This window comes from Diadema setosum, chromosome 8, assembly GCF_964275005.1.
Source record: "Diadema setosum chromosome 8, eeDiaSeto1, whole genome shotgun sequence".
Classification (NCBI taxonomy): Eukaryota; Metazoa; Echinodermata; class Echinoidea; order Diadematoida; family Diadematidae; genus Diadema; species Diadema setosum.
In genome coordinates this window covers 19,593,023-19,665,111 of record NC_092692.1, presented here as the reverse complement: position 1 = coordinate 19,665,111, position 72,089 = coordinate 19,593,023, and the positions used below count along the sequence as shown (strand labels likewise).

General features: G+C 38.1%; 2 protein-coding genes across 2 annotated transcripts; both read left to right on the top strand.

Annotated features, from left to right (window-relative positions):
* Positions 1–11,687: 11,687 nt before the first annotated feature.
* LOC140232125 (uncharacterized) lies at positions 11,688–14,330 on the top strand. Its single transcript, XM_072312273.1, has 2 exons — positions 11,688–12,366; positions 14,305–14,330. The coding sequence occupies exons 1-2, from the start codon at positions 11,688–11,690 to the stop codon at positions 14,328–14,330; spliced, it is 705 nt and encodes a 234-aa protein (XP_072168374.1).
* Positions 14,331–33,658: 19,328 nt separating this feature from the next.
* On the top strand, positions 33,659–60,412 carry LOC140231754 (meteorin-like protein). The gene is made up of 4 exons (XM_072311904.1): positions 33,659–34,062; positions 44,077–44,543; positions 54,487–54,543; positions 58,336–60,412. The coding sequence occupies exons 1-4, from the start codon at positions 33,803–33,805 to the stop codon at positions 58,671–58,673; spliced, it is 1,122 nt and encodes a 373-aa protein (XP_072168005.1). The 5' UTR covers positions 33,659–33,802; the 3' UTR covers positions 58,674–60,412.
* The last annotated feature ends 11,677 nt before the right edge of the window (positions 60,413–72,089 follow it).

The following is a 72,089-nucleotide window of genomic DNA, read 5'->3' as shown; positions in this document are numbered from 1 at the left end:
CAACTACGAAATATGAAATAATAGACATTGTTACTGCAATGAATAATAAACGAAGTGCCGGTTATGATGATATAAGTAATTTTATTATAAAGGGAATTATATTTTCTATTGCTGATCCACTTTCTCATATTTTTAATAAATCCATATTACATGGTGTTTTTCCTGATTGTATGAAAATTGCTAAGGTGTGTCCTTTATTAAAAAAAGGAGACAGTTTTGATATAAGTAATTATAGACCTATTTCTTTACTTTCATCCCTATCTAAAGTTTTGGAAAAATTGATATTTACAAGAACGATTAAATTTCTTAATTATTATAATGTTTCTATGAATTCTCAATTTGGGTTTCGTCAGAAACACAGCACCATTCATGCTCTTTTGAAGTTTATTGATAACGCCGCACATACTGTAGATGACCATTCTCATCTTGTTGGTATCTTCCTGGACTTCTCCAAGGCCTTCGATACAATTAATCACGAAATTTTATTTCATAAATTGTCTCATTATGGTATACGAGGGAAGGCCTTGGAGTGGTTCAGGAGTTACCTGCAAAACCGAAAACAATATGTATCTTTGAACGAGCACAGCTCTAGTCTTGAAGTCATTAAATGTGGCGTCCCTCAGGGTAGTATATTAGGACCTTTACTTTTCATCATTTACATAAATGATTTTTGTAGATCATCCGACTTTTTGCCGATGATTCAAATATTTTCTTCTCCCATCAAAATCCAATCACTCTTGACCATACTGTTAATTCTGAATTAAAAAAAGTTACTCAATGGATAAGAGCCAATAAATTATCACTGAATCTTCAGAAAACTAAGTATATGTTATTCAGTAAGTCTATAGACGTTTTACGCACAGATATCATTTTTGATGACGTTCACTTAGAGCGTGTATCTCATACAAAGTTTCTCGGTATTACAGTGGACGATAAACTTTCGTGGAAGCCTCATATTATTAATATTAGTAAAATAATTTCGCGTAATATTGGTATTATTAATAGACTTAAATCTCATATCCCGTTGTCTTCTTTGCTGACGTTGTAATTTTCATTAATATTACCTTATTCAAATTATGGAATCTTAGCATGGGGTAGTGCACATCAAACTTTATTAGATAAATTATTGTTATTACAAAAAAAGGCACTTCGTATTATTTGTGGCGTTTCTCCACGTTCCCATGCAGATCCATTATTTGTTAGATATAAGATTTTAAAAATCAAAGATTTGTTTTTCTTTCAGCTGATCCATTATTTGTTAGATATAAGATTTTAAAAATCAAAGATTTGTTTTTCTTTCAGCTGGGTCAGTTTATGTTTAATTATAACACAAATGCACTTCCCAGCATTTTTGATTCAATGTTTCCACGAAATCAATCTTTTCATAATTATCCCACCAGGCGATCAAATGAGTTTCATTTACCCCTTCTGAAAACGTTATTGGCTCAAAATACATTTATATACACTGGCCCTAGATTTTGGAATTCTTTAAGTTGTGATATAAAAAATTCTTTATCTTTGAATTCGTTTAAGCGTAAGTTAATTTTTTTTTTTGTTGAACTCATATTAAGATATATACGATTCATTACTTAGCTGGTCTTTACAGCCTAATGGTTCATCGTCAATCATTGATTTCGTCATTGTGTATTTTTTACATTATCTTATTTGTACAAACTTTGCTCGGCTGATCGAGCTGAAACACCTCAATTTTCCTCTTCTGATCCCGATGTTCAGCACCTCAATTCCCTCTTCTGATCCCGATGTTCAGCGTGTTGGCTTTTCCTTTCATTTCCTTTTCTTTCTCTCCTTTCTTTCCATTATTCTTTTGTGTTTTATTACTGTCATGGTATACCCTACTGTTAAGTCATGTAATGTCGTTGTGTTTCTACTGTCTTGTTCTTTCCTGTCTTGTTCTGTCCTGTCTTTGTAAAAAAAAAAATTTAATGTATTCACAAGAATCCTTTGAGTGGTGCACAATTTCAGTTCTTTACTTTTTTTTTCTCCAAACATAACCTTGTATTTTGCCGGTATGCATGTATAATTTCGTATTTGTTAACCATTATCTACCATGTAAAGTCGAATACATGCCTATGTTATCTTCTGATTCATTTCGTGTTATGTTTGCCGAAAAAGAAAGAAGGAATGAAATAAATGAAATGAAATGAAATGAAGACTGATTTTAACAAAAACCGACACTTCGTACATTCGGCCCGTGATGTAAGGACGGTCTCATGGGCATTTTTGCCTAATGTCTGACTCATGGGCCCTATTTGCTTTAATAGTGTCGAGCTCGCAGGCTGTATGAGTCGTGGGTGTCGGACTGGTGACGCTCATCCCTCGTTACTCCTGGTCATGCAACGAGCCCGACACCCAAGAGTCATATACGGTCCACGAGTTCGACATTGAAAGAAAGGTCCATGAGTCACCCAACCCACGAGTTATACAGCGCATGAGTCCGACAGCATACAGGCAAACAAGACCCACAAGTCCGACACAAGATAATAAAGGCCCATGAGTCCGACACTAGGCAAACAAGGCCCGCGAGACCGACAATACCTAAAAAACTGCGTACATTAAGCCCCGTGATGCAATGTCTGCCTCGTGCAGGGGCTTTTATTACCTAGTGTCGGACTTGTGGACCTTTTTTGCGTAGTGTCGGACTCATGAACCTTTTTTTTGGGGGGGGGGGAGGGGGTGTAGTGTCGGACTCACGAGGGTGGTGATTTGGCTCATAGCGCGTATGCGTGCATCCAGCACGTGTCCAGATCCAAAGGACCCTGGTTCTATTTCCGAGTCTAGCTGAACACTGTTGTTCTGATCATCCCGTCGCCCCCCCCCCCCCCCCCGCCCAAGAGGCAAAACACTCAGTCCCTCGGATAGGACATCAAAATGGAGTTCCCGTGTGTGAGGGACAACTTATAACGTGAAGGATCCCACTTTGTTCATTCATCGCGAAGAGCATGGTGCATAACCCGGTGAAGTGGTCCCGCCTCATCCAACTGCACCCCATGGAAGACCCCAGCTAGTGCAGCTGAATATGGGCTACCCAGCCATCTCATCAGATGGAAAATGAAGCAAGCAAGCAAGTCACTAGTATTTGCCCAGCGTCGATCATGGACTGTATGCCTCATGTGTGTCGGACTCGTGATATGCACCCGTTTTACTCTTGATGACGACTCCTATGGCGACATTCCCTTATTTCGGGTTTCGTTATTCCGATATTCCGATGGTATATCATGTCTTATTTTAGTTCAGTGCTCCCAGAGGTGTCGATCGGGGGAAAGATGGGTGGGGGAGGAGAGAAAATGCTTAGGGGCAAACATATTATAACTCCCCCCCCCCCTTCCCGAGATGTGGTCAATTTACCTGGCTTTTTTATTTGAATTTTTTTTTTACATTACACCAAAAGCTAAATTTTCAGTTTAATTTAAAGCGGTGGGAAGGGGATTCCCCCTCCAGCACTTTCTTCGGCTCGGTTCCTTTCCATAGATTTAGTACACTTTCAGGGAATATTTGTGCTAAGTTAGACACTTGTATTGCAAGACATTGGTCTCCTTTTATTTCTGAACTTCTTTATTTTACGTATTCTTAATTTCACGTATTTCGTAGCAAAATCTAGTCTTTTACTCTCATAAGGCTATCTGCACTATTAAAATAAAAACGAAGAAAACGTTGGTATATGGAAATACCGTAACAAAACAAAACAAAAAACGCTCACTTCAAACCCAGTCGTATTTAGAGAGGTTTCAGTTGGGTTTCACATGCTATATTATAGAAAGCAACAAATGTTTTTACTTCACAGACACTCTCGCCTTACACATTAGAGAGAAATTCACAATCTTGCCATCTCTGCACCTCCATCTGCACGTGACATGATTTGCATCCCGGTTATAGCTTCCATTCAAGGAGCTGTGAGTGGAATTACTACAACAAGTATAGCAAGAGTAACAAGTCAGTATGCGATGTGGAATATCTTGTCACTTATCCGAGAAGTGAGAAATTTTCTTGCCATAACTGCAGACGAAATTCATGAATGAACAGGCTCTTAAATTCCTCCGCTAATAACATCATATTTTGATATATATTAGCTATAATTGTCTGTCTTTCTCAAAACGGAAAGATTCAATTCAATCAATTCAATTTTTATTTTCCACTCATGGGGTGGAACACCCTCGTCAGCCAAAGGCTGGTTTTCAGAGGGGTCCACACATACAGGTTAAAAATACAAACATTATGCATACAGTATGACAAACATAATATATCACATATTATATGCAAAGAGCAATAAACAAGGTATAAGCCCCATGATAAGCTTGTTTCAGACACAAAAGAAGAGAAAGGAAAGGAAAAAATAACAACAAGTCCTTAGATTACGACATGAAGAAAAAAAAAATACCAAGGGCATGTGAGAATGAATTTCAAATACGGAAGAGAATCGGTATATTGCTGATATATTTTGACTGTGAAACAGATGAGTGAGAAAAAAAAGAATGGTTAAAATGCTCCATCCGGTTACGCATCCCATATTCAAAATCATTTTAAATATTCATGTAGTTGTTTTTTTTTAATGCATCAAGGGAAATATCAAAAGAAACATGTCGAACTACATTGTTCCATAAAGAAGCACATTTACAAAGATGGAAAGTATATCCTTCGTACATGATTTGATAAAGGTATCATACTATACAGTGAGGGTTTATCAATGCTTATTGAGTTCGCAAGATGACATGAAATCACTCCTTGCGTGAGCACACTGCTTTAATATTGTTACTCTTCACAAAGTTTTACGCAACTCTTAATACTCACTGACATTCCCCGAACCAGAAGAAAGAGTGACCAAACCAACCAATATGATTACTCGGCTTGACAGAGTAGCGAGACGATGTCCTCTCTTCTGATTCACCATAGTTAACATTTTTGATAGCATCTATAGTGAAAACTGTGTACAATTTGCTTTATAAGCCACTCTCACCGCTTACTTGTCTTTGTGTGACCGTTTCTTTATTTCAACTTCCTAATTATGTGGTGTGCACAATTTGTCAATAGAGAGCAAAATGAGTTGGTCACGCGCTTTTTCTTCTTATTGCCTCATTTCCTGAAATATATTGCTCGTGTATATGGAAAGTGAAAGAGCACAACTTGTAAGGAACTTATTTTATTTTGTTAGGGAAAGGAAGTTCTTGTGGAATATGGCCGGAAATATACACTACCAGTAATGGTTGCCTTTGGTGAGAACGGTATACACTAGCTACAATATCAATGAGTAGACGAAATGTTTTAAGTGTATGTCCAGAAATATATAGCCTTTTTAATTACCAAAATGTGTGGTATTTCTGCCACACTTCGTCAAACTCCATAGGCACACGACCAGCCCAAGTTATTTCTATATTTGAGCCTTAACATTGTAAACCTGTTGGGAAGGCTTGAGGGAAAAGAGAAAGAGAAACTGCAAATAGAAAAGGAATACAAATACCAAAGAAATACAAAACACCCATAATATATTGATGATAACGATAAATGATATTCAAGAAAATGCTATCGTCATTGTTGGTATAGTTACGGTGCAAGAGAATGTTGGAAAGTAATTATACAGGAAATGTATTCGTCACATAATATTACCGTTGTTGGAAAACTTGGTTATTATTGTCGCTGCGATGATCCTCTCTCCTTCCCACGAAAGTAATTTTGATTTGTCATGATTAATCTAATGCCGAAAGACCTACTTATCATTGAGCTTTTACGATGGAAATGAGGTCATTGGGTTTTTTTTTTCTCTTTATATTTGATGACGCATATTGTAACAAAATGTTCGGGGCCGTGGAAACAAAGGTCATTTTCACCATCATCAGCAACCATGGCATTGAATAACCTTTACTGTTACCTCGCCCCGTTTTAGGCATATATGCAGACCCAAACGACGTGTTTCTCGCAATCACAGATTTCGTCCCTCGATGTGTAGGCCTATATATATTAAGTACATCAATTTGTGTGTGTGTGTGTGGGGGGGGGGGGGTGGGGGTGAGGAGGAGGGGAGCTGAATGGTTGCTGCAGGTACTGGTCCTACCCGTATAGATCTATCTCTCTGGTCCTATCCCTAAAACACATACGCCTACATTAACCCGGTCGCCGTAGGCAGGTTGTCCGTCAGTCCCCGGGCCCGTTTCATAAAACTTGTTATCAGTGACAAATGCCACATTTCTATGACAAATTTTCTCTCAGCCAATCAGAAGCAAGGATTTCAGTAGCTTGTCACATCTACGACAACTTGTCACTGATGACAAGTTTTATGAAACGGGCCCCAGGTCTCTTTAATCACGATAGATTGAACAAACGTTCAAAAGATTTTAGGTGTCTGGCCAACGTGCACAGGCGTAGCCAGGATTTGATCTTGGGGGGGGGGGGGCGGGCGGTTAGTCTACGAGGGAGCGAAGCGACCGAGCCCGAGCGAGCGGAGCGAGCGAGGGGGGGGGGGAGGGTGTGGGAGGGGGGTTTCCCCCTCCCACGGTAAGAACTTCTTGCATTTTGATGTTGTAAATGGTGCAATTTGACGCATGTTTTTGCGCGTTTTATCGACGTGAAATAGTCCCACTTGTTTAAGATAGCAGTATATTTTGATGTAGATTATTATTGAACAATTTGCCTATAAAATGGTATAATTTAAATACACTTCTTGTATCTATTCTTTTCACTGAATATCATGAACGAGACTGAACCCGAGCGAGCGGAGCGAGCGACGGGAGAGGGGAGGGTGTTGGAGGGGGGTGTCCCCCCTCCCACGTGAGAATTTTTTGCATTTTGATGTTGTAAATGGTGCAATTTGATGCATGTTTTTGCGTGTTTTAACGAGTTGAAACAGTCCCACTTGTTTAAGGTTGCAGTATTATTTTAGTGTATATTATTATTGAACAATTTGCCTATAAAATGGTGTCATTTAAATGATCTTCTTGTATTTATTCTTACACTGAATATCATGAACGCTGTCTGTTCAGCGATCAAACAGAAAAAGCATGAAGACGAGGGTGTAGATAGGGGCATATCCCCTCCCACACGAAGGTGATTTTGCATTTTCAGACCTGAAATTCAGTGATCTGGTGCAAATTTTTGGTGGTGCAATACTTTTTCACCGAAGTGTTAAAATCACAGAATTTAGCTCTTATTCCGAATGTGCATCATCTGTGTGTATGTACAAAGTCTAGTGAGGTAGATCTTAGGGGAAGGGGGATTCCCCCTCCCGCTCGTAGAGCTTTTGCGTTTTTAGAATTGAAATAAAGCGATCTGGAGCACACTTTTTTGTGGAAAATTCGGAAATTGTCATTCCCAAAAATGTACTAAGTCTATAGTGGGTAACAAGCAATGGAAGGGTGGCAAGATACCTCTCCCATACTCAAGGGAGCCTTTTTTTTTCAGTTTTAAGCTTTTAGAACTGAAATTCAACAATCTGGCGCTCACTTTTGTTGGAATATCTGGAAATTTGTCAATCAGAAGAGAAGTGTATCAAGGTCTGTGGAAGGAGATTCTGTATAATTTTCTGATTGCAGTTAAACGTTTTGGTAAACACATTTTGTGTCATATTTGGAAAACTGTTTATGTTCAAAGTGTAGCCACAGTCTTCTTCTATGCATGGGGGGGGGGGGGGAGGGGCGGGCGAGCAGGGAGAAGGCGTGGGCGAGTGTTATCTCCACCCTTCGCGTACGATGGAGCTTTTGCCTTTTTAAGGTTGAAATTGAGATATCTCGTATACGCATATTTGATGAAATATCTGGGAAATCATTAAAAAAATGATGGGGGGACTGAGAGAGGAAAGGGTCGATTAAAAGGGGAAATTCCCCTTGTACATGGGGGAACTTTGAGTTTTCGGAATATAAGTGATAAGTCTTGTGCACTCAGAATTATTCATAATTCTTTGTAAATCTAAAAAGTGTACTAAGCTAGGGAAAGAGGCAGAGAGGGGGAGGGTTTGGGAGGGGGGATACCCCCTCCCAGCCAGTGGCGTATCTAGGGGCGGGGGGGCAAGGGGGGCACGTGCCCCGGGCGCCACTCCTTGGGGGCGCAAAAAAAAACGAAGAAGGAGAAGAAAAAAAAACGAAGAAGAAGAAAAAAAAAGAAAAGAAGAAGAAAAAGAAGAAGAAAAAGAAGAAGAAGAAGAAGAAGAAAAAAAAAAAAACAAAAACAACTCGCCCGGAAGGGGGAGGGAGAATGGTGCCGGGGGGGGGGGGGCAGAAAACCAAATCAAACAAGATAAAAACAAAACATGATGATGACGAGGACAAAATGACAATGTTTATTGTGTTCACACAAAATTTCCATGTTCTGTGAGCTGAGATACAAAAATTTTCGGCTCGCTCGCTGCGCTCGTTCGCCAAAATTTATACAAAAATGAAGGTAAGAACAAAACGTGATGATGACAAAATGACAGTGTCTATTGTGTTCACACATGTCATTTTATATTTAGCAGGCAAAATATTTCACGGAGCAGCGGCTGCAATTTCATTCGTTCTGAAGCGATCGCCAATTGGATCAAAAGAGGGCGTCAACGGTTTCGAACATGGGGGGGGGGGAAGGGGGCGCAAAAAACAACAACAACAAATCAAACAAGATAAGAACAAAACGTAATGATTTATTTCAACTTCCTAATTATGTGGTGTGCACAATTTGTCAATAGAGAGCAAAATGAGTTGGTCACGCGCTTTTTCTTCATTGCCTCATTTCCTGAAATATATTGCTCGTGTATATGGAAAGTGAAAGAGCACAACTTGTAAGGAACTTATTTTATTTTGTTAGGGAAAGGAAGTTCTTGTGGAATATGGCCGGAAATATACACTACCAGTAATGGTTGCCTTTGGTGAGAACGGTATACACTAGCTACAATATCAATGAGTAGACGAAATGTTTTAAGTGTATGTCCAGAAATATATAGCCTTTTTAATTACCAAAATGTGTGGTATTTCTGCCACACTTCGTCAAACTCCATAGGCACACGACCAGCCCAAGTTATTTCTATATTTGAGCCTTAACATTGTAAACCTGTTGGGAAGGCTTGAGGGAAAAGAGAAAGAGAAACTGCAAGTAAAAAAGGAATACAAATACCAAAGAAATACAAAACACCCATAATATATTGATGATAACGATAAATGATATTCAAGAAAATGCTATCGTCATTGTTGGTATAGTTACGGTGCAAGAGAATGTTGGAAAGTAATTATACAGGAAATGTATTCGTCACATAATATTACCGTTGTTGGAAAACTTGGTTATTATTGTCGCTGCGATGATCCTCTCTCCTTCCCACGAAAGTAATTTTGATTTGTCATGATTAATCTAATGCCGAAAGACCTACTTGTCATTGAGCTTTTACGATGGAAATGAGGTCATTGGTTTTTTTTCTCTTTGTATTTGATGACGCATCGATGTAACAAAATGTTCGGGGCCGTGGAAACAAAGGTCATTTTCACCATCATCAGCAACCATGGCATTGAATAACCTTTACTGTTACCTCGCCCCGTTTTAGGCATATGATTATGCAGACCCAAACGACGTGTTTCTCGCAATCACAGATTTCGTCCCTCGATGTGTAGGCCTATATATAAGTACATCAATTTGTGTGTGTGTGGGGGGGGGGGGGGGGGTGAGGAGGAGGGGAGCTGAATGGTTGCTGCAGGTACTGGTCCTACCCGTATAGATCTATCTCCCTGGTCCTATCCCTAAAACACATACGCCTACATTAACCCGGTCGCCGTAGGCAGGTTGTCCGTCAGTCCCCGGGCCCGTTTCATAAAACTTGTTATCAGTGACAAATGCCACATTTCTATGACAAATTTTCTCTCAGCCAATCAGAAGCAAGGATTTCAGTAGCTTGTCACATCTACGACAACTTATCACTGATGACAAGTTTTATGAAACGGGCCCCAGGTCTCTTTAATCACGATAGATTGAACAAACGTTCAAAAGATTTTAGGTGTCTGGCCAACGTGCACAGGCGTAGCCAGGATTTGATCTTGGGGGGGAGGGACGGTTAGTCTACGAGGGAGCGAAGCGACCGAGCCCGAGCGAGCGGAGCGAGCGAGGGGGGGGGGAGGGTGTGGGAGGGGGGTTTCCCCCTCCCATGGTAAGAACTTTTTGCATTTTGATGTTGTAAATGGTGCAATTTGACGCATGTTTTTGCGCGTTTTATCGACGTGAAATAGTCCCACTTGTTTAAGATAGTAGTATATTTTGATGTAGATTATTATTGAACAATTTGCCTATAAAATGGTATAATTTAAATACACTTCTTGTATCTATTCTTTTCACTGAATATCATGAACGAGACTGAACCCGAGCGAGCGGAGCGAGCGACGGGGGAGGGGAGGGTGTGGGAGGGGGGTGTCCCCCCTCCCACGTGAGACTTTTTTGCATTTTGATGTTGTAAATGGTGCAATTTGATGCATGTTTTTGCGTGTTTTAACGAGTTGAAACAGTCCCACTTGTTTAAGGTTGCAGTATATTTTAGTGTAGATTATTATTGAACAATTTGCCTATAAAATGGTATAATCTAAATACACTTCTTGTATTTATTCTTTTCACTGAATATCATGAACGAGACTGAACCCGAGCGAGGGGGTGTTCCCCTCCCACGGTGAGGACTTTTTGCACTTCGATGTTGCAAATGGTGCAATTTGATGCATGTTTTTGCATGTTTTAACGAGTTGAAACAGTCCCACTTGTTTAAGGTTGCAGTATTATTTTAGTGTATATTATTATTGAACAATTTGCCTATAAAATGGTGTCATTTAAATAATCTTCTTGTATTAATTCTTACACTGAATATCATGAACGCTGTCTGTTCAGCAATCAAACAGAAAAAGCATGAAGACGAGGGTGTAGATAGGGGCATATCCCCTCCCACACGAAGGTGATTTTGCATTTTCAGACCTGAAATTCAGTGATCTGGTGCAAATTTTTGGTGCAATACTTTTTCACCGAAGTGTTAAAATCACAGAATTTAGCTCTTATTCCGAATGTGCATCATCTGTGTGTATGTACAAAGTCTAGTGAGGTAAATCTTAGGGGAAGGGGAATTCCCCCTCCCTCTCGTAGAGCTTTTGCGTTTTTAGAATTGAAATAAAGCGATCTGGAGCACACTTTTTTGTGGAAAATTCGGAAATTGTCATTCCCAAAAATGTACTAAGTCTATAGTGGGTAACAAGCAATGGAAGGGTGGCAAGTTACCTCTCCCATACTCAAGGGAGCCTTTTTTTTTCAGTTTTAAGCTTTTAGAACTGAAATTCAACAATCTGGCGCTCACTTTTTTTGGAATATCTGGAAATTTGTCAATCAGAAGAGAAGTGGTGGTCAACATAGGAAGACGTGTTTTGAGGAGCTCTCAAGTGACACTCGGTATATGCGGATTCAGTTTTGCCTGTTGTGAGTTTTTTACATCAATTGACGGCGTTTTTGACTAAGAATCTAATCTAGTTATCTGATTGACATCTGCATTAAGTGCTTCTACTTCGCGTATCGTGCGGTTATTTCACTCATTTTCGCTGTTTTGGGAAGATATTTTGCTTGAGACTATTCAAACAAAACTTACCTGGTGCGTATGCCACGCATCCTTCCTGCGTACTCTTCCATCACTACCACATCGCGCATAGCAACCATCCCTTTATTTCGCGCTTTAGTGTTAAGAGCTTTTGTGACATCATCAAAAGATGCCTCCGAAGAAGAAATCTGCTGAGGAAGTGGATCTCAGCGCGTTGACGGATGAAGTAGCAAATCTCTCACGTATTCTTAACGGCAAATTTTCTCAACTGGAGAAAGCGGTCTCGGAGGTCAAGGAGGGCCAGCAAGGCATATTGAACTCTATTACTTTTCTAAATGCCAAATTCGAGGAGATGAAAAAGACCACCGAGCGACTGGAGGGAGAAAATCACGAGCTCAAACAAAAAAATCAGCAGCTGGAGGGAAGAGTGGACGATCTGACACACCAAATTAATGACCTTGATCAGTACCACCGTCGGGTCAACCTTGAAATCGCCGGCGTGCCGGAAGAAAAGGGTGAAAACCTTGAAAAGATCGTCTTAAAGATTGCCCAAAAGATCACCGAAGATGTGAGCGCTGGCGACATCGACATTGCTCATCGAATAGGAAAAGAGGATGATCAGCGGGGGCCACGGCCGATAATCGTGAGATTCACCAACCGACGCTCACGAAACATGATCTACGACGGCCGAAGAAAGCTACAGCACTTCACCACGAAAGATTTCGGGCTCCGCAGCAGCTCTTATAAGGGCAACGGACGGATCTACGTCAACGAAAACCTTGTCGCGTCCACCAGGGAGCTGCTGAAGGAAACTAACAGAGCAAGGAGGCTGGCCGGATACAAGTATAGTAAGGGTACTAGGTCTCGCGCAGGGACGTAATGATCGCGCATAGCGTAACTGCGTATAGCAAGCGATATTACGCGTAGGACTAAGCGCAAAATTTGCCGATACGCCCATGGAATAAACATACCTGACTTACCGCTCAACATGAGAAGGAAGCAGGTAAGAAATTTTGATTTCCAACAAATTTTCCACTAAATTTCCAATTTTTTACCTTGTACAAACCTACCTTCCCTTAAAATCTGTTCTAAGGATGTTGTAGCCTAGACGTGTCGTCTCGCTTGTCTCGTTCGTAGTCGATAGAATTCGTAATTTGTTCGATCGATCGTTTACCACGTGACGTCATCATACACAAGAACAATGTATGCTGCCAGCTACGTTGAAATACTGTTAATTAATGTTGTTTTAAGTCAAATTTTAACACAACGATTATAATATTACAAAGGAATAAATATTTCAGTCTATCGAAGTTGAAGTGTGATTTCAATTTGAATTTGCTTGTAATTTCTTGCGCTAACTTGTGATATATTTGTGACAGGGGTCATAATGATACTGAAGAAAACAAATTAGATGAGAGTGTGACAAATGGGTGACGAAAATGAGAGGGTGACGAATGGGTAAGCACACACGCAAACACACACACACAAAATATATGTTCATATTTTACTTTTTTCCATTTCATATTACATGTATATTATTGGTTAAAGTGATTAGAAATACTGTAAGAAAACTTTATAAATGAAAATCATTAACGATTATGAAAATATCAATGATAAAAATAATGATAATAAGAATGATATAATGATGATGGTTGTGGAAGTGATAATAATAATGAAAATGATAATGATGATGATGATGATTATGATGATCGATGATGGTGGTGGTGATAATAGTAATAATGATAATAATAATAATAACACATATAATAATAATAATATTAACACATATAATGATAATAATAATAATAATAACACAAATAATAATAATAACAATAATATACACAAGTTAGGTAAAACTGCTGTTGCTTAACAGGGACAAATTTAATATCAAGTGAAAAAATATTCTACGAAAGCCGGAGCACGTTACAGCCGCAGAGGGGCAGACACTTTCACGCATGAAACTACAGAGGGCAGCTGCGCGATCTTTACATACCCCGAGAAATTGAACGCATAAAAAAAAGTCCGACATACAAACGGCGACAGCGCACTACTCCGTCATCGTATTATCAGAAGATTCTGGGAGGTGATTTTTCTGCATTTTCGTGATATTCATTGAGAAATTCAGGTACGATTATGGAATAACTTCTATTATAAGAGCATTTCAAATTTTCGTGCGCGATATCTAGACCCCTCAACCATACCTGTGGACCCACAACGGGCGAATCTACGTGAAGAAAAACGACGGAGGCGCAATCAGTGTCATCAACAGGAAAGAGGACCTGTCAAAGCTACAGTAAATATACGAATTATACCTTTGTTTGTTGTCTACCACTATGATCCTTCCGCTAAATGCTGGATAACAATATTTTTCCTTTTAATCTCTTAACAGATGATGACTTTGTTACTTTATTTCAAAAAGACCGAAATGTACCTGCTAGAAACACCAAGTTTGATAGGACTGCAACTAGAATCTTAGCCGACAATCTAGACGAACTTAACATTGAGTTTAACAGCCACGATGAAGCGTGTCAACTTGCTCAATCGCCATACTTTACAGAAGCTACCCTTAGAGAATATCTACGAATGCTAGAACGAGACGAATTATTTTGTTTCCATTTGAATATAAGAAGTGCTAATCGAAACTTTGAAAAGCTTCGCTTATTTCTTGATAATATTGATTTGCCCATGTTACCTATCATAGGCCTCTCTGAAACGTGGTCTGCTGAAACTCCAGCGTCAGGTCCAATTAATGTTCTTGCTGATTATGATATTGTGATTAACAACAGATCAAATAGACCAGGTGGTGGAGTAGCTATATATGTTCCCCGAATATATGATTACGCTATAAAGGAAGAACTGAAATATATGAATGATGTAATAGAATCATTATTTATTGAAATTTCAGTTTGTAAGGGCAAAAGCATTCTGCTTGGAGTTATATACAGACCTCCTCAATCTAATTATGATGATTTCATGAATATTATGAACGATATTTGTCGAAACGGTGCATTCCACAACAAGGATTGCATCATCATGGGTGATTTCAATATAAATCTTTTGTCAAGCAGTAATGCTGCCTGTGATAACTTCCTTGATAACATTTTACAAGCCTCATTTCTGCCTCTTATTTCTAAACCAACAAGAATTACTGGTCATTCTGCTACTCTTATTGATAACATTTTTGCTAACCTTAAACCTTTTCCAAAATCTGGCATAGTGGTGAGCGATATATCAGACCATTTTATGATATTTTGTCACTTTGATATTGGACCAAGGAGTCAAAGTACAATTCAAAGGCATGTATTTCGTCGTAAATTCACCCCTGAAAATATCGCTCTAGTTCAAGAAAAACTTCAATCTGTGGACTGGTCAATTGTGTATGACGCAAATGAAAATATTGACCAAGCATATGATAATTTTCTTTATCTTTTGAATAATTGCCTAGATGCATGCATTCCATTAAGGAAATGTCGTACACAGGATTACAAACGAATCCCCAAGCAACCATGGGTTTCCAAAACACTCTTACGCTCAATAAATCACAAGAGTACTTTATATGTTAATTTTATCAAAAACCGTGACGAAACCTCTCGAATGAAATATATTTCATACAAAAATATTCTTACCAATACAGTCAGATTAGCTAAAAAGAAATATTTCGCGGACCAATTGAGTCAATTCAAATGTGATATCAAGAACACTTGGAAAGTAATAAATACCGTTTTGAATAGAGGGAAGGCTGTAAATCTCATTTCTAAAGTTCAAGTTGATAATACTATCATTGAAGACAAGTCTGAAATTGCCGAGATTTTTAACTCATACTTTTCAAAAATAGGTTCAAAATTAGCACAAACTATTACTCCAAGTGATAAATCATTTTACGAATTTCTTTCCTCACCAAACGACTACTCAATTTTTTTCAAGCCAATTGACAGGCAAGAATTAATCAAAATTGTACTTCAGCTCAAAGCAAACAAAGCCCCTGGCTATGATGACATTGGCAATGTCCTTATCAAAGACATTATACATTGTATAGCAGATCCTTTATTGTTTTTATATAACCTTTCACTACAATCTGGTCAAGTACCATCTAAAATGAAACTCGCAAAGGTGACTCCAATATTCAAGAAAGGAGACAAATTATGTATCAGCAACTATCGCCCAATATCTTTGTTAACTTCGTTATCAAAAATCTTAGAGAAAATTGTTCATTCAAGGACTACTACCTTCCTTGAATCTCACAACATCATATCTGACTCCCAATTTGGCTTTAGAGAAAAACATAACACAACTCATGCCATTCTAAGTTTAATAAATACCATTTCAGCTTCAATCGAAAAATCCTGTCATACTATCGGTTTGTTCTTAGATTTTTCTAAAGCATTCGATACTATAAATCACGACATTCTGTTATACAAACTTGAGCACTATGGTATTAGAGGTAAGGCTCTGGAATGGTTCGAAAGTTATCTTTCTGGAAGAAAGCAATTTGTTACCATTGATGGATATAATTCGTCTACGGTACCAATCACGTGTGGAGTTCCCCAAGGAAGCCTTCTTGGTCCACTGTTATTCTCTATTTATGTAAATGACATTCGATGTTCTTCGAGTGTTCTCTCTTTTATCCTTTTTGCTGATGATTCAAACATATTCTATACTCACAGTGATCCTAATAAGTTAGTAGAAGTTTTAAATGTAGAACTTACACATGTAACAAATTGGATAAAAGCAAATAAATTATCTTTAAATAAACAAAAAACCAATTACATGTTATTTAGTAACTCTGTTAAACAACTTCCTGACCAAGTGATATTTGATAATTCTGTCATTAAAGAAGTCAAGACTACAAAATTTCTCGGTATTACAATTGACAATAAGCTAACTTGGAATTGTCATATTGATAATATTTGTAAGATAGTGTCAAGAAATATTGGCATTATTAATCACGTTAAACGGATTCTCCCCAAGTCAGTGCTTCTTATGTTACATTCAACTCTTATTCTTCCTTACCTTAATTATGGCGTAATGGCATGGGGAAATGCAATACAAACAAAAATGGACAGGGTACTTCTCTTGCTGAAAAGAGCGATGCATTTGATATGCAATACCGCTTATAGATCACACACTGATGTCTTGTTTAAAGAAAACCGTATTCTTAAGATTACTGATTTATATCGTCTTCAGCTGGGTTGTTTTATGTACAATGTAGAAATTAACGCTACCCCTGCTGTATTTAAGGAAATATTTCGAAAAAATAATGTTATACATAATTACTCAACAAGGAATGCGAATGATTATCATCTTCCTAAAAATAGAACTAGTTTTGGTAACAGAAATTTCATGTTTACTGGTCCTAAGCTTTGGAATTCCTTTGATCGTTCACTAAAACAAGCTCAGAGCTTGAATATCTTTAAGTATAAGCTCAAAACTTTGTTTCTTGATAAATATTGATAAACAGTTTTATGGTAATAAAACGTATGTATACTTCAATCAATGTTTTCTGGAAGTACTTTCATTAAGTATACTCGGAAGGTTATCTTCTGTTTCATTCATTATTCTAATGGTATATAATGTACACTGTAAACACTTTATACATAAACCTGTGCTTGTAACCTATACATGACTTATTGTATATCCATAGTACGGTTCATAATTGTGCCCTTGTAAATAGTGTATATATGGTGTTTTTGTTATTCCACTCAGCCTTATCTTTGATACTATTTTGTCTATAATCTGTAGGGGGACTACATTTAACAAGCAGTGCTTCTAAGTAGTCCCCTCCACATTTGTACATGGTGTGATTTTATCTCAGAATATCACGATATTTTGTATATACATGTAATGTACTCTGTATAGTATTGATATTATATCCACTATGTGTTATACCCTGTATATTTTATCATATAATGTCCACTATGTGGAATATGAATAAATTTCATTGAATTTCATTGAAGTGTAGCAAGGTCTGTGGAAGGAGATTCTGTATAATTTTCTGATTGCAGTTAAACGTTTTGGTGAACACATTTTGTGTCATATTTGGAAAACTGTTTACGTTCAAAGTGTAGCCACAGTCTTCTTCTATGCATGGGAGGGGGGGGGGGGAGGGGCTGGCGAGCAGGGAGAAGGCGTGGGCGAGTGTTATCTCCACCCTTCCCGTACGATATCTCGTATACGCATATTTGATGAAATATCTGGGAAATCATTAAAAAAAAATGATGGGGGGACTGAGAGAGGAAAGGGGAAGTTCCCCTTGTACATGGGGGAACTTTGAGTTTTCGGAATATAAGTGATAAGTCTTGTGCACTCAGAATTATTCATAATTTTTTGTAAATCTAAAAAGTGTACTAAGCTAGGGAAAGAGGCAGAGAGGGGGAGGGTTTGGGAGGGGGGATACCCCCTCCCAGTCAGTGGCGTATCTAGGGGGGGGGGGGGCAAGGGGGGCACGTGCCCCGGGCGCCACTTCTTGGGGGCGCAAAAAAAAAACGAAAAAAAACGAAGAAGGAGAAGAAAAAAAGAAGGAGAAGAAAAAAAGAAGAAGAAGAAAAAAAGAAAAGAAGAAGAAAAAGAAGAAGAAAAAGAAGAAGAAGAAGAAGAAGAAGAAGAAAAAGAAAAAAAAAAAACTCACCCGGAAGGGGGAGGGAGAATGGTGCGGGGGAGGGGGGGGGGGGCAGAAAACCAAATCAAACAAGATAAAAACAAAACATGATGATGACGCGGACAAAATGACAATGTTTATTGTGTTCACACAAAATGTCCATGTTCTGTGAGCTGAGATACAAAAATTTTCGGCTCGCTCGCTGCGCTCTCTCGCCAAAATTTATACAAAAAAGAAGGTAAGAACAAAACGTGATGATGACAAAATGACAGTGTCTATTGTGTTCACACAATGTCATTTTGCAGGCAAAATGTTTCACGGAGCAGCGGCTGCAATTTCATTCGTTCTGAAGCGATCGCCAATTGGATCAAAAGAGGGCGTCAACGGTTTCGAACATGGGGGGGGGAGGGGGCGCAAAAAACAACAACAACAAATCAAACAAGATAAGAACAAAACGTAATGATGACGCGGAAATATACAAATTTCGGCTCACTCGCTCGTACTAATTTAGAGTATTTTTTCAAGTCCTCAGTTTGTTGGTATAAATCGTTATCTATAAGGCCGTCACTATATCTTGATTAGAATTGTAAGATTTAATAAGCAAAAAATGACAAGAGTTTCATGATTTGTAAGCTGAAATACAAATATTTTCGGCTCGCTCGCTACGCTCGCTTGCCAAAATTTGTAAAAAAAGAGAAAAAGATAACAACAAAACGTGACGATGACGCGGACAAAATGATAATGTCTATTGTGTTCACTCATGTCATTTTATATTTAGCAGGAAAAATGTTACACGGAGCAGCGACTGCAATTTCATTCGTTCTGAAGCGATCGGCGATTGGATCAAAAGAGGACGCCAATGGTTTCGAACATACGGGGGAGGGGGGCGCAAACAAAGATAAAAAAAGATAAGAAAAAACCGTAATGATGACGCAGAAATATACAAATTTCGGCTCACTCGCTCGTACTAATTTAGAGTATTTTTTCAAGTCCTCAGTTTGTTGGTATAAATCGTTTTCTATAAGGTCGTCACTATAATTGTGAGATTTAATAAGCAAAAAAATGACAAGAATTCCATGTTTTGTAAGCTGAAATACAAAAATTTTCGGCTCGCTCGCTGCGCTCGCTCGCCAAAATTTATATATATAAAAAAAGATAAGAACAATACGTGATGATGACGAGGACATTTACAAATTTCGCCTCACTCGCGCGCACTAATTTAGAGTATTTTTTAAAGTCCTCAGTTTTTTGGTATAAATCGATATCTATAATAAGGCTCTCACTATATCTTGATTAGAATTGTAAGATTTGGTAAGCAAAAAATGACAAGAATTCCATGTTTTGTAAGCTGAAATACAACAATTTTCGGCTCGCTCGCTGCGCTCGCTCGCCAAAATCTATCAAAATTCATTACATTTAGATCGCCCTCAAAAGATCCCTTTTAAGTGCTTGAAAAAGCATCATGTGGACTTTGTTTAAAGTCCCTACCGGGATGGGGTTGGGGTTGAACACTGGTCTTTTTCAGAAATTAGGGGCGCAATTTTCGTGCTTGCCCCGGGCGCCGTTTTCCCTAGATACGCCACTGCCCCCTCCCAAGCACGAGAGATTTTGCATATTTTGAATTGAAATTCAACGATCTGCTGCACACTTTGAGTGAAATATTCAAAAAATATGATCTCATTTGATGAAAGGTTGCAAAGGAGACCCTCTTCATGTGCATGCATACAGTATACACGCATTTTTTTTTTCCGCCTCCCAAATCCCCGGTCCAAATCTTAGGGGGCGACCGCCCCCATCGCCCCCCCCCCCCCCCGGCTATGCCAGTGGATACAGATGGATATGGATTTTGGTTATGAAACTTTAGGCATAATCCAGCAAAGTCAAAGGTCGTAGGTTACTGAACATTAGCTCTAAAATTAAATTTTCAGCTGTAATTTGGAATACAACATCTGGTGGCAATGTGAATTCGTAGGAAGAGTAAAAGTGAATGTAGGCAATAATTGTTTACACTGTATTGATAGTGGTGAAAGGTCAAGTTTGAATTTGAATTGCATTGAATGGAAGGTCAAAGTCAAAAGTCACTTCAAAAAAGAAATCTTCTGTCTGATCATTGCAAACTTCAGAAAGAAATTAATCAATTATCATTGCATGTAGGCCTCCAATGATTGCAGGAACAGCGACAACAGTGATGGGTCAAAGGTCAAGTTCATACCTCACCACTGTTAAGCACGGTAGGCTCTTATACTAAAGATAACTTCAACTACAACGCGTCCGCTTGTTATAAAACTGGTTAAAGAAAAAAAAAGTTTCCAGAGAATCTCTATTAGGTTATACATGCATACACCAAGTGTAAAATAATAATAATAATAATCCTACTGGCATTGCATAAATGAGGGACATAGTAACATTTTGAAGTGTTGCCCTTGACCATTGACCCCTGACCTTTGACCGCATGAACACTAAATTCTCTAGATAATCACTGCCAGTCAGTACATTTTATACTATGTTCCAAAAAGATACTTTGAACAATTTCCAAGGTACGGAGAAAAAAGTGAAGTTTTTTTTTTTTTTTTTTTACTTGACCTTTTGACCTTTGACCTCATGACCCCAAACTTTCACCAGAGAATCTTAATTGGGTAATACATGTATACACTAAGTTTCAAGAAAATATCTTCAGGCATTGCATAGATATAGTGGAAATAGTGAAATTTTACGTATTTGACCTTGAGCATGTGCACCCAAAAGTTGATAGGCACAACTTCACCCCTTAATACACATACAGTGTACATCACATGCCAAGTTTCATTAGGATACCTCAAAAAGGTTTCTTAGTTACGCTGTCCCAGTCAGTCCGCAGCACGTATACTAATGAGCCGATCCGGCAAGATTTATTCAGCACTCTCGTTGACGATCTTTGCGTTCGAAAGGTGTCTCGTCGTGCGAGATTTTGCGAGACTTTGATAGGGCTATGGTTTTCACAGTGTAGCGACTTGTCCATACATTTGTCATGGCTACAAGTCACGGTAAATTGTTCTCCAGACTTTGATCTTTATTTTGATACTAAATTTGCAAATAACATCGGATCTTATCAGGACTATATAATCAGTTGAATTTGCGTAAATTTTACCTGCTTTTCACGGAAGATTTTGTCGTCTAAAGTTCTTTTTTGGTTCCTGACCGGATTAAGAAACTGTTGTTTCTGATTTTGGCTTTTTCGTAGAAAGGAAACTTAGATGCTCATCATATATTGGAGTCAAGGAGACGCAAGCATGATTTATACTAGTTTTCCGTTTTGAAATGTCTGTAAAATTCACTCCTAAGCCGGAAGTTTGCTCCACACAAAGTGTACAGTGGCGCGAAAGCGCTCTCTCATTGGACAGTGCTTGCATTCAGCGCTTGGACCATGGTAGCTCCATGCTTGGACTACACGCGTGCCAAGAAACCGCAAGTGGCATGAAACCGTTACAGCGTAATGACGTAAAATGCAAGCGCTGAATGCAAGCGCTGTCCAATGAGAGAGCTTACTCTTGAGATTACACGGTTTCAAGCTGATCAGCACTGACATCGATGTATATTTTACTGGTTCCTGACCGGATTAAGCAACAAATTGTCAAGATATTTACATGGATACAAAGATTAGGAGATGGACTACCAAATAAAGCATTTTCATTGAGACGCAAGGTGAATTTGATATTTTTTTGACGTCTTGAACGTGTACTGCACGAATTACTTTTTTCATCATTTTTCAAGCTCAAATTAAACGATGATATTTTTCATTTACAATAATTTGAGTAACATGTGACGATAGTTTACATATTTTCCTTGAATTTGATACCAAATTTGTGAACATAAGGTGTATTTTTGTTGCCGAAAGCCCAAGGACAAAATCCCCTTACGCAGCTCATTACGTATGCAAGCCTAGAGTGGGCTTGCATACGAGTTGAATAAATACGAGCGAATTATCGGGTGCTGCGGACTGACTGGTCCACAAAATTCATTACGCATGGACGGAAGGACGGACGGACGGACAGACGGACAGAAGGACGGACGGACGGACAACCCGAAAGCATAATGCCTTCGGCACCACTTCGTGGCGGAGGCATAAAAATGTCACTCTCTAGCTACACCACAAAATACACTGTATAGGCCTATCAAAGTGAAACTTAATCATTATCAATAACAACGAAAGTATTTCCTTATTTCCCTAGTGCAGGGAGTATTACTTAAGTTCGATCAATTGTTAGTGGACAAATTCAGTGTACTTTAATCAAAATGTCAATGAAGGATCACACAGAACGTCGGGTGAGAATGACTCCACTAAACTCATGAGCTGTGCTATGGAACGGATGCATCATAAAAATGTGGACTGAGCACCCACCCTGTACTCAAAGTGATTGCACGGGGGCGCTGTCTAACTTCATTCCGCCGAGCTCATGAAGTGGCAGAAACAACGTAATTTCCGGTGAGTTGCGTTTTGGTTACTGTTCTTGTCAACCTTGTTGGGAATCATTTGACTCCTGAAATATTGGTGATTAATTCAGTTTGATATAAAAATCCAAATCAATTTTAGATTTTGATATCGTATATTTGTAGCAATATGCAGACCCCCTTCTGTTCACACACTTTTGCCCCCCCCCCCCCAAAAAAAAAAAAAAAAAAATATATATATATATATAATGGGGTAGTGGAGACACGATAGCCCATGCATTTCGAGAGATCCTTCCTCTCGTTGAAGGGGGTTGAAAGGAGCCCCCACCCCCTTTGCTCCTCCCACACAAATATATACGCATTAAAATACCTCCCACAATCCATGTATGCTCTTTTTGCATTTCATCTCCGAGTACATGAATTATGATCATGAATATGAAGAATGTCAAAAAAAAATACGTCTGTATTATTCAATCCTTGGAAAACCCTTGAAAATGAGTAATGAGAATGAAATAACTATAATAAATTTATTCAATGGAGAGACGGGGTGCTAATGAGCATTATGGGTTGGGTTGCGGAATAATACGTTATTATATATTATGATCACGTAAGACAGCATCATTCTAATATAATTATCTTGAGTTTTGTATCCACTACCATAAATTCTTTCTACAGTTATTCTGGTAATATTCGTTACTCCAGTTTATATCATTCAATTCATCAAATCCATCTTTTACACGTTCACATGCAATCCGATGGGAGCTTTACAATTCATTTCTCTTTAGCTTGTATGATATGATTGTTGTTAGTGTTCGTTGTTGTTGTCTGACAAATTTTTCAGTTGCCAAGCATATCTCCTTTCTTATATAAAAGAAATAAAATGCACGTGACTTGAATTCATGATGAAAATGGTCTATTGTGCCCACGCGCGTGTTTCTATGCACAGCTGCGAGAGTCTCAAAATTACAACACTCTGCGGTTGTCGTTGAGCCGATGCGTCACGTGGTATTGTGGCGCCCTGTATTATACAGAGGGTGGTGAGGGGGCAGCAGAGGGATGGGTGACCGCCATTATTCATCAACAACTTCGGTGATCGAGATCGTTTTTGTTGTTGCTGCTGTTGTTCCTGTAGCTGCTAGATAAACAATGGCAATATTAACGTTGTTGTATAGGTTCCGATATTCACAGTATATAATATTCATTAAGATTTGATCTTATGCAAAACACAAAAGTCATGAATGGGGACTATACAATCATGAGAAGACCCCATAACTTTATGAATAAGTTATTATCAAAACAATATCAGTTTATTTTGATAAAATGTATGTAAATCTTCCGTCTCCTCTTTATCACATATCACAAGATGAGCTAATATCGGCATTCAGTGAAGGAAAATGAGTGGATAGAATGCTAGATGAGGCTCTGGACTGCTGAACGAACAAAACCGCGTGCTTCAAAGCTTGCCGGATACGTATGGTATACTTTCTTTTGACAAAAATGTTCCAAAAACGATACCTCTTATGATTATTATTGACCAATGCTTATATAAGAAAGGGTATACTTGGCAATGCTGGGGTAGGGCAGGGCCTTTACGCCGATCAATATCAAGGCTAAAGAGGATACCTTTGGTCAATAAGATCATGTCGTTTTATGCTCCATAACACAGCTTGATATTCATGAAGGGTGCACGGGCGACAAAATACCATTGCGATGGAAATCAATTTAAGCCGAAATTTGGAATGTGTTCAGTGGGGGCTGCTGCATTTGAATGATATTACTCCACTTCATTCCAGAACTTAGCACCTTCTGTTTATACACCAGTGTAGTTGATTTCCCACTTAATCCCTATCATGATGAAAAGAAATGACCTTGGGGCGAGGCAGGTGGCTCCCCAAAGCTGTTGGCCCCTGTGTGCTTGGCTCACTCTACTCAACTCGCCTCAAATAATCGGCAACAATGAACTGTTATTATTTTCCCCATGCCTTTGATGTCCACACATGCAAAGCGACCGACGCACCGTCCGTACCCGGCTGGACTATTCTTCCGTCACGCTTCGCGCTCTTCTCAAAAGAGATAACTTCCTAAAAAATGGTTCTTCTCAACCAACCCCTAACCCCACCCTCCGCTCCTCGCAACAAAGAAAACGATAATGTAATGTCTCGCATATTATGATCAACTTCAGTAAGCGTGTATGGAAATAGACGGCCACATACTACATTATCTTGCCAGTGTAAGCGTTGCAAACTTTGGATTTATGCCCTTTGCCATACGACGTATGTACTGTGTTTGTTCATGTAGCTGCCAAAATATAGCTATAAACCATTATCCACGTCTGCGTTTGGACTGCTTTTCACTCTTACGTGATCATTAATGGAACTAACCCCTCCCCCCCCCCTTGATCACAATATAGCTTTACAAAGACAAATATGAAAGCTTACGTATGTTTCATTTTCAAAGATGTTTCTATGACAACAATGCGTTGTTAACCTTCATGACATTGCAAGGATCTCGTTTTCAGTTTATCTGATTTTATTCAAAAACTTGTGACTGCATCCAAATATGAAAGCTTACGTATGTTTCATTTTCAAAGATCAAACGTTTCTATGACAACAATGCGTTGTTAACCTTCATGACATTGCAAGGATCTCGTTTTCAGTTTATCTGATTTTATTCAAAAACTTGTGACTGCATCCAAATATGAAAGCTTACGTATGTTTCATTTTCAAAGATCAAACGTTTCTATGACAACAATGCGTTGTTAACCTTCATGACATTGCAAGGATCTCGTTTTCCAGTTTATCTGATTTTATTCAAAAACTTGTGACTGCATCCAAATATGAAAGCTTACGTATGTTTCATTTTCAAAGATCAAACGTTTCTATGACAACAATGCGTTGTTAACCTTCATGACATTGCAAGGATCTCCTTTTCAGTTTATCTGATTTTATTCAAAAACTTGTGACTGCATCTCCACTGGACGAGGAAAAATGCCAGATTACCTCAAAAGTTTCCGGTGTACAGTACATATAAATGGATTGCTAGGCCTTCTTTGCACTCTTTCTATTGTCATGAAATAATTACCAGAGGAAGACTTGGTACCAAACCTGGATGGGTTACCGTGTACACCAATGAGATGACACTCTGAGAAATAAAACGTTGTGTGTGTGTGTGTGTGTGCGTGTGTGTGTGTGTGTGTGTGTGTGCGTGTGTGCGTGTGTGTGTGTGTGTGTGTGTGTGTGCGTGTGTGTGTGTGTGTGTGGTATTTTTAGATTTTTAAGTAGTGATTCCTCTCAGTCCTTGCCATTTTATAAAATAAATTGCTTGCTTGCTCGTGAAACTTGAATTGCCACTTTCAGACCATAATAACAGGCTTTTATTTCAAACTTAGGAAGGTGAGTAGGCCTGTATGATAGCAAAGTATATTCAGACGGAATCTGCAGACTGCAGTTTGCCGTGAAAATATTCCGCAATACAATGGAATGATATTTAAGCAAGACGTATCACTATACTAACAGGCATCCCCGTCGCAATTCTACCATCACCCCTCCACTCCACTTCACTAGCACCATGCACCACGACCACCAACGCAACAGCAACAACAGCAGCAGCGACAACAAAAACAACAAGAACATCAACACCAACAAAAAGAGCAAGAACAAAAATTAGTCCCGAAACTTACACCATGTGTGTATTGTAATGAGCCAACTTACAAGGGTCATGTAAGACATATATATATATATATATATATATATATATATATAGAGAGAGAGAGAGAGAGAGAGAGAGAGAGAGAGAGATTAAGTTACATATACATATATATATATATATATATATATATCAGATCTGAAACTATATAGTAAACACTCCATGTCATATGTGGGCAGCATAATTTGGAGAGGATTTCCACAGGATGTGAAAAAGATGAACACACCTAACGCTTTTCGGAAATCATTACGAAAGTATCTCTTATAAAATAATGTATAAAATGATCCCCAATGAAAACCTGTATATTATGTACATATAACATTGCTTCTGTGAACATTGTAAATACGTTGTATATAATCTATATCATTGAAAGGACTGGCCTCGACTAGCCTGCACGTTATTGCCGGGTTTTTTTTTTTTTGTTTGTTTTTGTTTTTTTTTGTTTTTTGCCAAAACTGTACTTTAACTATTGACTGCTTTGACTATGATGTCGCTGTTTGTTTGGTAAATAGATTTTATTTCATTTCACTTCATTTCATATAATATAATATGTATGATGGAATATGATTGAGTTGAAAACGCTGAGGAGACACAAATTCTCTTCTTAAGGTCCAGCGTCTCCTTGATAATTCAGATAGTAATTTTGATTACTATGAGCATAATGATGTCTCAGTCAAGCTGGATCCCATAGTTATATAATTTCTAATTTTCATGACTTGATACTAAAATGCGTCATAGAGATGATTGTGTGCACGTATTCCATTCTGTGTGCTACTACAGTCGTTGCTCATGACCACGTTGTCATAAAAACTGTGAAAGATCCCCTTTAACATAACTCTTGACTCAAACTTTGGACTTTGTGGTGAACGGCGATACCGGGGTCTATTAACGTATACAGAATCTATATGATATTTGCTCAAAACCCTGTTTACCTCCCCCATTGATTTCTGTTCGCGCATTCCACATGCTTAAGAAGCGTGCCTACTTAATGATCATCGGGTAAGGTGAAAAAGAAAGAAAGAATAGGAATATGCAGCCTTGACACGAGACATGCAGGAGAAAGACGAATTACTAGTTCAACGGAGAGGCCATGCAGCGACAAAAGGGGTTAGGAAGCGGTCACGCACACGCGAGGCTTACAGGAGGAAATTATAAAGTGGGGTATCATACCGCACGTTGTGCTTTGCAGAGCTACCACACGACTTCATAAAAGCAATATATAGTTTTGTGTGTTTCATATTATAACTTAATCAAGACGTAACCGACTATTATTATTCTCTTTTAAAGTATTGGGAAACAAATACAAGAGGGATAGCATGCTTATTGTCGAAGATACAATATTGCTCATTCTACTGTTTGCTTTCTTGATAAGTATTGTTATACGACAAAGGATTGACGCAAGCTCTTCTACATTGGCCACGCGAGTAGGGAGGGCCCTGCACAGCTATCAATGTCGAACCTGTATTATATCTGAACGAATCCTGCCTATTTATTATGCTGTTTGCTTTCACAATCTCCTCAGGAATAGTGATCAGGCAGCAATGGCTCGCCTATCTCTTCTATTTGTATTTCTTCAAGGGGTGGCGGCTTCCGTGCATGGCCGGCATGACAGCAAATGCAGCTGCAGAGAAAATGGTGATGTGGCTATAGTTGAAAAAGACGGCAACAGTATTCGAAGAAGGCCAATAATAGGGGGGGGGGGGGGGGACACGCGGGGCGACAGCAAAAGCCGTGCCCACATTTTCATCAAAAATCTATTTGAACTCGATCCATTGTGACTGAGTGATCCGTAGGTGACATAAATTGATAGCTCGCACACGCGACCACTGTCGTTGTCAGGGGGATCACGCGAAGACAGGGAAAACACGCGAGAGGGATGTGGCGCGGTTGGGATCAATAGGCAGACTATAAGATAGATAGATAGATAGATAGATAGATAGATAGATAGATAGATAGATAGATAGATAGATAGATAGATAGATAGATAGATACAGATAGAAAAATATAAAGGAAGATAGATAGATAAATGCATACAAAATAAGATAGACAGACAGTATATAGATAGGTAGATATTATGTGATAGATGTATTGATAGACATAATAGATAGATAGATACCAGATAGATAGATAGATAGATAGATAAGGTGATGTTATAAAGGGAGAGAGAGAGAGAGAGAAATAGATGAATAGACAGAAAGTCAGCTAACGACTTTGAGAGAATAAAAGAGAGAAATCCAAGCGGAAAGGCCTGTAGGACAACGACAAAAAGAAAGAAAGATAAGTGCAGTGCATATTATTGCTATTAGAGAAAAAACAACAACTGAGCATCAAAGTTGAAAGAAAAAGTAACATTCTGCATAGGAATATATATAAGCGCTTCGTTCATCTCTGCAGGACTTCGTCATGTAACCATTATATTAGAGGATTTGCTTTTTCCCTTGGTATATAGCGCATTATTGTTCCCCTTAAAAAACAAAAACAAAAGTGAGAGAAAGAGAAAAAAAACTGACAGAAGTGATTGTGAATGTTGAAATATTGCCCTTGTTCGTGCATGGCATGAATGTACATTATCAAAGAAACAAAACTGAGAAAAAGAAATAACCAGACAAGTCGTTTACTGAACCAACAGAGTGTGTCTTGTACTATTATTTTTGATAACCCCAAAGGAGAACCATATCCACTGTGTGAGAGGAAAGGAGACAACATGGTAAGTAATTAAAGATAATGATGACATTTTTGACAAAGATGAAGAATGATATACTCGGTAATACACATTTGTAAAGACATCAATTTGTGCGGGTTTGTAACTGCACAAGCATTCTAAAGCTCAAATTATACTCAAGAGCTTGATCGCAAAACAGTTAGTTCGCCATTTCCCCAAAATTATAAAGGATGCGTTTATTAGTCCATCATCACAAAAAGAAAGACAAAACCTTTTCCAATTATACCTCACTTGTTGCAAAACAACGACTATTCTTGAATATAGTCATTGATATAGTTATGATTAGAACTATTCCGCAATATCTTATTGTTTCCTATGTTTTGTTTTGTTTTTTTGAAGCAGCTTTAATCGCAAATATCTCAAATTGACGAGAATGAGTTATTATTCAATTTAGGATCAAATTCTACTAATTTCCTCAGTATTATTTTGTTCCCCTTTCTTCTCTGATTTTGTTTTGTTTTCATTTGTTTTTGTTCGGAGTTGTAGGTGGACTGCATGAATGTTTTATCATATCTTGAGTATCTTTTCTGGGTCTATACTGCATGCGCACTGAGAAAACAATTGCGGTATAGGAAAAGACAATGGACATCGGTGCAAGATAATCACTGCCTAAACAATGGAAACGAGGGACCAGAGATGATTAACGTCACAGATATCACAATTATCATGTAAACCATCAATAACAGATTTCTCAAAAGATGTATATGGTACACTGTACCTGGGTGGTGCAGTGTGTGGCTAAACAAGCTAGAGAAGTGCAGGTAGACGCTGCAGGAGACTGACAAATCTTCTTTGCAATAGTTTTTTTTTCTTTTTAAGTCTCTTATGTCTATTTTTGTGCGGGGGTTGACAAGCGAGGTTGTAGGCATTGCTTGGCTCGTAAGTAATGAAATAACGAAAGATGATAATAGCACATGCGCATGCTCAACCGAAATCATTTTTGGACGCGAGAATAGATTTTGAATAACAGCGGAAACCACAGAGCACCTATTATCAAAGGTTTAGACAACAATCGCCGGAGGAAAGACATTAAAAACACCCGTTCTACGGTTGCTAACGCTTGAAGAAATATAAAACGAAAGAAAGACGCGGGTGTTGAAAATAATTACAGCTCCGCACGCGTGGCGTATGTGCGCCAGCTGCAGAGCGAACGTGCCTCATTGTTCTATTCAAATCGTGGGGGTCGAGGCGCGTGGCGGTTCCATGGTCACCGCACCCAATGAACACAAACGTTCCGGTCCTGGAGCCTTGCGGTGCCCTGTCATTAGAGACCACGAGCATCAACGTACACGATGTTCTTAAGAATTCTTTTTTTGGGGAAGATGTTTCTTTCATCTGTTCTCGGTTCGTCATGTGATTCACGGTCTGGTAGAAATTGATAAATAGGCTCTCGCGGGTTGGTTCGCGCCGCGACTACAGCGTATTATGAACCTGCTTGAGGAGTTTAAAAAATGCGAATTCCTCAAATAGAGCATGATAAAACTACGTATATGCAAGAGTGATGCGTGTCTTATTTACTTCACGAAACCAGTTTCTAGGCGACAGACAGATATACTTAACGAGCGACAAACACAAGTGCAGATATCATTAACGGGGATAACAGACTTCGAATGCAAACATTTTCATTGAGTGGCTGTTAGATATTAACTCATTGCCACAAATCACGCGCGCGTGACATCTCACAGATGAAGATAACTTGATGATAAAAGATCGAATTCCAACCAATATAAGATGTTTCTTCGTTTCGCATAAATTATCAGCTCTAATGTCGATGTCGCATTCCAGCACTTTCGTTATGAATATCCCTGCTCCCCCCCCCCCCCGCAGCGCGCGCGGGTACACACACACACACACACACACACACGCACACACACACACACACACGCACACACACTCTGACACACACTAATGATTGTGTGGGACCGTTATGGGCAGGAATCGAGTAGTCAGATCAAATGCAGTGCATATTGTTTTAGGATTAGCACATTATGACAATAACTTATTGAATGACTGCACACCCATTTGCTTGCACAAACTTGGCAGAATAGCTTGTACAAGCACCTATACCTGTAATCAATATACAAATAATTATCCAATAAATGCAGGAGTCATTCCAGCCATCGAAAAGGAATCGACAGAAACGAAATAACACAAAACGCATAATAATGTATCGTCATCGGGCATTGAAATCCACTCACGAATTTGATTGACACCAATTAGAAAGTGAACAAGTCTCCATTTGTCAGCACGATGATTTTAGAGGATTTGAAAAACTGTAATTTCAATCTCGGCGATCTGCAGGGTGCACCTTTTTTACGTTGTTGTTGTTGTTTTTGTGTGTGTATCGTTATTTCTGCTGACCGAAAATATTTCCCGAAACGTTTAAAGTCACTCATGTTTATTCAAAGTGATACACCGATCCGTTTGTAGCAAGAGTGAAATGTCATTTACCTCATCCATATTTCTCAATGAAGACTTTTGCGTTATTTCTGTGTTGTTGTTGGTTTTTTATGAGAGGGTATTATCTCGGCCAACGTTACTATATTGTAGTTTTGTCACTTTTAATGATTATAGATATAACCCTTGCTTAATCACATAACAGGATCTGCTGGATAGAACTATGTGGATACAAAATGTCTTCATCACAAGCCCAAAACCTGACAAGGATAATGTATAAATGCATCTTTGGTTTGGTTGGTATTGTCCCAAAAATAGATCTTGCGACCGTTTAGAATAAGAATAGAATATGAGTAAGAATGAGGCTATAATTATTATAAGAATAAGAATCAAATAAAATCCTCACAAGAATCAAATGCGGAAATAACAGAAACGTGATAAGGCAAGTTAAGGGGACGTCGCTATCTGTATCTGTGTCACACCAATTCATCGGGCTGTCCAAGATAGGTACACAAAACATTTTTGTTTTGTGTCGTACTCGCTGGTCAAACGGCTTCAAATATTATTCTACAACGGAGATGGAATCACATGGCGCAGTGTTCATGCAACCTCTGGAGACTGTGCGACAATTTCGTACAGCGCCATCTACGAGCATCGCGTCTGCACACCTGGTCTTGAGAGCACATTGAGAAAATGAAAACGAAATGTTTAATGAAATCTATATGGAGTTCATTATCATAAGCAAAGAGACAATCCATGAATCCAACAACCTATCACGCTAATGTTCACAACGATCATGACCTTACAGCAATGGGGTTTGCAAACCTTGAGTGTGTAATGTCTAGCATTTCCTCTCTTGTTTTTTTTTTTTTTTTTTCTGCGTATTGGTCTTGGTAAAGATCACACCAAGTAGGCCCTATACTAGAAATGCACCATACAAACTCCCTCTATATCAGAATAGCATCTTTAAAGTACAGTTGTCTCTTTCACCGTTCACTTAGGGATAGGAAGGCTGCTTCTAGTAGCCGGGGTGGATTCAACCTCCCTCATAGACACCGGTTGAGGTATCGTGGCGCAATATCTGTGTATAGGCCTATACTTTATCATACATGAATACACATTCAAAAATTTTCAGGTTTTAGTTCATTTCGTGAGTTAATTCAGGATTAAGCGCTGTCCACCTTTCTCTTCCCATGTGTTTCAGATACACTCAAAGAAAATACAAGACGTGAAGTTGACTTGAATTTTTTTTGAAACCATGGTGGAGTGTAAACTTAACCCAAGTATTTTCTAAACACTAAACAGCTCGAAAAAGAGAGAATTTAATTATTGCACATTATTAATTTTTCGTGTAACCTTTAATCTTGTGACTACGGGCAAAAGAATGTTTTCATCTTCTTCGGAAGGCCTATTAAACGTTTTGTACTCAGTAGCAATCGGAGATGGCATGTAGGCCTATGTAGTTTGTCCACACCGCATCACAGCTACAGCTTCTTGTAGGGCCGACATGTAGTTCATAATCAATAAATATACTTTTCCAGACAACATGCTGTACTCACGATCTTACAAATTTTGTTTGTTAGAGGGTGACAGATTGAAGAAAATTCATTCATCGACTTTTTTTATTCTCTTGCTTTCATGCTGTACTTCTTTGGTTAAAAAAAAAAAATAAGAAGAAAGAAAAATACACAACAATCCAGACAGGACATTCTGATTCATTCCGAACTTTTTATACCAAATTGGTCAGGATGCCTCAAGAGTTGCAGCTATGCGATATTTAGTATGCAGCTGGCAAAGGCGATCTCATGAAGATGTAATCGATACCACCACTCGACTAACAAGCTACTGGTATCTATAGTCTGCCTTTGGTAGTCGCGATCTGATGGGTTACGAGTGCAAGCGCCCCTGGGAACCGTGTCGATATATAGGGAGTTTTTTATGTTTTACAGGAATGAAAGCTTCGATCGATAGAGTGCGATTCTTCCGGTAGCATGGTATTCACTAAGAAGTGACAATCTAAACTGCTTTGGACAGAAAACGCCATTTTTCTTTCTTGATGAACGCAGTTCAAGAAAACGTCTGCACCTTCATCGACCGCGGCGACCCTGCTTGGCCTGCCCTTCGCCACCAAACCAATCGCATGCTCGCAACCAAATACGGCGAGGTGCCAGTAGCACAATCGTGTGTAGGCGTTGGTTGCGGTATACACACACACTGGAAGAGACCGAAGGGGGTCGATCAATCCACTCTAAACACACTTCAGAACGACCGACAACGGTGTATGGGTTTACTGTGAGCCTGGTTAGACTTGCGAATCTTCTCTGACCCGCGATGCTGCCCTGAGTAGTTTTCTCCAAGAAGGATATGAACCGGATAATATCGCATGAACAGCAAACAATGGTGATAGCAGACATGATATAGCCGTTGGACCTCAAAGATGCTGATAAAACGAGGCAATTGTAACCGATCGGGGACGGTTGAACGAAGTTTTATCTTCAATGTTGCCCACTCTTCTGCGGAGCGCACCGTCGTCAGAAACATGACACCAAGGTGGTCGTGTAGTAGTAGCACCAAGATGAAGATTCGTGGACCTTTTACGAGAGGATTGTATCAAACTTTACTGATTCTGGCAGTTGCATTGCTTTTTCCTAGTGTCCACACCTTAGAAACAGATGACCAGTGTAACTGGAACGGAAGGTATGTATCAAATTACTCTTAAGTATCACAACAGTATAAATGACAACTTGGCGGAAAAAAGAAGATAATGGCATTGCATCTCCTAGACATATACTGCATGTTATACCCTCGCGGTCCGTACGAAATATATACAGGCGTCTGTGCGTGTTTATAAAGTGGATAAAGATTTTTAGTTCGCAAACAACCACTGCACCGTACTACAACTTTTTATGATTGTTAATAGAGTGCTAGTTGTTTTAGATTATATACATCTTGTAAGTTGTATAGCAGTGAAGTATAAAAAGTTGAACTTATCAGAGTAGATAAAAGAACCAGTTTAGGTACACGTGTCCACCATAATCATATTCTACGAGTACGTTGTATCTCTGGTCATCATGTAAATGCAGTGTCAGATACACCAAGGTGCCTGAATATATGGTTGAATAGCCTCACAAAATAAGTTCTTCCTGGTATTAAAAAAAGTAGTTTAGTGTTTGATTTATGTGAATATTTCTATGTATTGATTAAAAAGATAACATACATGTAACTGAGATGCCATTACCTTTTTTCTAACTGTTTAAATGTTGTTAATTTTCTGATACTTAATGTTAGAAGTTTTAACTCTTTGCACTATGCTTTTAGTACATTCGTCTGTCTCTGGTAGGTGAATGGATTGTCAATCAATCCAGTGTATCTACAAAAGAAATTCATTCAAACTTGAAATCTACATGTCTCCGTCTTTAATGAGATCAAAATTGTCAGTCTTTACCCCCTCACTTTTCTACAATGTATGCACTTTAACTTTGTGTGGAAAATATCGCCCGAGTTATTGAAATCAGAGATGTGTGTGATGATAGGCATTTACAACTGTATGTCATTGTGGGTAATGAGCTAAACACAAGTGATTCACCATAGACGACAATAATATTCAAGTTCATGATAATGATAATTATCGGAGTATATTTATTTTTTTGTTTGATTTTTAGTAATACATCTTTTCATGTTTTATCTTGTCGAGGCTGTCGAATGGATTTTTTTCCCAAAAAAGTCTCTTAATCTACTACTGTATCTTGTTGAGTTATATTATCTCTTCTGCAGTGTTTTCCCATTGTTTTACAAAATTACAAATTATACAGTTTTTGTTGAGTGTATATAAAAGTATTACCTTTCTCTTCTCTCTAAAACAATGTTGGAAGAGATTATTGTATTTCAAGTATAACTGGCCTCTATCCTCCCAGAAATACATTGATGAGAAACAGTGATTTTTCCTTCTTCATGTTCTTTTCTCTCTTTCTTTTTTTTTTTTAGATATTGTAGAGATATTTAGTAAACCCATTTTGCAAACCAACCTTCTAATGGAAAGGAAAATGCATTCACATAGTATTGTGGAGCTGAGGTTTGCCCTTTATCATAGCCAAGTTATAATCTGTCATTTAGGTCTAAAAATGTGCAGAATAACACACATCACGCTGATTTCTGACCAGATTGTCTACGGTATCGAGCAAAGTAAAGTCAAAGTTTTATCTACTGTAACAACAGATTTTCCCTTCATTCTGAGAGTTTAATCTGATTTGTCCAACTGGGAGGGGTTACTGTATGTACTTCAATCTGAAAAAAGTACCTCTCAAGGGGTTTCATTTCTAGGAGCAAAAGCATTAACTTCAATTAGTTCACTTCAAGATCAGATAAAATTTACACAGATTTCTCAGCTGTCATTGTCTGTGCCTCGAAAAAAAGAGTGCAAGGTTCTTGAGAGAAATTTCTTTTAAAAATATTTAAGGTCTGCTGACCAACCTTGCACCATTTGTTGAGGCAACTTATTCCCCTCATCCCCTTAATTTCATAAAACCTCGCTATTTGGGGAGGATAGCGGTACTGAGTAAGAAGAGGACAAAACCATTTGATGAAAGAGGTAGGGAGTCGTCCTGAATTGACATGCGGTGGTTGTGTGACTCCACGAGAGGATTTTGTTGTTCTGAAAGCTGATCAGATTACAGCACAGAATAATGGCATTTAAATTGTTGTGCCCTACTTGAGCTAGGGGAGCGTGCAGGTGCAGCTGTGTTTGGAGCCAGAGATACTGAGCTCAGCTAGGCAGAGATAGATGGGCCTTTATTTATGATCAAACTCGTATAAAAGCCTCATCCGACTGCATCTAACTGCCCGGAGTTGGCGAGCATGCAATGATTATTTCCTTTGTCTGAAGACGCACGCTTGTAGGAACCACAGTCTGTGAGTCACCACGGCAAAGGGAGGAATTCTTGCAGTGTACAAGTGAATGGAATGCACATTTATTACTGAATGCAATTTTAGATGTTATATTTTCTTTCTATACCATACCTCAAATGTTGGTTGCATTTTGCCTCTGTTCAAGTGAAAGGATTCTTCACTTTGTTGCAGTGCACTGTGAAATGGATGCATAATTGGAAGCAGTCAATTGTAGTCTCATGTGCAGCCATGCACTTTCTTGTGCATGAACCATGAATTGTAAAAGATGATGAATCCAACAAAACAGCTGCTGATAAATTATTTGAAAAAAAATATATATTTTTTTCAAATTCACCTGGAACTTCTGCAAAGTTTTCATTGATTTTACAGATATGTGATTAACAAATCTTGCCAGTGATTTATGGAGTGATATCTTGACACTGTAGAAGTGCCTCCATATACAAAGTAGAAACTTCTGTAAGTGTTATTTGATAGATCTAAGGAAGTGGATTCTGAAAAAAAAAAAGAAAAGAAAAAAAGTTCACAGATGCCATCCACAGATTTTAGTGCCCCAAATGGGCTACCAAGGGAAAAAAAATTAGTGTAGATCTCTGGGATACTGTTATACAATACTGTCATTAAAATAACATTGTGTGATGACTACACAATTAGTGTATTTAATGTGCTGGAGAATAGTTCATTAGATACATTTTGTAGATTAAGATTAGATTAACAGACTTTCTGATGCTTATGTTTCTGTAAAATCGGTCCTTGTAGCTACTTGCAGAAGGTAGTACATTGTTTAACCTGTTGAAGATGGGCTGATTTTGCTACAACACGCATTTCCCATAGACACTTGCCCAAGTGTACTCGGGACTTGTCCTCATCGGGTTAATATGCACGTACATGACCAATAGAGTCATTTCCTCCCATTAAGGTCAATCTTTGTGCTCGAATACAGCGTGTATATTAGATATTGTCTCCCTTGGTACACATGTGTCAGGTGAAATGTTCAACATTTTTACCAGCAATTCACAAGTAGGCAAACATGCAGTACTAACCTCAAATATTGATATGAATTTAAAGGAATGCAGTTGTCCCCAATATCCATAAACCAGCATGATCAATACCATGTACCAATGTATGCATGATGCATAAATGTACACAATGTACATACGACGAAGCATGTACAATGTGTGACACTGAGATACACTGTAATGCCCAATTGCACCCTGAACTTTATCTGTGCAATATTTCAGTGATATATCACACTGCTAGGACTGTAGTCATGAGAGAAGACTCTTTTGGAAGCATTATATTAGGTTGTGAATATTGTCATTTTGATAAGTTGTGCTATTTTGTTTAGGCCATAGCTTAAAATTTCTTTATTTGTAATAACAGCTCTTGTAGCATAGTATGTGGGTGGTGGAAATATATACAATGTACTTCATGTATCATGATCTGAAAAAAAAAAAATTGTATAACACACATTGCAATTATATTCTCTTTTATAGTGTTGTCACTCTTTTCCCTGAGTAAACCTTTGGCAGAGACGGAAGGGTTTTTTTATTTGACAAGTTTGAATCGTAGCACGTTTCATGCAGCCCATGCAAAATAGGGTCGTTAAATATATTCTAAAGGAGTGTAAGCAGTGTTATCATTTTCTGGGATCAAAGGTGGTCGCCTTGTGTGCATACCGGTGTGCTCTTCAGTCCTTTCTATTCCACCTGCAGGAAGTGGTTACAAGTCAGTAGATTAATCTAGTTAATTAGGGATGCAATCACACCCACTTTATCTAGTCATGTACAGTGTAGATCCCCACTATGTTCTTTGTGTGCACATGTTTGTGTGTGTGTGTGTGTGTGTGTTTGTATTGTAGATAGGGGAGAGAGAATACAAAAAAAAAGTGGATAAAAGTACCCAGATCTCCTGTTTGTAGGTGTTCTCAGTTAATGTACTGAAGGCCTGTAAACTTCGATGCATGTAGCGCTGGTGTTAAGTGTGCCACAAATGTCTTCATAATAGAGTGCCAAAGTGCAATATCACAGCCATTTATCACCATGGAAACTGGCTCTAAACAACCTCACCTATTGCTAACCATGCTCACATACCTAATTCCAACCCAAGGTACTTTAAAACCATAAATTTTTTGTGTGCATCAAACTTTCATGAATTTTGCAAGGAACCAGGACTTGTGAAAGTTTTGCAAAAGTGACCAGCATGAAATGGACATTGGTGTGTGAAAGTTTTGAGAGATAAAATGGAAGTGTGTGAAAAGCTTACGAAAGTGAGAATAAAATAATATATTGCATGTGATTTTGATATTGTTCCATAATACAAATGATTGCAATGATCTTTACACTGCATACCCTTCATGCAAGCTGCAGAAACATGGATCTACAATGTAGCATGATTGGTGTAAAGTGTAAATGAATGCTGCCACAGATGTTATTATATGCTGTACATTGATTGAAGTACATACAAAAGTCAAGATGATCATTTGCATAAATGCTTCTGTACCCCAATAAGCTACAGTGTACATCAGTTTCTATGTCGATTGACAGAGAGCAGAAGCTTCATAAATCAAGCATGTGCATTGTGATCTAGATCAGTGTATGTTTCATGCACTAGCAATATATGACCTCGATTTAATGTACAATGTAAAACTGTAAATCTTCTTGCAATGCTTTTGATCATGCTATTCTACTGTATGTGAATTTTACTACGTGTAGTTCTGTAGCTCTTTTTCAACCTGTTCCACAGTCTCCCTCTTTCTCTCTGCTTTTCAACACAGGTTGTGCTGAGATCACTACCAAGTAGTTCGCTCTTTACAAATCCCATATCATTGTGTCTTGCTGGCAGGAAATGGCATTTTCCTTGTCCCTTTATTGCTACCCAGGAGGAGAGAATAGGGTTTGTGCGTGGATTGTACTCTAAATTGAATATTCAGACGAGAGTTGACAGGGCTAGGTCATGCGTATTTTGAAGATTTTTTTTTTCCATCTCAGTGAGTTATTTTTGAACTGGAAACTTGGTTTTGAGCTTTGGGCTAATGAAGCATTCTTGAATAAACATGTTTATTGTATGCCTAGATCCCTTTGGGACGAATTAACCTGTTTTGCGGATTAGACTGAATAGTTTGAAAGTTAAAAACCATGCAAATGTGGATGCAATATTATTAATACATCTGTGTTTTCAACAAAGCCTTACTAGGGTACTGGTATTTGGTAAATCTGAGACACATGTCCATAGGACAGAAAAGAGAAAATAATAATTTCACAAAGGATATACGTGTACATGTGATGATATGATACTACACTGTACTGTATCTGATGCCCGTAGAGACACATTCGCAAATGCAAGAGTGCAGATTGAGCAGACTTTCCCTCCCAATATTGCTCCATGATGTGCATGGCCAGTGAACCTGGGAAGTGTGGCATGTTTGTGTGTTGCAGAACGCTGGGAGAGATGTGCAACAGAAAAGATACTGTTTGCAGCAAAAGACTATACAAATGTACTCATATTTCTCACAGTGCACTCATGGGGTAAATGAAACTGTGTGAATTCAGGTACTTGCTTGAATTCTCAGATGACTTTTAACATGGATTTCTTTTAATTTTTAGTAATCAGAAACTAGAGAAGTGGAACCTCTGAAAAAAATAACTTATGGATCCCTTACAATAATGTGTTGTGTGTGTGCGTGTGTGTGTGTTTGTGTGTGTGTATGTGTGCATGTGTATGTACATTGTATGTATGTACGTACAATTTATTGTATGTGTGTGTACATCTACACTGTATGTGTGTACCTGTATGAAAGATTGATTGCACTCTGCAGTATTTTCCTTTTACAGTAGGAAACACATCCTTTGTTGAAAAAAGAAATGAGGTCAAATACTTGTATTTTAAAGGTAAATTTTGCACTTTAATGTTCTGTCAGAATCTATGTACAACCAAGGAGGTACTAGGCAAAAATGGTACCTCCTTGGTACAACACACACTGACTGTAGATCACGTCATGGTTAAATCAAGGAGGTACTAGGCAAAGCTTTGCCTACGTAGTACAAATTACCTCCTTGGTTAAATCATGTCCTTGTGCAAGTTGTAATGCACATCATAGATAATGGCTTAACTGCAGTAAACAACACTTTGAATTGATAACATGGGTATTTGGCTGCACTCCAAATATGCAACTGAGGCAATATCAAGTCCTTGATTTATCCAGTTGCTATCATAGGAAGCCTGACCTTGATGATTACATTGCAGTGAACAACACATTCATAACAATTGTGTGCTGAATCTGGTGATGCATGAACTACAAATAATATGAGAGAGAACAATCATTAATAGTAAATTAGCCCACGTAGCCAGATATTATGAGTTGTTTTTGGTAGGCTGATAGCTGAACCATGGCGCTAGACATATAGTCCCCCTTGAAAAGAGAGAGAGAGAAAGAAAGAAGTTTGGATCTGTTAATGTAAATAGCATGCTGTTTACATTTCTGGTTCCATTGTGCATGTCTATTGTTATAACTTCTCTTTTATACCAGTATTAAGCGTGGGTGAAGTATAATTTGATGGAACTATTTAAGTCACAACACCTTCTGGTATGTGGTTAGTTGTTGTTGTTTTTTGTTGAGAATCCACAATCAATCCCATCTTTGATATGATGAGAGGTGAGTCAGGGGTGTAGAAGAGAGAAATATTATCTCTTTTCAGTGCCTAAAACACAGATTTGTATATTCCACAGGAGAGGGTTGAACCCTTGATAAAGTAAGACAGTTTTCCACACTACTTGTGAACATTCATTGGAAATACAGTGACATCGTATCTTCATCAGCTATCAGTTATCACCGTCTGAACATAACTTGTGACATTGTGAGTTCTATCCCATTTCAGTATTAAATGCACAATGTGATGTGGGAGGGGGGGGGGAGGGAAAAGCTTGAAAAGAGACATCTCAATGTTTCAAATCTTAATTCTATAACCTTCACCAATCATCTCCATGGCAACCTCAAAGTTTTGTATGGTTTATATGAAGGTTAACCCACTTACTGTAGAAGCAACTTATATGTACACCTTGCAAGTTTGCGGGTTGTATTCATGTTGCAGACTGTAGGAAGTGGGCAGTTTTTCCCAGGTCAGGTTTTGTTTTGTTTTGTTTTGTTTTGTTTTGTTTTGTTTTTAGGAAGAGAAGTGCTCATTGTAGGAATAGATTTGGCTCATTCATATGATCAGGTTACACTGAAAAACTCTTCTGCTGCATGCATCAGGGAGATGAAAAGTCTCACCTCCCTAATGCATCACACAAAATGTACAATGTACATAGGGAAGTTAGATCATGTTGGAAAAGCAGTGCCACTTCAGTTCAAATCCGTATGATGTACAATTTGTAGTTTGCCCAACAGAATTTGATGTGATTAGGTTTGGATTCAGATATGTATTGGGTACTCAATGTATTTGTTCAATTGAATCTGTTCTTTGTTTATTTTTACATGATTTCTTTTCATGAATGCCAAATTATACAGCATGTCATTAGTGTAATCAGCACACTAAGCTTCGTAGACTAGCCTGCTGTGCTACAAGAAGAGCACAGATCCTGTCAAAGTAGAATTTTATTGGCTGACATAACAAGTGGTGGAAGATACACTTGTTCGTCTTGTCACAAAGCCCTCTATTTCAACAGTGAGATGTCTTTTGTTCAGAACAGCAAATGGCAGATGTGGCACCTGTTGCACAAACAAACACTGCCTCAGAAAAGTCCAGCATTACCTACCGATTTAGGGGCATATGTCAGACAAACATTTAAATGGCAAACTGGCCTGCTCCTAGCTGCATCCATTGGCTAATTAACATGACAATAGTGTATTCTTGGCAGCCAGATCTTTCCTTCTTCCCTGAACAGTTCCATGCATGTGTGTTAAGGTCTGTCATGCCAGCACTTTGCAGGATGCTAATCCAAAGCTTCTCCATTACTGTGGCCATACATGAAATAGACAAAGCTGTGCAAACCCCCCTCCTGAGGGATGTTTGCTTCGAGCTTTCAAACTCCCCTCCCATGCCCTGTCAGCTCCTGCCAAACTACACCCTCTTCACATGGACAGCTTGCACCAAGTAAATACGCGTAAATAAGGCTTTGTGAATTATGCAACAAAAACCCAAGCTGTGGGGTAAATACTGGTATTTCCTACAGTCCACCAGCTACTGCCCCCTGTCTCTCTTTTATTGGGCTAATACCACACACCTTTTCAGCTATTCAAAAATCACTTCTGGTTGCCCACAGTTCTGATCTTGTAATTTAATCCCTTCACAAGTAACCCATGATTACATATGTACTGAAAGGCTTTTAGAAGAATAGACAGATGGTAGTTGGATCATTAGTTTATTTGTCAATATTATTCCTAGTAATAACTCTCATTTTTCCACTCTTTAGGGTTAAGCCACCCATTCTTGTAAGTAAAAAGTTGGAAACCATAAAAATTTTACCAAAAAAGAAAGAAAGAAAAAGAGCAAAGAGAAGCGTCGTACAAGCAAGGAGATTCTTTAATGTTTTCAAGGGTCTGTTCTACCTTTAAAGATGTTTTATTAAAGATGTATTATATGACCCACAAGAGTAGGCCTAAATGAGTTGAACTTCTGTCTCATCAAACTTAGCCTTCTTGTATAATAAGTCTTAATGATACTCAGAATTTTTTTTCTCTTATATTTTGCAAGGAGGTCGGTGTTTGAATTTGTTACAAGACCTCACTTTAAGACACCTTTTGAATTTTTGTTTGCATCACCATGAGTCAAAGAGTGTTATGATATGGGTTCAAGTAATGGTACACACTGGTTTATTCCAGTCCTACAAGTAAGAGTGACTTGGAAATTTTCTATAGTAGGCTTTTCTGAATATGATCTTAATCATTTGTGCTATAATTTTGCTCTCTTGAAATCTTTATTGAATATTCACATCACAAATTCTGTTTTGAGTCTGTGCACTTTTTAACAAAATTATAACAGAGCATTGCATGTTTTTTTCTTTTAGTATTCTTATTTAAAAAAAAAAAAAAGGTTGAAAATAAAACTTACTGTACCTTAGCACAATATTCAAAAATTTCTGTCAGGTTTTTAGGTGAATGTAAGATAAATTTATCAGGAGATTATGCTATCATGTATGAAGTAGTAATAAGATTACATGCAATGAATGAGGCTATATGTTGCATGAGGTTACCAATGAAACATGGTGTCTTATGAGCTCCTCAAAATTACTGGTGAATTGTATTAGGAAAAAATGCATTAATCTGGGCTTAGACACACGTAATAATTGTGTTTGACCTTTGCATACTGTATGACTTTTTTTTTGCCAAACAGAGCCTTGCCTAATTGATGAGAATTGACTAGGCTATTGATTGCACTATCTGTATGTACACAGCAAAAAACATGATTTCTGCTAGATTTCTTTAAATATGTTATGTTGAGAAATTGTATATTTTATGGAGAGCACTTTTTTTGATCTTGGGTGGTAACAGTAAACTATGTATTCTTGAACAATACAGTGCACTCCTGTTCACACAAGAAAGTGAGAATTCAGGTCCCAAAATTATTATCTATCTTTATTTATTTTATTTGTTCGACCAGAACAAAATTTTTATCTAACAAAACAAAACTGCTGGTCCTGAGGACTTCATTATAACAAAAGTTGCCTCTGGTTGAAGAAGGGTGATGGGACATACATTTGTATCTGTTGAGACATTTCACCTAGATACTTTCATCAAAGTTTTAGGAAGATGCTTCATTTGTTCTTATGTAATTGCATGTTGATGTTTATTTGCTTCTTTTTCTGTTGCAGTGGCCTGACGGTTAATGCCAATTCACACTCAGTTTCACAACTCAACTTTTACTGCGTAAATGGCAAAATCACATGGTCCTTTCCCAGGAATGGGCTCCACATCACGTTTGCGTGGGGCCACACGAAGCAGGACTTTCGGCTCTGCCTGAATCTGAAAACTAGTGGGAATGGGGCTAACATCTACAGAAACACTCCAGATAAAGTGGTGCCATTGCTGCTGGATGACAGGCCAGAGTTTGAAAGGAACACCTTGGGTACGGAGGTCCACGTTCACGAAATTGCAGAGCGTTTGAGATACGAAAGGACTTCACCGAAAGAGGAGCATTGCTTTTTGTCCCACGATGGGAAAGCAACAATATTTGTGGAAGCACAATTCAATCCGCTTAGCTTAATGTATGTGACATCATTTGACTATAGACTAGAACCTCTGGCAGAACACAGACATCCGTATCACCATGTAAAGAAAGGTAAGGAGCAAAGTATTATTATTTTCTATATATCTGTTCTATGACTATTCATGATTCGGTGCAAAAAAAATAAAATAACCAAGATGATGCCTATTTCTTGCACAACTTATCAGATATGATTGATTTTTTTTTTCTCTATTGTATTTAATTGGAACTTTATTATTCTGTTTTAGTTGCTACATACATGTATAATGCACTCTGACTGTGCTCCACCCTAAAAAGCTAGTTTAGAATTAGTCACACAGAACAGTATATAAACCTAAGCCACAAGATATCGATGTAGATTTTGATTCATCCAGGTAGTATGCTAAAAATAAGTCCAGTCGAACAGATTGAATTTACACGCTTCTAAGCCACAAGACCAGACAAACAGCTTTCCTTCAGAGTTTCTAAAGCAGAGTAGAAAATTGATAATTGATGTTATGATAAAAGCTCTTTTGTTTGAAGTGGTTACTTAGTACACAACATATAGGGCCCTAATGGAGATATAAATCCAAGTCATATTTGAAGTTACTCTGATAGTGCACTGTAAAAACCAATATTTTTGCACGGTTAATTTTCATGCTGGGTGGCTCAAAAACATATTCGCAGGTTCTTGAATTCACAGTGAGCAATTGCTGTATGCTTACATGTTTTTATCCATTCACAGAAAAGATATGCTGCCTGATCCATTTGAATGTATGGCCTGGACAGAAACTATTGAGTACAGCGCACACACATGCCCTCAAATGAATGCTAATAGGGCACATACCTGCACACACTTATACCGGAGAGACACCACTGACAAAGCCCACGATTCAGCGTGTTCAAAACGTGTAGAGAAAATTGTGAGGATATTTTCGCAGGTTCTAGAATTTACGCTTGCCAAAGACAACCGAAAATTAATGAATCACAAAAATTTCCACGTTTACAATACCATAGGAGGGTTAGTTTGCTGAAGATTTCCGAGGGAACCTGCCTATTTTCAATAAAACAGGAAGGAAGAGATAAACTGTAGACTGTTCAGAGTGCCGCCACTGCCGTGGTCTGATAATATTACTAGGAAATTTTTTGGGTAGGAGTGATGTAGTGAAGAAAAGGTAGCCAAGATCATGTTTGTTCTGCCTGGAGTTGTATAAGCATAACCTGACCCCCGAAAGGCATCGAGTATACAAACTTGAGCCTGTCTGTAACCCCACTGAGGTACTGGGGAGCACAGGAATTCTGCACCCAGTGTAAAAAAAAAAAAAAAAAAAAAAAAAAAAAAAAATGTGCTCCGAGGCATCGTTGTTGGTGACGTGCCCGTTTCATGACGACAGACCACATTTTGCCCAAGCTCTTAGCGAACCCAGCCAAGAGACAAAGAAATATGTATGAAGTAACATCCTATGCGAGAGGTGGAAGACTAAAGGAAATTATGGGACAGTTTAGTGATGAACTGATGAAAAGAAGAATACAAAGCTCTTGAAAGTCGTCATGCAGTGGTATAAGAGAAGAGACTTCCAGTTGAAAAAATGGGAGCTCTGTATTATGAAAAAAAAAGTGAGCCAGAGCTTTGCTACAGAGAGCGGTACAGCACAACACTACATGCTGTGGATAGATGGAAAAAAAATGGCTTGAAAAGAGAGGCATACCTCTCTAAATCTTGTTTTCTTTGGCAGTTTTAGGGCAACAAAAGCATTGGTGTTGCCTTGAACCTAAACTTAGCTGAAAGGTGCAGACCAGCGCTGTATCAAGTGAGGTGCCATCAAAGTATGAGTTTCCATTGACCGTTTTATTATCATAGGCCCCATTTAACTCATTGCCTCTCTTTACAGGTGAATTGTGTACCTGGATCCATTGTGCAGTTACCTTTGAAAACTTATTCAGTATTTCCCTTGCTGCCTCTATTGCTTGCTAGCAGTATAGAGGAGGTTTGATTATTTCCTTTTTCCCCCATCAGAATCTTTGAACAGAGAAAAATGCTATTGCTGAGAATTGCATGCGTATTGATTGGAAGTACAGATAACCCTGTTCACCTCCCTATTAGCGTGCTTACTGAAGTTTGTTAGTTGAATGCTCAGTGTTGAGTTTATTGTACAGTGTACATTATAGGTGATGGTATAAGAAATAGGAAAGAAAAATCTGTCAAAGTTCCTTCTAGTCCACAGTATTTGTGAGTAAATCAAATCAAAGGGAGAATGCTACAGTATTCATATATTCTTCGTTGAAGAGATTTATCTTTGGTAATTTGAAACATTCTGGCTGCCGCACTAATGATTTTTCATCAACATCTAAAAACCAATTGATTTGTTTTAAAAAAGTAAAGTCTGTCTTATACTATAGACCAAGAAAGGCTCCAACTTAATGCTGAATCTTGAATGTATTACTTATAGAAATGTGTTTTGTGACTGGGTAGTTTCCTTTCATTGAAATTCAACTCAATTTTTGTACAAACTAATATTTGTTGATTTGAGTACATGGGAGATGGAGGCAATATTTCTTGGTCATTTCGCCATTAATACTGACTGAAAAAAAAAAAAACTATTGTGACATTTGAGCAAAATCCTGACATTGGGGCAAAAGTTACTGTGCAACTGAAAGATCAGAAACACACACTGGAATGAGAGTTTTGAAACTCGGCATGAAGCTTACTGTGACATTCTGCCATGAACTTGCTCACCACTGTAAAAGTGCTGGATTTATCACTTCCTCTTGATGTCCAGTCTCCTCTCTTTGACCATGCATGAAAGTCCTGTTTTCACACACACCTGAAATGAATGGTTTAATGAATATTGATTTTTGCAGTGTGATGCAAAAAAACATTGTTTCCTGTAACAGTAGGGCCTAACTGATTAAAAAAAAAAGATTGCAAAAAAAAAAAAAATAGGTAACTCTCTTGGTACACATTGTGATGTGAAAATCCTCTTTTGGTGGCAAATTGTGAGATATGTATTTCCAACCATGTGATATTTCATTGCAGTGTGAAAGGCAAGCCTATTTTTCAATGTCACAATATTTTTATGATGAATATGATCTTGGTGGATGTGGGTGGGATAAATGTAAATGTCTCCGATTTGAAATCTTCTCTGACAAGATTAAACTCCTGGTTGAAATGCTAATTTATTTTATTTTTTTTAAATTGTCCAAGAAGATACTTTCATTCAAAAAGAAAACAGAAGAGACGAGACCGGAATAGAACCAACAAAATGAATGTGGCATCTTTGTGTCGGAGCTGTAACATGTACTCATCTCCATTTTTAAAGCTCTTTGAACCAGCTGACTCTATGTGTGTCCTTGGTAAGCTCATACTATGACACACACACACACAAGCACCCACACACACAAACAAGCGTGTTGCTTTGTGAAAGTGTTCTGTACCAGCTGGTCCCTCTGGGTACCATAAAGAAGTTGGGTGTTTTCTCACATACATTATTGATCAGTCCATTGTTTCCACCCTATTGGTCGTGGGAATAGCATTGGGGAGCTTGTAGAGCAGGCCGTCTGATCCCAGCAAAGTCTCAATTAGTCTTTACCACACCCTGTATTCTAACAACAACAAAAAAATGACATACAATGTTATATTAAGCGGAGAGACAGAATTGGATATTCATGATATTTATGGTAAATAAAGTGCTCAACCATCGTGGCCTTTTTTTTTTTTTTTTTTGTATGGATGTGCAATTTTATGCCAGTTTTGTCTCACCAAATTAGGAACTACTGGTTACAAATAGAATTTTCTAGCTATTACTTTAGCCACTTGATATCAGTATGAATTTATTTTGATTCTTTGAAACGAATAATAGAAATTTATTTAAAAGTTGTTTTGTCTTTTTTTTTTTTTAAATGGGAGGGTGTTTTAAAGGTTAGTTCTCCAGGTCAAAGGTCAATAAATTTATTTTTTTTTTTAACCTACTTTTTTTTTAAATTCAAGCAAGACTTGGGAGCATAGAGCACATACAGTGTACATATGAAGTATATCATGTCAAAAAAAGTAGGCACTCTGTGCTCGGAATACAAATATATTGTAATATATAATAAATAGTATTGTACCTATTGTTTGTCAAAAAGTAAGCATCAGTTGATATTCTGTAAAATGGTCATTAAGGGAATAAGATTGTGAGCATTGCGTACACAAATTCTTGCATACAATTTGTACGTCGTATTCACAATTTACTTTAAGGGCAGATGCATATCGCAGTTTCTCATTCACCTACATATGTAGCAAATGCTTGATGCAAACATTGTGTGTGCATGAATGCCTGGGGGCAGTGAACATAGGCCATAAAACTGTGCCCAGCAATTATTGTCTCCCATCTTTGTCTTCTAGTCTTGCCCCATGGCCCAACATTTTGCCTAGGTCATAGAGGATTAGCAAAATCGTGCACTGACCCCAAGCTTCTTATATTGATTACTCCCTGGGTAACAGCAAAGGCAAATCCTCTCCCAGTAAGCTGCTCAGCCAGTCACTCCTTCTAGAGCCTCCTGCTGAAATTGTCTGCCAATAAACGTCAGATGCTTCCCATTTCTAGATCTTTGCACCATATCGGAGATTGGTGAGAGGTATTTGACTCAATCCCTTAAGATGTCACTAACCTACCCCATGATGATGACAGGCTTATCCTTTCTGTTTAACGTGTTGACTTGGTCATTAGCAGAGCCAAAATCTGCTCTAAATTTGCCCCGATCCCAGCTTTCCTACCTCCGCCATGGACTGGAGTGACATTTGCCTGAATGCTTGTGGGATTTCATTAATGCCTCTTGTGAAAAGATGAGTGTATGCAGTGTCATAAGATGTTGACCACATCATTACCATACCAAGAAGGGTCGTAAGAAAAATGTTTTGTAACTAGAGGTGTTACAGACACCCAATGTATGAGTTTCCTATTGACAGGATCAAGGACTTGACAATTCTTATCACACCATTGTATCATTGGCTTAGTCTTCAGAAGAATCACAACAAAGAGCTGCAGGTTTCTAGTGTGTATCCCCAGAGAGAAGAATCCTTCTGCATATAAAAAGCTTTGTGTATATTCTTGTCTAGGATGGCCAAATTCTGAACCAGTTCTCCTTACACTGAGTCTTGTGCACACCGTAGATTTCTCGAATAGTGTCTTACAAGATCAGTTTGCAAGCAGTTTGTGATCATGATACTGAGTGACAGAACAGAAGAAAGGATTGTGGTATTTCTTGTCAAGAAGCAATATTTGTGGTTTTTCTCTTCTGAGATGATATTCTTTGCATTTGTACTAAGGCAGACAATATTTGGCTTTTTTTTTCATTTTGGGAATGTCAGAGATGCACAAATACAACAAAACCACTGCAAGATGTGTATACAATAAATTTTTGTTTGGTACTGTAAAAGGAGAAATTTTCACAAATTTTGGTAGGAGAAAGATTCATGAGCTAAATGCATGTGAAAGTTCTTGCTGATGATACACTCACAAGTTGTATGCATTGAATGCCAATGTCAACTCACATAAATTTAATGCCGCAAAATTAAGGCTGTCGGCTCCACAGTTTGTGAAAATTTACATGGTTTCACACTATTTGCTTTTTTTAGTTTAAATAACTTATGGGTAGTATGAATTTTGCAACTACAGACCATGTATCCACTGATTAAAACTTGTTCTTTCAATGTAATTGTCTTTGTGTCGACCAGTTGTACAGCACTGTATGCTGGACTGAGTTTGAGAAGTCAAATTCCATCAGCATATGATAAAGCATGGCTTCTTCTTGGAAATGCAAATGAAATTGAAATACATGTACCAGTTATGCCAGAGACAGCATAGAGATGTTGAAATGGGGAAAATTTACGTTATCATCAGTCAAAGTATACAAAGGCAGAAAGGGGTGGGATGGGGGGAGAAAGAGAAAGTTTATCCTATATTCAGTTGAGGAGAGGTGATTTGATGGCTGTACTCCCCACAGCAAAACTGTTCTTCAAATCAAAATCCAGTTTAATTGTGGGTTTTGCATTGTCCGCTTCACACCTCTTGAGCTGTGGGAATCTGCTTCAAGTGTGAACCTCCCATCGCTAGAGGTTGTCTTGCTCACAGGCCTTCTCCGGCTTATCACAGCAGTGATGGGGGGAAGGATGGTGTGGAAGAAGATTTGGAATCCTAAAGCTTCTCTTGATACTTCAGGCCCGAGGAGAGGGAAACAAGTGACCCTTGAGAAATACTTCCTTGAATCAGTCTGGTCTTCATTTGTCAGGAGAAAAAGAAAGAAAAAAAAAAAGAGGGACGTGACCTGGTATAATCCATGCATATATCCATCATGGGAATATAAGAGTGGTCTGATGCACAACATTCAATAAACCCACTTTGAATTGAAGTGAAGTGTTGCTGGAGCCGTACTGTAAATAGGCTCGTTCTTCTTGTCTCAGTAAGTTTACTTGAAGCTCTTCTTCAGATTGTTTTGAGACTCCAGTTGAGAATGACTTGTTTATGTGCAAACAAGACGGGAAAGTCTATGGATGGAGCACCTGTCTGTACTTTGGTTGAGTAGTAGTCTTTTGATATTCATCAAAACATTACATTATACTGTTTCTTGCATTGCATATTTGTTGTACAATACATTCAAAGGTAAAACAGATGAAGAGACTGTACTTCTTAAAGAAAAATAAAAAAGTAATATGTGTGTAGATGTATATCAAATTAAAAGAAATCCAGTTGCCTTTAAACTTGGTAGCTAAGCACAAATTAAAACTTTATGCATGAGAGAACGCTTTCCTTTATATGTTCTGTTGTGCAAAACTCAAAATTGCAAAATTGCACAAAAGAAGCCAAATTGAAATTCAATCATATTGCACAGAAAAGTAAAACAGAACATGATGAATGGTTTATTGCACGTGAAAAAGAAATTATTGTTCAGAAATAATCTATAATTTCTGAGAGTTAGTATCTTTCTTTCTTACTTTGAAATCAATATTGGGCCACCAGAACTGACAGTCAGTGCAGTACATTAGCAGAATATTCTCTCTCCCTCTGTCTCTTTTCTTTTGTTGGAAAGAGAGAGAGAGAGAGAGAGAGAGAGAGAGGGTGTGTGTGTGTGTGTGTGTGTGTGAAGGCTCAATCATGAAGTTTAATCAGCTTTCTCTGTAACATTAATATGAAGTTATTGTGTATCATTGATTATTTTTTTTCCATGTTATATGAGAAGGCATTAACACAGCAATAGCAGATTGTCCATTGTCACAATTTTTACTTTGGCACCTTAACAGAGAAAATCAAATATGTCCTTTCACACTTAAAATTGAGTCATATGTTACCCTAACAGGCAAAAGGAATATGGAAGTTTCATTTATTTCATAAATTTACAGTCATTGATTAAAGAAATGAAAAGGAAAAGTGTGCACTTTCTTTTTGTGCTGAGTAGAGATTTAGTTCTTTTATCGAGTAGAGAAAAGCTGATTAATCACACATGATTTTCCAGATATGCATTTCTTTTTTACTGCGGAGTTGCATTACCCCTCCTGAATTTCAAAGGGATGGTACAGTATTGGTGGAGATGAGATTTGGGCTTTCTGCGAGATACCAAGAAAACATTTATTAAATAGTACAGAGCATACCATTTTAAGAGGAATTCAAAGTTTATTTGATGAAAATTGGATTTGGAATAATGGAAACATCCTAAAACAAAGTAAAACAAAGCGATCGTAATAAAGTGTGGGTCCCACACTTAATTAGAATTGCTGTTTTGGATATCTCAGCCATTTCAAAACCAATTTTCATCAAATGAACATTGAATTCCTCATGGAATTACATGCTTTTTCATATTTGATTAGAGGTTTCTCATTATCTCACCACAAAAAAAAAAAAAATGTTAGAAACCTGAAATTCGGTCTCAACCAAAACTGTACGATCCCTTTAATAGGTGGGCTATTGGATGTGTGCATTGTCCTGTGTACCTGCTGTAATTAGTAACATGTGTAGCTTACAGCATCAGAAACCTTTGTGAAACAAGCTGTGACTATTAAATAGCCAAAGCTCTGCCAGTGGTCAGTGTGCAATAAAGGCAAATATCATGCAGTGCATATCAAATGGACAGCCATTCTCCGTTGTTAATCAATTTGCTCCCCTACTGGGCTGTGTAATTGGATGGTGATAGGGGGTTGTGAAAAATCACTAAAATATCAATCATTTGTGGAGAAATGAAGTGCAGATGTTCAGTGGGAGTTCCATATGGCACTTTATGGCATCAAAGAGCTTAAAGAGCTCTGTACTGTGGAAGTGTGTCTTTCCATTGTAAACATGCATCTAATAAAAATGGGTTTTTTTTGTTCTGATAGTGATGGTGGACAATTGTGTTACAACTGTTAACTGCTTGTAAAGCACATTGTATTTTTAGCACCTGGTTAGTATAGAAATCAAGTATTGGAAATTGAATGGGAAATGTAAACTTCCAATGTTACGATGACAATCTGCTCAAAGTTGAAAATGACAACTGTTATAGTTAAATGACAAGTTCACCCAAATATATGTGTGGATTGAGTGAATGCAGCAAGATTAGTAGAACACAACAGTGAAAGTTTGAGGAAAATTGGACAGTCCATTAATAAGTTATGATTTTTACAATTTCATTGCTCCCATCACTTGATAAAAAAAACTACAACAGTTTGTGACACCACTGCAGGACATTAAAATACAAAGAAACTATTAACAGGGTATAAGATATTTTCATATTTCTAGCAAACTGAAAGAATATCTGACTTATACAATGTACTCCCTCAGAAAAGAAGGGGGAAAATACTATTACCCTTGTTCTATGTCAGTAACTAGTCTAAGAAATGTGTACTTTTCATAAAAGAATGACATTTTGTGGAATTCTCTGCACATTTACATATATTGTCATATTGCAGAGATGTTACAAACTGTTGTAATCTAGTCATGCAGAGATGGCAGCACTGAAATTTCAAAAAATTCACACCTCTTGAACGGACTGTCCGATTTTCCTCAAACTTTCACTGATGTTTTGTACTAATATTGCTGCACTCACTCAATCCACACATATAGCATATTTAGGTGAATTTGTCCTTAGCATAACTACAGATTGTACAATGGTAACAGTGCGTTCAATTTGTTAATGTCCGAGATCTGCACCATACAGGATCATGTGAAATGTAGACATTTGCTTTAAAGGTCTGTTTACCTTTGGGAGCAGTAATCTTAAAAATGTTCAAGATATCACATTTGATGCATAGTGTAGGTCAGTTGTGTCACAAGACATTCAACCATATAGATTTTTGCAATACGCCTAAAATATAAGGAGATATCATTATTTTTCTCATTAAACCTTACCTGTAGACGGTTTCATCTGAAAACATTTTTATTTTAACTGTCGTTCACATTTTGTATATTCAACAGTACTTAAAATCGATTATGCTGGTTCAGATTTTTACATTGGTTGTTTTTATCCCTAACTCAATTTCAGAACTATTTCGAAGCACTAATGCTGGGTATTTGTTTCATCTGCAAATAGTAAATTATATCTTAATATGTGCAAGTATGAGGATGAATGCAACAGAGAATTTACCTCCCATGTGTAAATGGGAAAGGTGCTAACAGTGAGCAGTTCATGAAAATGTGTACCTAGAATCATTGTAAATGCGAAGACCTTGGAAGACATGGCAAAGGAAATAGAGAGAGAGAGAGAGAGAAAAAAAAAAGGAGGGAGAAATAAAAGCGGTCTTTGCTGATGAAGGGAGCGGGGATGGGAGGGGGGGGGGAATATTTCCTGTTCCATGCTCTGTTTCAAGTGATATGATCTCTATTTCCACCACCTTGTTGGGCCCACACTCAATCACTGGTTCCATCTTTGTCTACCAACAATGCAATGAGATGATCTTTCAGCACAATAGGTTTACCTCAAAAGAGGGTCTTTGAAAATCGGTCTCCATGTAAGGCCATTTTTCCCCCCTTTACCAGATTGAAACCAAGTTCACTTTTTTTTTTCTTCTCTTTTTCTTTTCTATGTTCCACAGAATGCAGAAAATGTGAAGGAGGAGAGGTCTTGGCTGCATTCTGCAGTGCAGATTATGGTGAGTATGATTTCTGTTTTTATGTTTTCAGTAAGGAAAAGTCCATCCTGATTTTAGGGAGCTTTAGATCTAATGCGGATGTTAAAGGTACTAGCCCACATTTGCAAACCCACAAAAATCAAAACTGCATAAAACAGGTCCAATATGACTTCAAGTACAAGTTATAACAGTAACATACCTCACCTGTCGCTCTTTGTCTATTGACCGATTCTGTGACGCGCTATGTGTATTTTTGGCATGGGCAGCGCCATTACTGCGGTGTCTCAGCCGACCCCCCCTTCCCACTCCCCACCCCTCTCCCTACATTAGCACGCGCGCAGAATGAAAAACTGATGCATGGTTGCTTTAGCCAATGGGCGTCTCAAACTGAGTGCGCGAATGCTTGCTTAGTGCGCGAACCTTTGTTACAAGTGCGCGATAAACATGTTGCCCGTGGGGTGGGGGAGAGCAGGGGGGGTCGGCTGAGACACCGCAATTTGAGCTCATGGCTGCACCCAGTGCCATAAAATGTCTGCTGCCCTCAACGAACCCGAATCGGTCAATACCATTTGATAAAAGAGAGAAAATCATCGTTTCAAAATCAATTTTCAAACCGGGTCAACCCGACCCAAAATCGAATTACGAGCGCGGGCTATAGCTACGTACATTGTACATGTAACACGTACGTGGACCGGAGCTAGCGAGCGTTATACGCATGCATACGGATTACGGTGCATTTTCATTTATTTTTATGGAAGTAATGGACTAATTGGAACAAAATTTTGCACAGGTGTTACTGCAATCATACCCAAACTCCATGCTAACTATGAGACCAATTGCTGCAGGTTTACAAATGTGGGCTAATACCTTTAAGATTTAAAAAAGGGGAAAAAAACATGTATTCTGTGCATGTATATAGCTTTACATTTTTATCAAAGTATTATTGTATAATTATGTATGTTATTACCCAATGGAAATATACAAAATTCTGCAATTCAGCCATCTTCTGCATGGCTGCAAATGGATTTTCAATAAACCATTACTACTACTACTACTACTACTACTACTACTACTACTACTACTACTACTACTACTACTACTACTACTACTACTACTACATGCGCAAGACTGCTTTCAAAATCAGTCTTGCATCATCTGTGTTTTCACAACGGTTGTGGGCCATTTTAGCATCCACTCAAAATTCAAGACGCAGAGAGCTACTTTAACCCGTTTAGGACGAGTCCCGAGTATACTCGGGCAAGTGTCTATTTGAAGTCAGGGTTGTAGCAAAATCAATTCCTCCTCATCAGGTTAATTGATGCCATTTAGAATGATGAACGACATATGGGAGGCATTATTCAACTTTGTATAGGCTGCTCACTGATCTATACGTAAAAAAATCAGTGAGACTGCGTCTTCTTGAAATCTAAAACTGCTTTGCAACACGACGTAGGGAGAGAGGAAAATGGCTAACGCAACCACCATCCTTACGTGTGCATCACATATCTCAAGCTCGCTATTATGTTACATTGCACAAAAATAGTAAAGTCAGATAAGTAGATCAGTTGATATTTAGGGAATTTAGGGAAAAAATCAGAGACACAAAGAAAGTTACGAATTGTGTAAGTTTAGAGAGTAAGAAAACATTGGCAACTCTTATGTGACATAGTTGTTGAGCTTGTTGGAATGTTCCAGTAGTCACAGAACAGAGGAGTGTCAAGCCTGCAATGCAGCGGGATCCAAGACGCTCAGTAAAAAGTGAAAAATTGGTTGACGCCTTCAAAGCAGAGAATGGAGGTCATGGATCAGGAGGATGAATTGGCATGCATCAAAGCTGAGCATGAGTATGCTCAGAAGATGCAGGCAGCTGAGCAAAAGTTAAGAAAGTTGAAACTAATCAAGGAACACAAGGAGAAGCTGGCTCAATTATAGGAGGAAGATGATCTTTCTCATTCTGGAGATGGAGATATTCAGCTTCCAGAGGAGAATAAGAATGAATCAGTCCAGAGGTTTCGAATCTAATTCTTTTCTCTTTTTTTTCCTCAAATATTTGAGCACAAACCGTACTTATTTCTTGATGAGTACATGCAAAGACCTAAATACTATATACCAAATACAGCTATGAAGAAAAGTTCGCTAGGGTCAAAAGTGAGAATTGGTGAATTTCTCTGTACAGACTGAATGGAGAGCTGCACAGCGACTATGTTACACAGAGTTGCCAATTTGCCTTACTCTCTAAACATTTAACAGTTCATAACTTTCTTTGGTTGTCTGAATTTTTTCCCAAATTTTCCCTCATCTACTTCTCTAACTTTTCTATTTTCATATAGAGCATCATAGTATCAGGATGGAATTTCCCTCTAATATTTTTAAAGGGAAGATAAACCCCAAGAACAATGTGGATTGAGTGAAAGCAGCAACATTAGTAGAACACATCAGTGAAAGTTTGAAGAAAATCGGACAATCGATGCAAAAGTTATGAATTTTTAAAGTTTTGGTGTTGGAACCGCTGGATGAGGAGACTACTAGAGGTTATGACGTATGAGTGGACTACAATATCAAGAAAATATAAAGAAAATACTACAAAAATCCATTTTTCATGAAAATTACAAATTCCATCAACTTGATATTGACATATGTTAAGGGTAGCAATTATTCCCCCTGCTTTCTGAAAGCGGTTGGTCCACTGCTCTTTCATAATTCTAGAAAAGTGAATTTTTGTTGAATGTCCTTTATATTTTCTTTGTATTGTTGTCCACTCATACGTCATATCCTCTAGTAGTCTCCTCATCCAGCGGTTCCAACACCAAAACATTAAAAATTCATAACTTTTGCATCGATTGTCCGATTTTTCTCAAACTTTCACTGATGTGTTCTACTAATGTTGCTGCTTTCACTCAATCCACATTGCTCTTTGGGTTTACCTTCCCTTTAAGGAAAATGCAAAATGCATTGGATCTCTATTTCTCAAAAGTCGAGCTACAAAACATCTGTATGTGTATTTCATGAATTATTTCTACCATTAGGATGAAGGGAAGAGCACTTTTATCAATTTGACCAAATGAATTCATTAAATGAGAAATGGACACACAAGCACACACACACACACACACACTCACAAAATAAGAGACATATGTATTAGTATTGCAAATTATTCATACTTGTCCATTGTCATGAAGTAGTTGTCTTGAGGGGAACATCTTTCATGTGACTATGAACTCTGTCTTTCTTCCTTGTAATGTAGAAGAAAATGACTTATCATAAATCTTGCACACTGGCATAAATCCAATTCAGATGACATTTTTAATGCCAAATGGCAGTTTCATAAAGCAACAAATCAAAGAGTTTTTATCATTGAAAAAAAAAATATATAATCAGCCTGCCTTGACTAAAACTTGTTCTGGGACTGAATTCCATAAACTTGGAACAAGCTGCAAAAAGATCTTTATGGGGTTGGATAAAATAAATAGGGCTTGACACTAGCACTTTTCTCTGGTGGCCCATTGGGCTGCTATTAAAAACTTTAAATCTAAACTTTTTTGTGGCCCCAAAAAGAAACGTAGTGGCCCCAAATCAACAAAAACATAACAACCCATTTCGAATCCTAACTGCTCTACTGGGCCACCAAAAGATAGCCTCTTTGGAAATTTGGTGGCCCAACATCAATTTTTAGTGGCCCTGGCCACCAAGCCACTGCTGATCTCGAGCCCTGGGTAAAAGTAGATGATTAGTGGTAGAGGTGCTCAAGGGTTGTATTCCAGAAATATTCTCCACTTTGAAGTTGCTCTGTTTCTCTTTAAAACATCGATACAGCTGTCAAGGGTCGCATGCTGGCCGTTACTGAAGATGAGAGGACTCATGAAACCTACATTGATGTTGCGATCAGCCACCTCTACCGGCAACGGGATGCCATCTTCTTCCCGGGGAAGCACAGCCGTTACTATGGCCTCATCACCGTGCCGACGAGATGCAAAGTGCAGAAGTTGGATGGTCAGTACCTGATGGCCGGACAGATCAACCTCGGCCGAGCAGAGCTCGGGTGCATGGCACACATGGCCGCGGTTAGGAGGATTGCCAAGGAAGTGTCTGATGCCGGAATCAGCCCCTGTGACCTTTCACCTCTGCTTCGACACCACAGATACATAGAATGAAGCATGTTGTGAGGAAGCCCAAAGACACGGTTAAACAACTAAACATTTACAGACTTGATATCACTTGGTTGGTCAGCGAAAGTTGGACATCTGTCGGACGGGATGACATTACTTTCTTTCTCTACCCTGAAACCTTTATGAGTAAAGAAATACTAATTAAACATGTCCCATGAGTGAGATTACTGTTATTAGAGGGACATAATGTGTAAGTGAGCTTGAATAGTCAAATGATGCAGTTCATGGCAAAGTTTCAGACTTTGATGAGATTGTACTGAAATTTTCATGCAGTTGGAGTTCTGCCTGCATTTGAATGGCCTCCTGCTTGTCAGATAATAGATATTTCCTCAGAACCAGCAGGAAAATGGAAGTAACCTTTGAATATGTGCCCTTCCCGGGCCATTTATTTCACATACAAATTCCGAATTCTGCAACTGTCAAATCTTGTGTACATCAACGGCAAATGTGACCCAATCAAAGTGCACTTGTGTGTCTGCTTTACTTGTGTGCAACTGTTGCACTCTAGTCAGAGAATTTCTTTCTGGCTATCAATAAAAATCCTTTTTGAAATTATCCATTTGAGTGCTTGATACTAATCTTCCGTGAGTTTGTGCCAGAACTCAATTTCAATAGCTCTAGCTCTTTGCGAGTGAAATACATGTATGTTTGGAAAAAAAAAGAAGGAAAAAGAATCAGCCATAAAACTACCACTGTAAATCTGCAATTTCTCCTTGAGTGAAATTAGAATGACTGGTGTAAAAAAAAAGAAGAAGAAAACTTTGTAATGTGGTGATGTGAGGGAAGAAGTAAGGCTTGGCTGTTAGCCATTGACAAAGAAACGATCCTGCAACCCCGCTTGACTCGAGAGTGAACCATTCACCTTTGACTGCTGGCGGGGACTCCATTCTTCTTGGTGCCCCCGAGAGAGAAAAGGGGTTCTTCGGACCGCATAATTGCACTGAAACCTGCCAGAAAGTGGATGTTTGTGCACACTTTTTTTTTTCTTTCTTTCCTTTGATAGTTTTTTTTTTTTGGCCACTTTCTATAAAGGGGAGTACAGTCAAGCATTATTTGTATATTCATGGTGATTTGTGTTATGGGTCAGGCATTCCGTTCTCTTGCCTAGCAGGAGGCGCAGACACAGACATACTTCCACACACACAAACACACTTGTCTTCCTCAGCATGATGCCAATAATTTGTTTCTTACTTTATTCTTTTCATTCTTCCCCTTTGTTAGCTATCTGAACCCTAATCAAAATGTGTGATTTAAGAGGGCCATTATGTCTGTATAGTTAGTTGATCAACAGTGCATTTCATAAACTCAAGTGCATTTCTGCTCGTAATTGCTGCAGACTATATACGTCATGAATGCAGCAAGTGCTCATAGTTCAACAATTTTGAAAGAATATAACAATTATTTTTCTTTCTATCCTGTGCAAAATATGGGAGGAAATCTAGAAAAAGACAAGAGAAGGACAGGCATGTGACTCCATGCTGTGTGACTAAACCCTCCTCCACCCTCAATTTGATTTCTGATTGATAATGTGATTTCTTGTTTCATTATACCTCATGTCAGCTGATCAGTAAAAAATGTCATTTTGTGGTTTCCGAGGGCTATTTGTATGATCAGGTACAGGTTTCCACACCATATTTCAACAGTGCTGCTTCTGTGAATGCCTTTGATATTAAAGACAGTCATCAAATTTGGTAACCTCATTTACGTGTAGTGTGATACTCCCAAGAACATTACAAGCCAAAAAAGTTACAGAAACTTAAAAATCCTTATCAGATCAGGCATCACTATGAAAGTGTCATTCTGACTGTTTGTTTTTTCACTACACTTTGTAAATGTTTGATTGGATTCTCTATGAAAGTGTTTGTTCCATGTGAGTGTTGTATAAACTCTTATTTTCGCAAGGGTTTAATTTTCACAAATTTCGCGAATCACAGTTGGGATGTGAGTTTAACAACACACAAAAATGTTGCCATGTGCTAGTAGGCTTACAGTGCATTAGCAATAGCGTCGGTGTCAATTTGCGAAAACAACATCTCGCGAAAATGTCTGAGACCTTGTCCACAAAAATCTCTGTACATGAAAATAACAGCTTAAACAGTAATCATTCTACCTTTATCATTTGTTGAATATTCCGTTAGACCCATTGCAAATGCAAAAGCCACAAGTGTTCGGAATTCCTGAAAACATTTCGCATCGGAGAAACTGTGTCACAGGTCTGCCTGGCTGCCAAATGGAAGTAGCTTATGCATGCTTGTGTGTAATGTGATATCCATTCTATGGGTGTGTAGAAGTTAAATTTGGTCCATGTAGATTTTAAAAGGGATATCACTGTTTTTTGATGAATATTTGATGAATTTTTTTGTATTGTTTTATGATTTGCATTCAAGTCCTTGCCATATTTTCTCAAATCATATTCTAATGTAAATATCGTAATGAGCTTTTTTGTGTGTAAATTGATACACTTTATCTATGAAATTTTAACAGTATTTATGGTTCAATAAGTGAACTAACTCAGCATGTACCATGTAATTCTCTCTATTAATGGAATAGTTTGTGGAGAAACTTAGAAACAGGGATACTTGATTTTTAATCTAGATCCAATTGTGCATGTGTAATGATATTATGTTGTACAGTATGTAAATGAAATGGAGATTATTACACATATATGATATTGTGCCTTCCATTATGTTACAACATGAAACTGCACATATGTAGAACCCAACTCAATGAAGCTACATTGTACAGTTGCTTGAGTTTAACATTTGACTACTTCATGATTAGCACTTAAATCTGCACTTTCACACAAATAATGATGTAATATACATTTGTTAAAACCCAAACAGCCATGAAAGTGATGCATTCAGTCACCCTGTATTAATTAATGCCTCATTTATTCTCGTATTGTCGTGTACAACAAAAGTCAGTGTTATGGATGAGTTACTTGCTCTGCCTTTCCATAAAGTATCCTCTTATATTCCTGTTGCATGCAGAGTTTCACTTCACAAAGTTTACCTAGAATTTGTAAGATTGGTTCCGTACATGTTTGCTCGGATTCTATCCTGATCTGTTGCATGTTGAACAAATTGGGATTATGAATACCAGAAAGGTAATAGACGGCTCCCAGTAGTGTTTGTTTGTTTGTTTGTTTCATTCCTTTTTTACAGGAAAATGGACTCCAGTTTATGCTAGGTGTATAATATGACTGCTAACTTTTTAAGCCTATGGTGCACTACAAAATGCAGCTTCACATCTTTTTGGATTCACTCACCTCCCCCCCCCCCCCCTTCCATCTTTCTTTGGAGTAACTATGTATTACAGCAGTCATGTGTACTTTTTACCTCAGCCCCCAAATCATTACCTCAGCCAAACAAACCTCAACCCAATATCACACACACAATGGGCATTTCCCAACGGCATCCCAAGCCCATTCTTAATTAGCCTCTCCACATGGCCATTGGTGGAGAGGTAAGCTGGAGAAAAATATTACAAATTATCAGACAAGATTATGTCAATAATAACCTCACCACAACTGCCCTAGGATACGGTCTTCTCCCCCCTGTGCGGCGTGACAAGGTCGGGTAGTCAATAGCGCCAAAACGAGCGTGGCTTTGTGCTGTCAACCCGTTTCCAAAATAACTACCACTTGTGAGTTGCAAAGAGGTTCCACCCCCCACCCCCACCCCCGCTCCCTCCAGCTACTATGGTAGGCTTTGTGTGCCATCCCTTTCAAGTTGTCGCTCCTCTTTCTTCGTCCTTAACTTCCATCTCTTCCTCTCATCCGCGCCTCGCCAAATTAGATTGCCGTTTTCAGCGAGGACCGTTTGATCGCAAAGTCGGCGTGATTTCAAGCAATGACCCTTCCCGTTTTGTATAACAAATTCTCTTCTTTCTTTCTTTCTTTCTGTTTTTTTTTTACTTTTATGTCGTGGCATTTTACTGTTGAGATGTGAGATTATGACAGGTATGCCAAGTGACTGCTTGTGAACTGACACATATTCCCACACTAGCAATTATGTTCAATACACTCTGCCGAAAAGATAGACCAGGGCAGGTCTAGTAGTCTTAGCGAGAAAAGCACTTGGCAAACCCAGACCTCTGCCAAGCAGCTCATATCCACCCGTAGGGTTCAGATGGTAATTGGGATAACAATAAAAATTTACTCATCTGTTCCTTTTGTCATTATCAACTTTCCTGAAAATTTCATCCAACTTTGTTCATAATTTTTTGAGTTACAAACAAACAAACCAATGCTGGCAAGAACATAGCCTCCTTGGTCGAGGTAACTATAGTAAAGTTTACTGGTAGTAGCTTTTTGGGAATGGCACATCATATACTTGCACATCAATGCAAATCATCTATTTCTTTGAATTATAACCTACTCATGGTCCAGTGATATTGAAGCAGATTTATTTGCATAGTTTATTTACAAAAAAAAAAAGAAGATAGGTCAAACAGAGCTAGAATGAGCTATTCAGCACCACAGTGAGCTAAAAAAAAATGTGAAACAGAAAATATGAAGTGTGTAGGAGAATGAGATGCTGAAATGTGCACTACCCACACCCTAGATTTTTGCCATGTGTTTCAGAAAAATCCGCTTAGAGGAGTGAGAATAGAGCAAAGCATGGTGAGCTGAAAGGGATACGAGAGATGTAGAGAGGTACACCGTTATTCTTGTGAATACATCTTTGTTTGATGGTTTTCTGTTGACTGATGCTCTTTATATCTCATTTGTGTTGTTGTATTTCTAAGTGTGCTGTGTAGTATCACTGTTGCCCAGTACTGGCCTCTTCTCTCATCTTGTTCCATCTGTCTAAAGCCCCATTTTAAACAGAGCGTGTTTACTGCGACAGAATCCGGGTAGGGTCTGGGTAACTGTTTTTACCCCACCTGTTAAAACGGTCCAGGCAAAATGTTGTGCGGACGTCGCAATAACTTTTGCCAAATTCTTACCATGATATTACCCTGACATTACCCAGGTAACCCTTCTGTTAAACAGTGCAACTATGGTAACATTCTTTTGATACACACAACTTGCATGTGCAACATTTGCAGACAGAGAATGATTGACACATTGCATGCCAATCACGTGTATGGATCATAACCACTGATCTCTGTGTATTTGAGACCGCCGTTGGGCGTGGTAGTCGCATCAATGGACACACCCACTTCATAGAAACCTATCCGGAGAAGATTTTAGGTGTGTATCTGTTAAATTGGTACTCCTCGCTCTCTACTGCATTTTTATTCGAGACAAGAAATTTTGTTCTCCTGATGTCGCGACATTGTAGTGGTAAGGCCTTGTAAAATGGGCCTTGAAACATACATTAAGATTTCTGATGGCTTTTTCCTACATTTGGAGAGAGCAGATACCCAAAAGGGAAAGTACCATTTGGTAACAACACACTATGGAATATCTGTTTGCTTTGCTACCATTTTTACCACACTGTCTACAGTTTGAGTGTAAATGCATGTTGCACTGTTTAAAGAGTGAAGATGTCTGAAAATTTTGTAATGTGCCTCTCACTTCTCTCTCGTGGTATATTGCCCTGTCTTTAATATGATGTGAATATAGAGCACAGGTCAGTCCGATAAAACGTGTGATCTCTCTGTGTCACTTGTATTTGGCTTGGATATCAAATAAATATGTCTGTCCATGATCTTTGAGGCATTTCTAACTTTCAATTTCTACATTCCCCCAGAGGAATAATATAGTCTAATGTTGGCAAACAACACTCAAATTGAGAGATCAGTGCGGAGGTCTGACCATACAGTGTATTTTGGATGCATCACAAGTGGGTGACATCAGTTTCTGCCCATATCCATGCCAGCATAGGAGGGTGGCCTCTTAGATTAAACATTTACTGCAGAAAGCAAATAACAACAACGACAGCACACTTGGCGGTTCAGGTGCGGTATGGTTCCATATAGTCGGTCGTTCATAGAAGTACTATCCTCATGCAGATGTACATGGCTTTACTATTGCTTATTTGTCCTCCCCCACTGGTGGAACAATTTATCGTCGAACGATTGAGCACACAATATGATTTCCGCTTGGCTGTGTCTATACCCAGTCATAATCATAGCTGCATCAAAAGCACACAATAGGGTGTTTGTGGGGGTGGAGGGTGGTGGGGGGGGGGGGGGGTTGAGTTTGCCATCCATAGTGCCAGTTAGTGGTACTAGCACTGTAGAACGACTAAAATGCGTGGTTGTGGTCCCCCCCCCCCCCCTCCCTCCCAATTCTTCCCTTGATAGCTGTGTTCACAGTGGGACTCCCCTGATTCAAATGAAACAGTTACAGTGTGGGGGTACAGCGTTTTCTTATGGCTGTACATGCTATGCACAGCCACCTTTCAAGGGGAATTAAAGTACCTCATGAGGATGTTAGGAGGTAGTTCAAATGTGGAACTAACGTGTATGTTCCTGTCGTTGTCACATATGACAGAAAGTTACAAGAGTGTTGGTGGTGTTTCATTTTCAACACATTTCATTGGAGCAGTGTGTCGATGGGAAATGTTTGAGTTATGTGTTATGTAGAGTGTCTCAATGTAAGATGTATTGTAATCATTGTATAAATGTCTCAGATCATAACTTGTGTATCATATTTGTATCATACATATTTTCCCTTGTAAAACTGTACAGGTGACTTCACTACTGCATGTATTTATGATAGAACCACTGCCATAACAGTATTCAAATCCAATTACATGAGTTTATCTTCGATCAGAGCAAGCACATTTATAGTGCATTTTGATGTGCTTGTATGTAAAGTAGTTTAAGCTTATTTTCACTTGTCATACTATGGTATTAAATGTATTGTAATTCTGTTTTTCTGTAATACTCAATGAAATGATTTGACTGGTATAGGTATTTCTTGTCTTCATAAGGCATATTTGTATCTGACCAGTTGTATCATGTAGTACTGTACATGATTATTAAGAACATTCATCTTTTGAAAAGTCAAGTCATCAATCTATTCTTGCCTAGTTAATCTCCTCATTGAAAGTGTTTTTTTTTTCATTGTTGTTGGATGAACATCAATTTATTGAAAATGGCCCCATTTAGCTGTCAGTTATACATGGTAACACGAAGAAGCAATGGTATTATTGGTCTCACATGCAAATGTTAGATATAGGAAAGACAACAAGCTCTGTATGCATACCAAGTGAGTAGCAGTGCTGTCATTAAAAGCTCGTTATTGATTGGTATCTACAGGAGGGGAAATGGTGTTGTGGTATGGATGAAAAGTAGCCAGCGGCATGGCCACTGTTGCAGGCCTCAGGCCACCTGCCTGTCATCCGGCACGACACGCATCCCCGTCTCGGGCCGAGAATGTGGAACGAGGGATAGAGAAGCAGCGGACTGGAAAATCATTACGGCGAGCCCCGGGACCGGCGATATTAATCAAGAGTCATTGGGTTGGGATCAATTCGGGGGCGAGTTATCGTTAGTCTCTCTTATTTCTCACCCTTCTCAAATAATTTTGATATCCTCTTCCATTAATTCTCCATAATTGCAGAACCATCAAACTTAGGATATTGGGATATGTCCACCTCTCTTCCTATGAAGATATTGATAGTGTTTTGGATGCTTCTGTCGCAAGCTGATTAGTTGACTCGCTTCAAAAAGGCCTCTGCAAAGAGGCATGGGATCATTTTGTCATCGTTATTAAGACTCAATTACACATATAGTGCAGCTGCAAATGAATACCATCAAGAGGTATACCCCTCCATTTTTCTCACAGTAGGAAGGAACGAAAGGTAGTGCTGTCGCGTAATCTAATATTGATGTGCATCATACACATAATATAACCATAATTGCGGAAGAAGTTTAGTGTTTGTGGTAATCGTGAAGCATTAAGTTTTAACCATCAAGTAGAGTGGTGTATGATTGAGATGCTTTATGATGCTTTCCCATCATTATGTCCTAGATCCGAGTTGTGTTGCCACATGTAGGTTGTGCACATATGATCGTAAGAGGTTGCACGACTACGTGAGAAAATTCAGGGCCCGCGTATGCTCCTGTTGGGTCCCGTAATGAGAACTCAAGGTGGCAGTCCCATCAATTAATCAGATATGATGAGGATGATTCGTAGCTCTGGCATGTCACATGACACTGTTAAATGCCTCTCTTTAGCATTGTGGGCCTGCTTGAGAAGCACCTGATAAAATGTTATTATACGCTGCCTGTCAATGCCTTGTGCATTTGACTGTATTTATATTACTATATACCCATATCTGTTGTTTCAAGACAAAGTTAGTCACTAGAAAGTGCATGAGATAATCATTTCACATTTATATCTATTAAAAGGACAAATATGAATATGTGTAAAGCATTGTACTATGCTTTTCAAGTAGTTTCCACTGCCACATGATGCTTAACTCATGTACATTATGTCCATCAGCCAGGGCATTTTTTTTTTAAACTCATAAAAAAAAAATGATTCTTTTAAAGAGATGAAGAGATAATGTGTTCTGAAGGATGTTGGTTTTACAAACATCAGTGTATATTGAATGAAGTTGTGTTTGTTGTGAAAGAATCATCATACTGTATGTAAATGCAGGAATAAAGTATACTCAAACAATGAAATCGGTGCTTGCTTCAGCATTTTTGTGCATGCGTCTACATTATTATGTAATGTCAACTGTGTTTATGCCAAAATGGGACACTGGTTAATATTTTTCTCATAGAAAAATATATGCTCTTAAATACACACACATACACATGCATGCCCACGCACATACACACAAACGCACATGCATATAAAACCCTGATCTTAAGGTCTTTATAGCATTGACCTTTATCGTTAGGTTTATCTAAAACCTGCAGTAGTAGACGCCACAGAAATCTCAAAGACACTATTTACGTAAATCACCATTTTCTAGTGCATTCAACCTACAATGATGACTGCCTGTGCCCCCGCAAACCTATGTAGCTACTTTATAAATCACACTTTGCATGATAAGATCAGTATCTATACACTGGCAGGAATATACACCCCAACCATGCCTCAGTAGTAAATATCTTATTCCTGTTGATTAATGTTTAATGTTTGCACATACAGACTGGCATTGTATGGTACATTAACCTTTGACAGCACGTTTGACTAAAAAAACAAACAACCATAAAACCCACTTTCCATTTTGTTTAGTAAAAGTCACATGAAACACAAATTGAAAGTGGAATCACATGGGACTGGTACATTATTCTATTGTGGGTGCCATTCACCCTGACCCCCCCCCCCCCCCCACACACACACACACACACATCCCACAGCACCCCACTCTGATACTGACAAACATTTAGTATGTTCTGCATAAACTGCAGTCTTTATAAAATGAATTTGCAACTTACCTCTAGGAATTTAAAAAAGGTGTATCTAAAAACAGTATGAGACAGTAATATTATGTACATTTCAAATTTTGGTTTCATGAAGCTACGTGCATTCATTCTGGTTCGACATTCGAGAAATTCATTCTCTATACTGTCAAAGGGGAGTTTGATAATAGAATTCTTGGTAATATACCCCAATGCATTTAAAAAAACTGAAACAAATATTGACTGCTCGTCATTCAAAGATGTTTGGGGTAAAAAAAAAAAAAAAAAAAGGCACGCTTGCATAGATCCCTCAACGGGTAGTCGATATTTGGAAAGCGATGTTGAAAGGTGCCAGGCTCATTTTACCATTCAATGCATCAGAGAGCAGGAATTTCTCAACGCCTTTCCATATGAATGCACAGTCATCAGTTAGAATGTCAACATTTCAAGCTGTATAAAAATCGATGCCTTTTCCAAACATTCCCATTTTCACAGGCAGACAGGCTTTCATTCATATGAAAAGACACTGAGAGTTGCACCCTTCTACTTCTAAACTGAAGATGTATCTGTGTCAAAACATAATGGCCTATTATGTCTCTGGTTGCTAAGTTCACATTAGGATACCAATGGCCATATGGCATTAGATTGAAACATATATTTTTTTAAAGTGTCAAACACATGTATAGGAAAGGCAAGTTGCATTTTCTTCTTCAACAAAATTAGCAACTTCAAAGACAAAGACTTTCTAAAAGAATGGATAATGCTTTAAAAAAACAAAACAAAACAAAACAAACTTGTACACACTTCATGAATAACACAAATCTACTACTATACTATGGCCAAAGTTGTAGACAATAGACAGTAATCATGCACTTTGGTGGTGCAAAGTGGATTTCTGTTTTATTGAAATTTTAACTACAACTAAACAAAATTCATATATATATGATATATATATATATATATATATATATATATATATATATATATATATATATATATATATATATATATATATATATATATATATATATATATATATATATATATATATATATGTGTGTGTGTGTGTGTGTGTATGAAGAAAGAAGTGGGTGAATGAAACTTGGAGAGATTTATATTTAACAAACTTTCACACATAGGTCTTTGTCAAGTTATTGAAATTATTTTGTGATGATATTTAACCCTTTTGTAACTGAAGATTCCATACATAATGGCCTATTGTTCCCTGGAAGATACAGCAATATTTCTCTCATTTCACCTTTCTACATTATGCAAACTAGATCACTCATGTTTATTTTTATCTATCATAAGTTGTGTTAATTCAAAAGCCTATTAAGACTTTACCAAGAGACTTGTGTGTCACAGAAATAATTCTGATAATTTTTTCTGACCTTTGACCTCTTTCAAATTACATAATTGTATATTCTATATGAAACCAATTAAAATAGTAAAGCATAAAACTATAAAAATTTCAACATGCTTTCACTTTTCTAGCATAATGAAACAGCACCTGACTAACTGCTTTCAGAAAGTAGGGGGAATACTTACTGCCCTTAACATATGTCAGTATCAAGATGATGGAATGTGTACTTTTCATGAAAAATGAATCTTTGTGGAATTCCCTTTGTATTTTCTTTATATTATTGTCCACACATGACATCATAACCTCAAATAGTCTCCTCATCCAGCGGATCCAACACCAAAACTTCAAAAATTCATAACTTTTGCATCAATAGTCTGATTTTCCTTAAATTTTCACTGATGTGTTCTACTAATGTTGCTGCTTTCACTCAATCCACGTTTCTCTTGGGGATTTGGTTTCCTTTAATTAAGTCTGAAGGGTTCTTTTAAGTACTCATCAACCCTCAGCTCTATATCAATATCTCAGAGTTTCATTAAAATTTCTCTATGTATCTATCTATCTATCTATCCATCTATCTATCTATCTATCTATCTAACTATCTATCTATCTATCTATCTATCTATCTATCTATCTATCTATCTATCTACCTATCTATCAATCTATAAATCTATGTATCTATCTGCCTATCTATCTATCAATCTATAAATCTGTGTATCTCAGTATCTACCTATCTCTCTATCTATCTATCTATCTATCTACCTATCTATCTATCTATCTATCTATCTATCTATCTATCTATCTATCTATCTATCTGTACATGTATGAGATCTGTGTGGTTGTGTCCATGTGCATGCATGCACTCCAAAATTACCGCCCCGTGTGTAACCTTCCATTTTTGTTTAAAATTTTGGAAAGGATTGTTTTCTCCAGACTTACAGATTATCTCTTGGTTAATAATTTATTTGATCCTTTTCAATCCGCATATCGTCCTTACCATAGCATAGAAACCCTTCTCCTCAATGTGTCGAACTTCATCCTACAGGAAATGGATCGTGGAAATGTCACTGCTTTGATTTTACTTGATTTGTCCTCCGCCTTCGATACTGTTAATCATGCAATTTTGTTAAACACCCTCCAATCTCTTGGTGTAAAAGGTCAGGCATACGAATGGTTTAAATCTTACCTTTCATGCCATTCACAGGCAGTGTATGTCAACAGCTGTAAATCAGATGCTATGCCTCTCAAATGCGGTGTTCCACAGGGCTCTGTGGGCGGGCCCACCTTGTTTTCCATCTATCTTATTAGCCTGGGACACATATTGCACCAGCACAAAATTAATTGTCACATATACGCTGATGACATTCAATTGTATTTGTCTTTCAAACCTAACCAGGCCGATGCCTTACATGCTTTGAGTCAGCTTGAGAATGCAATGAACGATGTTTATTCATGGCTGAACTCACATTCTTTGAAATTGAATACGGATAAATCTGAGAATTTAATGTTTGGTTCGAAGACACAATTAGGTAACTTGACATTAATTTCATCTCTTTTTCCGGCATGTCAATTAGTGTGTCCCAAACCTGTCGCAACCTGGGTGTAATGCTAGATTGTAATATGACTATGTCTCATCAAGTTTCTAGCATTTGTAGATCTGTAAGATACCAACTTCATAATATCGGCTTCATTAGAAAATATTTGAACCGCTCTTCTACCGAAAAATTAGTCCATGCCTTGATATCTTCTAGGCTCGATTTTGGAAACTCTGTCTTATTTAACTTACCACAAACTCAGCTCTCCATGCTACAGAGGCTTCAAAATGCGGCAGCACGCATCATCACACTATCCAAGAAGCACACTCACATCACCCCTATTTTGAGATCACTTCATTGGTTACCAGTCAAAGATCGCATTACAAGATTTTACTTTTGACTTTTCATTGCATTCAGGGCGCTGCTCCTCAGTATAACATTGACTTACTCCATAATTACATCCCTGCTAGATCTTTACGCTCATCCAACTCCGGTTCTCTGATAATTCCAAGATTCACTACAATATGGGGCACACGTGCCTTTGGCCATGCTGCTCCCACCTTATGGAATAACTTACCTTCAGCCGTAAGAAATTGTTCTTCATCAGACTCCTTTAAAAGCAGTCTAAAAACTCACTTGTTTAAAGCCTCAATTTGACTACTTATTACATGTACTTGATATTTGTATGTCCTTTATCTCCTTCACTTTCTCTTCCTTCCGCGCCTAGAGCACTCTGCAGAGTGGATTTGGCGCTATATAAATCATATCATATCATATATCATATCATGCATGTACACATGTGAATCACAATTCCCGCCTACATATTTTTTTTTTTTTAACATCATTACTCTACTACCTAAAATGTAGATTTGTTAACAAATTAAACAAAGGATTAAGCATCATATCATGACCTACAAAAAGTACATGAAGGTCATTTGGAGGTGTTGTTTGTTGGTTGTGGTTTGGTTGTTGTGGGAATTAAAAGACTTGATGACAAAATTAGAACAAACAAACACAAATGTACTTGAAAATAATTGTTGCATGGAAGTCAAGCAGCATTTAACCCTTCTTTATTTTAAGGGTTATTTTCCAATAACTTATATTTTCTCTCCTATCCCTCCCCCCCCCCCCAAAAAAAAAAGGGAGAGAAAAAAAAATAGAAAAGCAGGAAACATTTTGAACAGTCTC

Bases quoted from the DNA above. Each gene is read 5' to 3' on its own strand.
- LOC140231754 (XM_072311904.1), top strand. From the start codon at position 33,803: ATGCTGATAAAACGAGGCAATTGTAACCGATCGGGGACGGTTGAACGA. The intron at 44,544-54,486 runs GTAAGGAGCAAA...TATGTTCCACAG, and splicing joins GTATCACCATGTAAAGAAAG to AATGCAGAAAATGTGAAGGA. The intron at 54,544-58,335 runs GTGAGTATGATT...ACATCGATACAG, and splicing joins ATTCTGCAGTGCAGATTATG to CTGTCAAGGGTCGCATGCTG.
- LOC140232125 (XM_072312273.1), top strand. From the start codon at position 11,688: ATGCCTCCGAAGAAGAAATCTGCTGAGGAAGTGGATCTCAGCGCGTTG. The intron at 12,367-14,304 runs GTAAGGGTACTA...GATTAACAACAG, and splicing joins GCTGGCCGGATACAAGTATA to ATCAAATAGACCAGGTGGTG.